General features: G+C 44.4%; 2 protein-coding genes, 1 long non-coding RNA gene and 1 pseudogene across 7 annotated transcripts; 1 reads left to right on the top strand and 3 right to left on the bottom strand.

Annotated features, from left to right (window-relative positions):
* Positions 1-27,909: 27,909 nt before the first annotated feature.
* Positions 27,910-30,026, top strand: LOC123048654 (uncharacterized). Its single transcript, XR_006423348.1, has 3 exons — positions 27,910-29,551; positions 29,642-29,761; positions 29,856-30,026. It is a non-coding gene; the product is annotated as an uncharacterized lncRNA (long non-coding RNA).
* A 5,789-nt stretch (positions 30,027-35,815) lies between these two features.
* Positions 35,816-39,709, bottom strand: LOC123051488 (uncharacterized). Of its 4 annotated transcripts, XR_006424191.1 has the most exons (12): positions 39,427-39,709; positions 39,244-39,346; positions 38,890-39,149; positions 38,603-38,806; positions 38,383-38,448; positions 38,189-38,299; positions 37,751-38,104; positions 37,528-37,665; positions 37,217-37,453; positions 37,091-37,136; positions 36,381-36,456; positions 35,816-36,085 (listed from the first exon to the last, which is right to left on the bottom strand). XR_006424191.1 is itself a non-coding variant. In XM_044474369.1 (11 exons), exons 1-10 carry the CDS (start codon positions 39,472-39,474, stop codon positions 37,092-37,094), a joined length of 1,566 nt encoding a protein of 521 aa, XP_044330304.1. In that variant the 5' UTR covers positions 39,475-39,709; the 3' UTR covers positions 35,816-36,085; position 37,091. The 4 variants fall into 4 exon arrangements, 2 of the variants coding, with proteins under 2 accessions (XP_044330304.1, XP_044330305.1); XR_006424190.1 differs by lacking the exon at positions 36,381-36,456 and having other exon boundaries at positions 37,031-37,136; XM_044474369.1 differs by lacking the exon at positions 36,381-36,456.
* Positions 39,710-39,928: 219 nt separating this feature from the next.
* Positions 39,929-44,725, bottom strand: LOC123051489 (uncharacterized). 2 transcript variants are annotated; one of them, XM_044474371.1, is made up of 8 exons: positions 44,347-44,725; positions 43,938-44,078; positions 43,553-43,618; positions 43,348-43,452; positions 43,108-43,180; positions 40,475-43,026; positions 40,301-40,396; positions 39,929-40,218 (listed from the first exon to the last, which is right to left on the bottom strand). In XM_044474371.1, exon 6 carries the CDS (start codon positions 42,214-42,216, stop codon positions 40,729-40,731), a length of 1,488 nt encoding a protein of 495 aa, XP_044330306.1. In that variant the 5' UTR covers positions 42,217-43,026; positions 43,108-43,180; positions 43,348-43,452; positions 43,553-43,618; positions 43,938-44,078; positions 44,347-44,725; the 3' UTR covers positions 39,929-40,218; positions 40,301-40,396; positions 40,475-40,728. The 2 variants fall into 2 exon arrangements, with proteins under 2 accessions (XP_044330306.1, XP_044330307.1); XM_044474372.1 differs by having other exon boundaries at positions 40,301-43,026.
* Positions 44,726-70,420: 25,695 nt separating this feature from the next.
* LOC123051487 (uncharacterized) overlaps positions 70,421-72,089 on the bottom strand; it is a 5,639-nt pseudogene continuing 3,970 nt past the window's right edge.

Below are 72,089 nucleotides of genomic sequence, written 5' to 3'. Positions count from 1 at the left end.
TCTCATACATGGATCTCATCTCAGATTTCATGGCCTCAAGCCATTTTGCGGAATCTGGGCTCACCATCGCTTCTTCATAGTTCGTAGGTTCGTCATGGTCAAATAACATGACCTCCAGAACAGGATTACCGTACCACTCTGGTGTGGATCTCACTCTGGTTTACCTACGAGGTTTGGTAGTAAGTTGATCTAAAGTTACATGATCATCATCATTAACTTCCTCACTAATTGGTGTACGAGTCACAGGAACAGATTTCTGTGATGAACTACTTTCCAATAAGGGAGCAGGTACAGTTACCTCATCAAGTTCTACTTCCTCCCACTCACTTCTTTCGAGAGAAACTCCTTCTCTAGAAAGGATCCATTCTTAGCAACGAATGTCTTGCCTTCGGATCTGTGATAGAAGGTGTACCCAACTGTCTCCTTTGGGTATCCTATGAAGACACATTTCTCCGATTTGGGTTTGAGCTTATCAGGATGAAACTTTTTCACATAAGCATCGCAACCCCAAACTTTAAGAAACGACAACTTTGGTTTCTTGCCAAACCACAGTTCATAAGGCGTCGTCTCAACGGATTTTGATGGTGCCCTATTTAACGTGAATGTAGCTGTCTCTAATGCATAACCCCAAAACGATAGTGGTAAATCGGTAAGAACATCATAGATTGCACTATATCCAATAAAGTACGGTTATGACGTTCGGACACACCATTATGCTGTGGTGTTCCAGGTGGCGTGAGTAGTGAAACTATTTCACATTGTTTTAACTGAAGGCCAAACTCGTAACTTAAATACTCTCCTCCACGATCAGATCGTAGAAACTTTATTTTCTTGTTACGATGATTTTCTGCTTCACTCTGAAATTATATGAACTTTTCAAATGTTTCAGACTTCTGTTTCATTAAGTAGATATACCCATATCTGCTCAAATCATCTGTGAAGGTCAGAAAATAATGATACCTGCTACGAGCCTCAATATTCATCGGACCACATACATCTGTATGTATGATTTCCAACAAATCTGTTGCTCTCTCCATAGTTCCGGAGAACGGCGTTTTAGTCATCTTGCCCATGAGGCACGGTTCGCAAGCATCAAGTGATTCATAATCAAGTGATTCCAAAATCCCATCAGTATGGAGTTTCTTCATGCGCTTTACACCAATATGACCTAAACGGCAGTGCCACAAATAAGTTGCACTATCATTATTAACTTTGCATCTTTTGGCTTCAATATTATGAATATGTGTATCACTACGATCGAGATCCAACAAACCATTTTCGTTGGTGTGTATGACCATAGAAGGTTTTTATTCATGTAAACAGAACAACAATTGTTCTCTAACTTAAATGAATAACCGTATTGCAATAAACATGATCAAATCATATTCATGCTCAACGCAAACACCAAATAACACTTATTTAGTTTCAACACTAATCCCGAAAGTATAGGGAGTGTGCGATGATGATCATATCAATCTTGGAACTACTTCCAACACACATCGTCACCTCGCCTTTTACTAGTCTCTGTTTATTCTGCAACTCCCGTTTCGAGTTACTACTCTTAGCAACTGAACCAGTATCAAATACCGAGGGGTTGCTATAAACACTAGTAAAGTACACATCAATAACATGTATATCCAATATACCTTTGTTCACTTTGCCATCCTTCTTATCCACCAAATAGTTGGGGTAGTTCCGCTTCCAGTGACCAGTCCCTTTGCAGTAGAAGCACTTAGTCTCAGGCTTAGGACCAGACTTAGGCTTCTTCACTTGAGCAGCAACTTGCTTGCCGTTCTTCTTGAAGTTCCCCTTCTTCCCTTTGCCCTTTTCTTGAAACTAGTGGTCTCGTCAACCATCAACACTTGATGTTTTTCTTGATTTCTACCTTCGTCGATTTCAGCATCACGAAGAGCTCGGGAATTACTTTCGTCATCCCTTGCATACTATAGTTCATCACGAAGTTCTACTAACTTGGTGATGGTGACTAGAGAATTCTGTCAATCACTATTTTATCTGGAAGATTAACTCCCACTTGATTCAAGCGATTGTAGTACCCAGACAATCTGAGCACATGCTCACTAGTTGAGCGATTCTCCTCCATCTTTTAGCTATAGAACTTGTTGGAGACTTCATATCTCTCAACTCGGGTATTTGCTTGATATATTAACTTCAACTCCTGGAACATCTCATATGGTCCATGACGTTCAAAACGTCTTTGAAGTCCCGATTCTAAGCCGTTAAGCATGGTGCACTAAACTATCAAGTAGTCATCATATTGAGCTAGCCAAACGTTCATAACGTCTGCATCTGCTCCTGCAATAGGTCTGTCACCTAGCGGTGCATCAAGGACATAATTTTCTGTGCAGCAATGAGGATAATCCTCAGATCACGGATCCAATCCGCATCATTGCTACTAACATCTTTCAACACAATTTTTCTCTAGGAACATATCAAAATAAACATAGGGAAGTAACAACACGAGCTATTAATCTACAACATAATTTGCAAATTACTATCAGGACTAAGTTCATGATAAATTTAAGTTCAATTAATCAAATTACTTAAGAACTCCCACTTAGATAGACATCCCTCTAATCCTCTAAGTGATCACGTGATCCATATCAACTAAACCATGTCCGATCATCACGTGAGATGGAGTAGTTTCAACGGTGAACATCAATATGTTGATCATATCTACTATATGATTCACGCTCGACCTTTCGGTCTCCGTGTTCCGAGGCCATATCTGTTATATGCTAGGCTCGTCAAGTTTAACCTGAGTATTCCGCGTGTGCAACTGTTTTGCACCCGTTGTATTTGAACGTAGAGCCTATCACACCCAATCATCACGTGGTGTCTCAGCACGAAGAACTTCCGCAACGGTGCATACTCAGGGAGAACACTTATACTTTGATAATTTAGTGAAGGATCATCTTATAATGCTACCGTCAAACAAAGCAAGATAAGATGCATAATGGATTAACATCACATGCAATCAATATAAGTGATATGATATGTCCATCATCATCTTGTGCTTGTGATCTCCATCTCCGAAGCACCGTCATGATCACCATCGTCACCGGCGCGACACCTTGATCTCCATCGTAGCATCGTTGTCGTCTCGTCAATCTTATGCTTCTACGACTATCGCTACCGCTTAGTGATAAAGTAAAGCATTACATGGCGATTGCATTGCATACAATAAAACGACAACCATATGGCTCCTGCCAGTTGCCAATAACTCGGTTACAAAACATGATCATCTCATACAACAAATTATATCACATCATGTCTTGACCATATCACATCACAACATGCCCTGCAAAAACAAGTTAGACGTCCTCTACTTTGTTGTTGCAAGTTTTACGTGGCTGCTACGGGCTTAGCAAGAACCGTTCTTACCTACGCATCAAAACCACAACGATAGTTTGTCAAGTTGGTGTTGTTTTAACCTTCGCAAGGACCGGGCGTAGCCACACTCGGTTCAACTAAAGTGAGAGAGACAGACACCCGCCAGTCACCTTTAAGCAACGAGTGCTCGCAACGGTGAAACCAGTCTCGCGTAAGCGTACGCGTAATGTCGGTCCGGGCCGCTTCATCTCACAATACCGCTGAACCAAAGTATGACATGCTGGTAAGCAGTATGACTTATATCGCCCACAACTCACTTGTGTTCTACTCGTGCATAGCATCAACGCATAAAACCAGGCTCGGATGCCACTGTTGGGGAACGTAGTAATTTCAAAAAATTTCCTACGCACACGCAAGATCATGGTGATGCATAGCAACGAGAGGGGAGAGTGTTGTCCACGTACCCTCGTAGACCGACAGCGGAAGCGTTATCACAACGCGGTTGATGTAGTCGTACGTCTTCACGATCCGACCGATCAAGTACCGAACGCACGGCACCTCCGAGTTCTACACACGTTCAGCTCGATGACGTCCCTCGAACTCCGATCCAGCCGAGTGTTGAGGGAGAGTTTCGTCAGCACGACGGCGTGGTGACGATGATGATGTTCCACCGACGCAGGGCTTCGCCTAAGCTCCGCAACGGTATTATCGAGGTGTAATATGGTGGAGGGGGGCACCGCACACGGCTAAGAGATCTCAAGGATCAATTGTTGTGTCTCTGGGGTGCCCCCTGCCCCCGTATATAAAGGAGCAAGGGGGAGGCAGCCGGCCAAGGGGAGAGGCGCGCCATAGGGGGGAGTCCTACTCCCACCGGGAGTAGGACTCCTCCTTTCCTTGTGGGAGTAGGAGAAGGGAAGGGGGAAGGAGAAAGAAGGAAGGGTGCGCCCCCCTTCCCTAGTCCAATTCGGACCAGACCATGGGGAGGGGTGCGGCCACCTTTTGAGGCCTTTCTCTCCTTTCCCGTATGGCCCATTAAGGCCCAATACGAATTCCCGTAACTCTCCGGTACTCCGAAAAATACCCGAATCACTCGGAACCTTTCCGAAGTCCGAATATAGTCGTCCAATATATCGATTTTTACGTCTCGACCATTTCGAGACTCCTCGTCATATCCCCGATCTCATCCGGGACTCCGAACTCCTTCGGTACATCAAAACTCAATAAAACTGTCATCGTAACGTTAAGCGTGCGGACCCTACGGGTTCGAGAACTATGTAGACATGACCGAGACACTCTCCGGTCAATAACCAATAGCGGGACCTGGATGCCCATATTGGCTCCCACATATTCTACGAAGATCTTTATCGGTCAGACCGCATAACAACATACGTTGTTCCCTTTGTCATCGGTATGTTACTTGCCCGAGATTCGATCGTCGGTATCTCGATACCTAGTTCAATCTCGTTACCGGCAAGTCTCTTTACTCGTTCCGTAATACATCATCCCGCAACTAACTCATTAGTCACAATGCTTGCAAGGCTTATAGTGATGTGCATTACCGAGTGGGCCCAGAGATACCTCTCCGACAATCGGAGTGACAAATCCTAATCTCGAAATACGCCAACCCAACAAGTACCTTTGGAGACACCTGTAGAGCACCTTTATAATCACCCATTTACGTTGTGACGTTTGGTAGCACACAAAGTGTTCCTCCGGTAAACGGGAGTTGCATAATCTCATAGTCATAGGAACATGTATAAGTCATGAAGAAAGCAATAGCAACATACTAAACGATCGAGTGCTAAGCTAACGGAATGGTCAAGTCAATCACGTCATTCTCCTAATGAGGTGATCTCGTTAATCAAATGACAACTTATGTCTATGGCTAGGAAACATAACCATCTTTGATTAACGAGCTAGTCAAGTAGAGGCATACTAGTGACACTCTGTTTGTCTATATATTCACACATGTATTATGTTTCCGGTTAATACAATTCTAGCATGAATAATAAACATTTATCATGATATAAGGAAATAAATAATAACTTTATTATTGCCTCTAGGGCATATTTCCTTCATGTTTTACATTACCAAATTGATGTTTGTGTGATTTGGATATATAGTTACTCGTATAATTATCTTACCCGTACGTTGTTTGTTATACATAGTGCCATGGTTTTGATATCCGTCCCCGTCGGCCCTCGTCCTTGTTATGATTCGGATGTGGTATATTCTCTTTTAAAACTAGTTGTTGCATTTCGTGTTTATGACAAATTATGCCCATCAAGTTGACATAGATATTTTTGTCTAGGAGGTTTGTGAACCGGAATTTCAACCGACCCTATTGTCGAGAGGTTAAATTTAGTTGAAAGAGAAAACGAGTATTTGAAAGAAAAATTGAAAAGAATTGAGGGGGAGAAGATGGAATTGAAGTTGCATGTTGCCGATGTCGTCGATGATCACAAGATCAAGATGGAGAAAATGCGCTTGAAGATTAGAAAGATTAGAAAATATGCCATTGATAGTGAGGCTTGGTATCATTATGTTGTTGGATCAATTGTTACCTTAGTTGCGATCTTGATCGCATTTGTTGTTGCATTTAAATTCTTTAGTTAGAGAGTTATTTGTTTGTTGCATTTAAGTCTTGTATGAACTTTATGTATGAACTTGTATTTATTTGGTCTATTCGGTGTTGTGTAATGAAGACGAGCCGACAATGGATGTACGATGACCGATGCTCTCCCGAGTTCATTAATGGCGTGCAAACTTTTCTGCTTGTGACTGAGGCAAACAAGCGGGCGGATGGTTTTATGCCTTGTCCATGTTTAGTCTGTAAGAATGATCACAATTACTCTACGTCAAGAACCATTCACATCCACCTGTTTAAGTCCGGTTTCATGCCCCACTATAATGTTTGGACCAAGCACGGAGAAAGAGGGGTTATGATGGAAGACAATGAAGAAGAAGAGGACGACGACAACTATCCTGGCCATGGGTTCCCTGAATACGATGATACAACAATGGGGGAAGAAGCTGAGCCGGCAATGCGGGAAGAAGCTGAATAAGAGGCATCAGATGAGCCCGCTGATGATCTAGGTCGGGCCATTGCCGATACAAAGAGAAACTGTGCAAGTGATTTGGAGAAGAAGAAGTTGCAGCGCATGTTAGAGGATCACAAGAAATTGTTGTACCCGAATTGCGAAGCTGACAAGAAAAAGTTGGGCACCACACTGGAATTGCTGCAATGGAAGACAGAGAATGGTGTATCTGACAAGGGATTTGGAAAGTTGCTGGTAATGATAAAGAATATGCTTCCAAAGGACAACAAATTGCCCGAGAGTACGTACGAAGCAAAGAAGGTTGTCTGCCCTCTAGGGTTAGAGGTGCAGAAGATACATGCATGCCCTAATGACTGCATCCTCTACCGCGGTGAGTACGAGGATTTGAACGCTTGCCCGGTATGCGGTGCATTGCGCTATAAGATCAGGCGGGATGACCCTGGTGATGTCGAGGGCGAGCGCCCCAGGAAGAAGATTCCTGCCAAGGTGATGTGGTATGCTCCTATAATACCACGGTTGAAACGTTTGTTCCAAAACAAAGAGCATGCCAAGGCGATGCGATGGCACAGAGAAGACCGTAAGAAAGACGGAAAGTTGAGAGTACCCGCTGACGGGTCGCAGTGGAGAAAAATTGAGAGAAAGTACAGGAAGGAGTTTGCAGATGACGCAAGGAACGTATGGTTTGGTCTAAGCGCAGATGGCATTAATCCTTTTGAGGAGCAGAGCAGCAACCATAGCACCTGGCCTGTGACTCTATGTTTGTATAACCTTCCTCCTTGGTTGTGCATGAAGCGGAAGTTCATTATGATGCCAGTGCTCATCCAAGGCCCTAAGCAACCCGGCAACGACATTGATGTGTACCTAAGGCCATTAGTTGAAGAACTCTTACAGCTGTGGAATGGAACAGGTGTACGTGCATGGGATGAGCACATGGGGGAAGAATTTGACATAAAGGCCTTGCTGTTCGTGACCATCAATGATTGGCCTGCTCTCAGTAACCTTTCAGGACAGACAAACAAGGGATACCGCGCATGCACGCACTGTTTGGATGATACCGACAGTATATATTTGGACAATTGTGGGAAGAATGTGTACCTGGGACATCGTCGATTTCTTCCGAGCAGGCATCCCGTAAGAAAGAAAGGCAAGCATTTCAAAGGTGAGGCGGATCACCGGACGAAGCCTCGCCACCGTACTGGTGCTGATGTACATGATATGGTCAAGGATTTGAAGGTAGTCTTTGGAAAGGGTCCTGGCGGACAACCTGTTCCGAATTACGCTGACGGACGCGCACCCATGTGGAAGAAGAAATCTATATTTTGGGACCTGCCCTATTGGAAAGATCTAGAGGTCCGCTCTGCAATCGATGTGATGCACGTGACGAAGAATCTTTGCGTGACCCTGCTTGGCTTCTTGGGCGTGTATGGGAAGACAAAAGATACACCTGAGGCACGGGAGGACCAGCAACGTATGCATGGAAAAGACGGCATACATCAGGGTCATGCCAGCTACGCTCTTACCAAAGAAGAGAAGGAAATCTTCTTTGAATGCCTACTCAGTATTAAGGTACCGTCTGGCTTCTCGTCGAATATAAAGGGAATAATAAACATGGCAGAGAAAAAGTTCCAGAACCTAAAGTCTCATGACTGCCACGTGATTATGACGCAACTGCTTCCGGTTGCATTGAGGGGGCTTCTACCGGATAACGTTCGATTAGCCATTGTGAAGCTATGTGCATTCCTCAATGCAATCTCTCATAAGGTAATCGATCCAGAAATCATACCAAGGTTAGAGAATGATTTGGTGCAATGTCTTGTCAGTTTCGAGGTGGTGTTCCCACCATCCTTCTTCAACATCATGACGCACGTCCTAGTTCACCTATGCGAAGAGATTAGCGTTTTGGGTCCTGTATTTCTACACAATATGTTCCCCTTTGAGAGGTTCATGGGAATCTTAAAGAAATATGTTCAGAACCGTGCTAGGCCAGAAGGAAGCATCTCCAAGGGCCATGAAAATGAGGAGGTCATTGAGTTTTGTATTGACTTTATTCCTGACCTTAAGCCGATTGGTGTTCCTGAATCGCGGCATAAGGGCAGACTGGATGGAAAAGGCACGCTAGGAGGGAATAAAAAATATGTATGGACGGACATTCTCTCACTGAAGCACACTACACAGTTATACAGAATTCCGCCTTGGTGGCTCCGTATATGGACGAACACAAGAATTTTCTATGCTCCAAACACCCGGAGCGGTCTGATGACTGGATTACATGTGAACAAACCAGGAGTTCCGCCGGCTGGTTGCAGACACGTACCATGCATGACGCCTCTATTGAAGATGACATGTACTCGCTGTCCCAGTTACCATCTTTGAATATAATGACTTTCAAAGGGTACGAGATAAATGGTAATACATTTTACACGATCGCCCAAGATAAGAAGAGCACCAACCAAAACAGTGGTGTCCGCTTTGATGCAACAACCAAGACGGGAAAGGAAACATATTATGGTTACATAGAGGAGATATGGGAACTTGACTATGGACGTGATTTGAAGGTCCCTTTGTTTCGGTGCAAATGGGTCAATATGACACGATATGGGGTAACGGAAGACCCGCAGTATGGAATGACAACAATGGATCTCAACAATCTTGCGTATGCAGACGAACCATTCGTCCTAGCTAATGATGTGGCATAGGTTTTCTATGTGAAGGATATGTCTACCAAGCCGAGAAAAACAAAAGATAAGGAAGCGAATGCATCATACGATGAGGCAAAGTGCCACATAGTTCTTCTGGGAAGAGAAACATCGTGGGAGTGGATGACAAGACAGACATGTCAGAAGATTATGAAAAGTTTGATGAAATTGCTCCATTCACAGTGAATATTGACCCGAGCATCCAGTTAAATGATGAAGATTTTCCATGGCTACGGCGCAAAGGGACATACGCGAAGAAAAAGTTTCACACCCAAAGATCTGGGATGTGATCGGCTTCACTATCATCAATTTCTTCTGTGTTTCACACCCAGGAGGGAATCTCTGTAATAGTTAGGGTAGTTATGTGTTTAGGCATTTGAAACGCGAAGAAATTTTATGTGCAAACAAATTCTTTCATGCATTTACTGATTTTTTCAGCTAAATGACCCTGAAATTGAAAAGCATTTCAAATGAACTCAGAAAAGGTTGAAAGTTGGCATGGTATCATAATTTCACCCACATAGCATGTGCAAAAAAGTAGAGAGGGTTACCGCAAAAACTGGATGCACTTCGTGTATAAAATGGACAATCTCTTTCGAAGTATCAGGGTTTCGGACGAAAACTCATCCGTTACAAAGGGATTTCATTTTTTAAATAACCTAAGCATTACCAAACTGAATATAATGATAAAACACACTAATATTAAACATAAGAAAAAAGAATCACTGAAAATCTATTTTCAAAGTTAAGTTATTCACAAACTAGTGATTCACACAAATTTCAAATAATTCAAAATGTAAACTATTCAAATTTGTAAACTATCGGCACTAACAGAAAGTTTGTAATTTTTTGTACCTAAAGCAAAAATATTTCCAAAGAAACTCTAAATACAGCAAAAAACAACTCAAAAATAAATAAACCAAAAATAAATAAAGAAAAAACATAAAAAAATAAAAAAGCCCACCTACTGGGCCAGAGCGGCCTGCATACGACTAGAAACCCAACCTGTAGTTGGGCCAGGATGCAGGCCCGCAAGCCTAGAAGGCCCACAGGCAGAGTAGGAGAGGTAGGCCCAGAAGGCCTGCTATTGAGAGGAGCTCAATGCAGTGCCCGCGTCGGGGCTTATAAACTGGTCCTGGCGCTCCTCAACTAGCGAGGTGGGACTAAACTTCTGCGCCCCTCGCCTGGCAGCGCACACCCTTTAGTACCGGGTGGTGGCTCCAACCGGTACTAAAGGGGGGTCTTTAGTACCGGTTGGTGCCACCACCCGGTACTAAAGGTGGGCGCTTCCCGCCGCTTGGACTGGCCAAATTTGACCTTTAGTACCGGTTGGTGGCTCCAACCGGTACTAAAGGCCCATCCTATATAAGCAGCACTTAGAAATTTCGTCAGTTTTCAACTGCTTCTTCTCCTCTGCCCCGTCGCCCGCCGCCCCCCGTCGCCACCCCTCGTCGACGCCCCCGTCGCCGCCCCGTCCCCGTCGTCGCTGCCCCATCCCCATCGTCGCCGCCCCGTCCCCGTCCCCGTCGTCGCCATCTGCGTCATCGCCGCCCGTCGCCGTCCCCGTCGCCGCCCCCCGTCGCCTCGCCGGTGAGCGCCTGCCCCGGCCGCCATGTCCACACACACACACACACACATTGTTAATTAGTTGTAAAATTGTTAGTAATTTTTATGTTTTTAGTTATAGAAATATTTATAGAAATGTTAGAACTTTTTTTTGTTTTTTAGTTATAGAAATATTATTAGAAATGTTAGAAATTTTTCTGTTTTTTAGTTATAGAAATATTAGAAATGTTAGTTATATAGAAATGTTATAAAATTTTCTGTTTTTAAGTTATAGAAATATTTATAGAAATGTTAGCAATTTTTCTGTTTTTTAGTTATAGAAATATTAGAAATGTTGTAGAAATATTAGTTATATATATAGAAATGTTAGAAATTTTAGAATTAGTTTTAGTTAGATGAATTAGATTAATGTCAAATTGTTAAAATTTGCATATAGAATTTTAGTTATCATAATCCAATCATTTAAAAAATGTTACTTTTTGCGGGCATATAGTATTTGTTCTCGACGATGCCCGGCCCGCATCCTCGCCGTCGACCCGTTCGCGACGACGTCCGGCTGACCCATGTCCGGGATTGGGCTCCGCCGAGCTGGCACTGGGAGGTGCTACCTGGAGGGGCGCGCCGCTTGGTGAGGAACCCGGCCTCGGGTCCCGTCGTCGATCCTGATCTCCTTTGGTGGCGTTCGCGTGGGCCACATTCGGTGCAAAGGGAGCCGGCCCCGCCGGAGGTGGTGCGTCGTCGTGTCAAGGAGGAGGACGAGCACGTCCATCGCTACGTGGCTGCTATGGACGTCAGGTTCTGCAATACCTGGCAGGTTTTTTGGGCAGATGACCGGAGATATGATCCTGTGATGGTTCCTTGTCTTTGGGTGTCCACCGCCCGCGCCCCAGGAACTGCGAGTGGCCTAGATTCTTCTATAGTATTCGATTTTTATTAGCTACCTAGCCAGTGATGTATTCGAGATTATATATTATTCGAGATTATATATTATTCGAGACGATGTATTCGAGATTATATATTATTCGAGACGATGTATTCGAGATTATATATTATTCAAGACGATGCATATTATGTACTATATGATTCAGTTTTTCCTTATAGATTGCATCCATGCATTGTAATTTGAATACTAAATTGTTTTATATTTCTTATGTATTAGTTAAATAAAAGCTATGGCGGACAATACCGGCAGAGAGGAGAAGAGGCCATGTTCGAGATCATACGCAGCCCTAGCAGGCCAGATGATCTGAATGAAGCAAATGACGGCTCCCAATATCTGAACAATACCGGGGAGGGTGATGATAAGATATTCGATCTCGACGACCGAGCTGATGAAGTCATGAACTATTATTATGATTATGATGACGCAGACAATGATTATGATGACGAATACATTGATCTTGAAATAACAAAGACTACCGGCGAGGTATATTTATATAAGCAGGCATCTAGTGATCATCACATGTTTTTTTATTTGAAGATATATTAACGAATCGATCTTTCTTCCTTCAGCCCTCCGGATCGAGCAAATCTGCTTCTACAGACAGCAGGACAAAGCGCGGCCCGAGCAAAAAGTTGAAGGAGGGTGTAAAGTACAACATCGATTCCATCAAAGCTAGTGGTGAACCCCTCACGCCTAAGAACATTGCGAGCAAGTTCGTTCGTCAGTGCGGAGTTCTTGTGAAGGACCAACTCCCGATCTCCATTCAAGAATGGGAAGAGCCAAAAACTAAATGCCCAGATGTTACTTGGGTCGACGACAGAGCAAAACAAAAGTTTTGGGAATCTCTGATGGAACATTTCACCCTACCAGATTATTTCACTGATGCAGATGTGCAGAAAGTCAAGGACGCTGCTCTTAAGAAGATGGCAATTGCATTCAACACCCACAAGAAAACTGTATGGGCCAACTACCTCGCTGCAGAAAGGAAGACTCCAGAATTCAAGGGAACACTGGAGAAGCAAAGAGAACACTGACCCGCTTTCGTGAAATTCAAGGAATCAGAATTATCTAAGGAACAGTTGAGAAAAAACAAGGCCAATACCGCAAAAAAGACGCAGTTCCATAGGCTGGGTCCAGGTGGCTACACGGTGGCAATGCCTAAGTGGGATAAGTCTGAGCAAGAGATGGAGGATGCAGGGGTCACTCCGGTTACTAGGAGCTGGCCCCCCAGGTGCAGAACTTGGTTCTATGCGCATGGGGGGGGCGTTGGACCCGAAGACAGGCCTGGTTTCGAAGAAGGCAAGTCTAAACGGAGCAGAAAAAAAGTTACTTGACGCAATAGAAGATGCTCGAAAGGGGGTGTTCACGCCCAACAGAGAGAACGACGAGCTTACGCGCGCCCTGGGAAATCCTGAACACCCGGGAAGAACACGAGGCAAGGGCGTTATTCCCTGGTATGAGGGCATTTCGGAATGGAACGACGACTACAGGACCCGTGCAAGAAAGAAGATGGAGGAGGAGAAGAAGAGGAAGTTGGAGGAGGGGCCGAGGAAGCAGGACGCGGAACGCCTTCAAGGCCTAGAAGCAAGGCACGCGGCCTTGGCACTCAAATTCCAGCAGCAGCAGCAGCAGCAGATCGACTCACTTAGCCAGGAAAGGGGGTCTCAGCAGCGGCAGCAGCAAGCAGATGATCATCCAGCATTGGATAGCACCGTCCCATCCATGCCGAGAAGCAGCGTTGGCTCCGCCCCGGGCGACGCACTGCTGGATACATACCCTGTGGATGACATCATAGAGAACACTAACTGTGAGCTACACTACAAAATGAAGAACATATCCATGAAGGTGGCAAACGTCGTTGCTTTTACAATTACCCCCGAAGCAACCTTCCATTGCGCCTCGATTCCAGAGGGCTATGCTCGTGTCTTGGTTGATGAGGTGGTGGGCCCATATTCGGGGCTAGAGCTTGACATTCCTGGAGGTGACGACGAGCAAACACTGGGAGAGGCCATACATCGTTTCATCCTATGGAAAAAGGATTGCATCATCTTTCGAAGTCCACCGACACCGCGTCTGCCGACTCCTCCTCGAAGTCCGCCACCGTGTCAGCAGACTCCCACTCCTCCAAGTCTGCCACCGTGTCAGGCCACACCTCCTGCTTCGGCACAACGTCAAGCCACACCTCCTGCTTCAAGTCCGACACCATGTCAGGCCACACCTCCTGCTTCAAGTCCGGCACAGCGTCAGGCCACTCCTCCTGCTCCAACTAAGCCACATCAGCCGTCTCCGCCGCCTAAGCAATCGCAGAAGAGACACGTCGCAGCTATGGTGCGTAGCGGTACGAGTCGAGGTAGTACAGAAAGTACAGGCGGAGACAAGCGATATAAATATGGTCCAAGCAGCCTCGCTCCTCTTCCTCAGAGGCCTTACGACATGACCGAGGAGCAAAACAATGCAATAGTGCGGGCCGAAGTGGACGCTCATTTTCGACCGAAACCGGCAACGCTGCCGAGGGAGAAAGTGCCTGAGGAAAAGATTGACCACTTCATTCGTATGGCTAGACCACCAGCTCCCAAGCCTGTTGACTCAGACTATGAGCGCCAAATCAAGAAGGCACATCGAGCACGACTACAGAAAGAAGCGAGCTCGAGCTCGAGCCAACAAGCAGCTGTCAAAAAATGCGGGAAAACCGTTCCCCAGCTGGGAGAACAGGCGGCGCAATCGACCCCCCCCCCCCCCGCTTGTTGTGCCAACAACACATGAGAGTACGCGCGCCCAATATTATTGTGGGCAAACCGTTTACGTTCCCGAGTTGGGCGATGTGGTAATAACCGAGGAGCATATAATGCAGGCTGAAATACTCAAGATCACTGTTGGACAACTCCTCGAGATCGAGCCCATGCCTCCGCTTAGAGAGTGTTGGGGAACGTAGTAATTTCAAAAAAATTCCTACGCACACGCAAGATCATGGTGATGCATAGCAACGAGAGGGGAGAGTGTTGTCCACGTACCCTCGTAGACCAAAAGCGGAAGCGTTAACACAACGCGGTTGATGTAGTCGTACGTCTTCACGATCCGACCGATCGAGTACCGAACGCACGGCACCTCCGAGTTCAGCACACGTTCAGCTCGATGACATCCCTCGAACTCCGATCCAGCCGAGTGTTGAGGGAGAGTTTCGTTAGCACGACGGCATGGTGACGATGATGATGTTCTACCGACGCAGGGCTTCGCCTAAGCACCGCTACGATATTATCGAGGTGTAATATGGTGGAGGGGGGCACCACACACGGCTAAGAGATCAATTGTTGTGTCTATGGGGTGCCCCCCTGCCCCTGTATATAAAGGAGCAAAGGGGGAGAGGTGCGGCCAGCCTTGGGGCGCGCTAGGAGGAGTCTTACTCCCACCGGGAGTAGGACTCCCCCCCTTTTCCTAGTTGGATTAGGACTTGGGAGGGGGGGAAAGAGGAGAGGGAGAAGAAGGAAGGGGGCGCCACCCCCTTCTCCTTGTCCTATTCGGACTAGGGGGGACGGGCGCGCGGCCCAGCCCTTGCCGCCTCTCCTCTCTTCCACCTAGGCCCACTAAGGCCCATTATGTTGCCGGGGGGTTCCGGTAACCTCCCGGTACTCCGGTAAAATCCCGATTTCACCCGGAACACTTCCGATATCCAAACATAGGCTTCCAATATATCAATCTTTATGTCTCGACCATTTCGAGACTCCACGTCATGTCCGTGATCACATCCGGGACTCCGAACAACCTTCGGTACATCAAAACATATAAACTCATAATATAACTGTCATCGAAACGTTAAGCGTGCGGACCCTACGGTTCGAGAACTATGTAGACATGACCGAGACACGTCTCCGGTCAATAACCAATAGCGGAACCTGGATGCTCATATTGGCTCCCACATATTCTATGAAGATCTTTATCGGTCAGACCGCATAACAACATACGTTGTTCCTTTGTCATCGGTATGTTACTTGCCCGAGATTCGATCATCGGTATCTTAATACCTAGTTCAATCTCGTTACCGGCAAGTCTCTTTACTCGTTTCGTAATACATTATCTCGCAACAAACTCATTAGTTGCAATGCTTGCAAGGCTTAAGTGATGTGCATTATCGAGAGGGCCCAGAGATACCTCTCCGACAATCGGAGTGACAAATCCTAATCTCGAAATACGCCAACCCAACAAGTACCTTCGGAGACACCTGTAGAGCACCTTTATAATCACACAGTTACGTTGTGACGTTTGGTAGCACACAAAGTGTTCCTCCGGTAAACGGGAGTTGCATAATCTCATAGTCATAGGAACATGTATAAGTCATGAAGAAAGCAATAGCAACATACTAAACGATCGAGTGCTAAGCTAACGAAATGGGTCAAGTCAATCACATCATTCTCCTAGTGATGTGATCCCGTTAATCAAATGACAACTCATGTCAATGGCTAGGAAACATAACCATCTTTGATCAACGAGCTAGTCAAGTAGAGGCATACTAGTGACACTTTGTTTGTCTATGTATTCACACAAGTATTATGTTTCCGGTTAATACAATTCTAGCATGAATAATAAACATTTATCATGATATAAGGAAATAAATAATAACTTTATTATTGCCTCTAGGGCATATTTCCTTCAGTCTCCCACTTGCACTAGAGTCAATAATCTAGATTACACAGTAATGATTCTTACACCCATGGAGCCTTGGTGCTGATCATGTTTTGCTCGTGGAAGAGGCTTAGTCAACGGGTCTGCAACATTCAGATCCGTATGTATCTTGCAAATTTCTATGTCTCCCACCTGGACTAAATCCCGGATGGAATTGAAGTGTCTTTTGATGTGCTTGGTTCTCTTGTGAAATCTGGATTCCTTTGCTAAGGCAATTGCACCAGTATTGTCACAAAAGATTTTCATCGGACCCGATGCATTAGGTATGACACCTAGATCGGATATGAACTCCTTCATCCAGATTCCTTTGCTAAGGCAATTGCACCAGTATTGTCACAAAAGATTTTCATCGGACCCGATGCATTAGGTATGACACCTAGATCGGATATGAACTCCTTCATCCAGACTCCTTCATTTGCTTCTTCCGAAGCAGCTATGTACTCCGCTTCACATGTAGATCCCGCCACGACGCTTTGTTTAGAACTGCACCAACTGACAGCTCCACCGTTCAATGTAAACACGTATCCGGTTTGCGATTTAGAATCGTCCGGATCAGTGTCAAAGCTTGCATCGAAGTAACCATTTACGATGAGCTCTTTGTCATGTCCATAAACGAGAAACATATCCTTAGTCCTTTTCAGGTATTTCAGGATGTTCTTGACCGCTGTCCAGTGATCCACTCCTGGATTACTTTGGTACCTTCCTGCTAGACTTATAGCAAGGCATACATCAGGTCTGGTACACAGCATTGCATACATGATAGAGCCTATGGCTGAAGCATAGGGAACATCTTTCATCTTCTCTCTATCTTCTGCAGTGGTCGGGCATTGAGTCTTACTCAACTTCACACCTTGTAACACAGGCAAGAACCCTTTCTTTGCTTGATCCATTTTGAACTTCTTCAAAACTTTGTCAAGGTATGTGCTTTGTGAAAGTCCAATTAAGCATCTTGATCTATCTCTATAGATCTTGATGCCCAATATATACGCAGCTTCACCGAGGTCTTTCATTGAAAAACTCTTATTCAAGTATCCCTTTATGCTATCCAGAAATTCTATATCATTTTCAATCAGCAATATGTCATCTACATATAATATCAGAAATGCTACAGAGCTCCCACTCACTTTCTTGTAAACACAGGCTTCTCCAAAAGTCTGTACAAAACCAAATGCTTTGATCACACTATCAAAGCGTTTATTAGAACTCCGAGAGGCTTGCACCAGTCCATAAATGGATCGCTGGAGCTTGCACACTTTGTTAGCTCCCTTTGGATCGACAAAACCTTCGGTTGCATCATATACAACTCTTCTTCCAGAAATCCATTCAGGAATGCAGTTTTGACATCCATTTGCCAAATTTCATAATCATAAAATGCGGCAATTGCTAACATGATTCGGACAGACTTAAGCATCGCTACGGGTGAGAAGGTCTCATCGTAGTCAATCCCTTGAACTTGTCGAAAACCTTTCGCAACAAGTCGAGCTTTATAGACAATAACATTACCATCAGCGTCAGTCTTCTTCTTGAAGATCCATTTATTTTGAATGGCTTGCCGATCATCGGGCAAGTCAACCAAAGTCCATACTTTGTTCTCATACATGGATCCCATCTCGGATTTCATGGCCTCAAGCCATTTTGCGGAATCTGGGCTCACCATCGCTTCTTCATAGTTCGTAGGTTCGTCGTGATCTAGTAACATAACCTCCAGAACAGGATTACCGTACCACTCTGGTGCAGATCTTACTCTGGTTGACCTACGAGGTTCAGTAATAACTTGATCTGAAGTTTCATGATCATCATCATTAATTTCCTCACTAATTGGTGTAGGTGTCGCAGAAACCGGTTTCTGTGATGAACTACTTTCCAATAAGGGAGCAGGTACAGTTACCTCATCAAGTTCTACTTTCCTCCCACTCACTTCTTTCGAGAGAAACTCCTTCTCCAGAAAAATTCTGAATTTAGCAACAAAAGTTTTGCCTTCGGATCTGTGATAGAAGGTGTACCCAACAGTCTCCTTTGGGTATCCTATGAAGACACATTTCTCCGATTTGGGTTCGAGCTTATCAGGTTGAAGTTTTTTCACATAAGCATCGCAGCCCCAAACTTTAAGAAACGACAACTTTGGTTTCTTGCCAAACCACAGTTCATAAGGCGTCGTCTCAACGGATTTTGATTGTGCCCTATTTAACGTGAATGTAGCCGTCTCTAAAGCATAACCCCAAAACGATAGCGGTAAATCAGTAAGAGACATCATAGATCGCACCATATCTAGTAAAGTACAATTACGACGTTCGGACACACCATTACGCTGTGGTGTTCCGGGTGGCGTGAGTTGCGAAACTATTCTGCCTTGTTTCAAATGTAGACCAAACTCATAACTCAAATATTCTCCTCCACGATCAGATCGTAGAAATTTTATTTTCTTATTACGATGATTTTCAACTTCACTCTGAAATTCTTTGAACTTTTCAAATGTTTCAGACTTATGTTTCATTAAGTAGATATACCCATATCTGCTCAAATCATCTGTGAAGGTGAGAAAATAACGATATCCGCCACGAGCCTCAATATTCATCGGACCACATACATCTGTATGTATGATTTCCAACAAATCTGTTGCTCTCTCCATAGTTCCGGAGAACGGTGTTTTAGTCATCTTGCCCATGAGGCACGGTTCGCAAGTACCAAATGATTCATAATCAAGTGATTCCAAAAGTCCATCAGTATGGAGTTTCTTCATGTGCTTTACACCGATATGACCTAAACGGCAGTGCCACAAATAAGTTGCACTATCATTATCAACTCTGCATCTTTTGGCTTCAATATTATGAATATGTGTATCACTACTATCGAGATTCAACAAAAATAGACCACTCTTCAAGGGTGCATGACCATAAAAGATATCACTCATATAAATAGAACAACCATTATTCTCTGATTTAAATGAATAACCGTCTCGCATCAAACAAGATCCAAATATAATGTTCATGCTTAACGCTGGCACCAAATAACAATTATTTAGGTCTAAAACTCATCCCGAAGGTAGATGTAGAGGTAGCGTGCCGACCGCGATCACATCGACTTTGGAACCATTTCCCACGCGCATCGTCACCTCGTACTTAGCCAATCTTCGCTTAATCCGTAGCCCCTGTTTCGAGTTGCAAATATTAGCAACAGAACCAGTATCAAATAGCCAGGTGCTACTGCGAGCATTAGTAAGGTACACATCAATAACATGTATATCACATATACCTTTGTTCACCTTGCCATCCTTCTTATCCGCCAAATACTTGGGGCAGTTCCGCTTCCAGTGACCAGTCTGCTTGCAGTAGAAGCACTCAGTCTCAGGCTTAGGTCCAGACTTGGGTTTCTTCTCCTGAACAGCAACTTGCTTGCTGTTTTTCTTGAAGTTCCCCTTCTTCTTCCCTTTGCCCTTTTTCTTGAAACTAGTGGTCTTATTGACCATCAACACTTGATGCTCCTTTTTGATTTCTACCTCCGCAGCCTTTAGCATTGCAAAGAGCTCAGGAATCGTCTTATTCATCCCTTGCATGTTATAGTTCATCACAAAGCTCTTGTAGCTTGGTGGCAGTGATTGAAGAATTCTGTCAATGACGCTATCATCCGGAAGATTAACTCCCAGTTGAATCAACTGATTGTTATACCCAGACATTTTGAGTATATGCTCACTGACAGAACTATTCTCTTCCATCTTGCAGCTATAGAACTTATTGGAGACTTCATATCTCTCAATCCGGGCATTTGCTTGAAATATTAACTCCAACTCCTGGAACATCTCATATGCTCCATGACGTTCAAAACGTCGTTGAAGACCCGGTTCTAAGCCGTAAAGCATGGCACACTGAACTATCGAGTAGTCATCAGCTTTGCTCTGCCAGACGTTCATAACATCTGGTGTTGCTCCTGCAGCAGGCCTGGCACCCAGCGGTGCTTCCAGGACGTAATTCTTCTGTGCAGCAATGAGGATAATCCTCAAGTTACGGACCCAGTCCGTATAATTGCTACCATCATCTTTCAACTTTGCTTTATCAAGGAACGCATTAAAATTCAACGGAACAACAGCACGGGCCATCTATCTACAATTAACATAGACAAGCAAGATACTATCAGGTACTAAGTTCATGATAAATTCAAGTTCAATTAATCATATTACTTAAGAACTCTCACTTAGATAGACATCCCTCTAATCCTCTAAGTGATCACGTGATCCATATCAACTAAACCATGTCCGATCATCACGTGAGATGGAGTAGTTTCAACGGTGAACATCACTATGTTGATCATATCTACTATATGATTCACGCTCGACCTTTCGGTCTCCGTGTTCCGAGGCCATATCTGTTATATGCCAGGCTCGTCAAGTTTAACCTGAGTATTCCGCGTGTGCAACTGTTTTGCACCCGTTGTATTTGAACATAGAGCCTATCACACCCGATCATCACGTGGTGTCTTAGCACGAAGAACTTTCGCAACGGTGCATACTCAGGGAGAACACTTATACTTTGATAATTTAGTGAGGGGTCATCTTATAATGCTACCGTCAATCAAAGCAAGATAAGATGCATAAAAAGATAAACATCACATGCAATCAATATAAGTGATATGATATGGCCATCATCATCTTGTGCTTGTGATCTCCATCTCCGAAGCACCGTCATGATCACCATCGTCACCGGCGCGACACCTTGATCTCCATCGTAGCATCGTTGTCGTCTCGCCAATCTTATGCTTCTACGACTATCGCTACCGATTAGTGATAAAGTAAAGCATTACAGGGAGATTGCATTGCATACAATAAAGCGACAATCATATGGCTCCTGCCAGTTGCCGATAACTCGGTTACAAAACATGATCATCTCATACAATAAAATTTAGCATCATGTCTTGACCATATCACATCACAACATGCCCTGCAAAAACAAGTTAGACGTTCTCTACTTTGTTGTTGCAAGTTTTACATGGCTGCTACGGGCTTAGCAAGAACCGTTCTTACCTACGCGTCAAAACCACAACGATAGTTTGTCAAGTTGGTGTTGTTTTAACCTTCGCAAGGACCGGGCGTAGCCACACTCGGTTCAACTAAAGTTGGAGAAACTGACACCCGCCAGCCACCTCTTTGCAAAGCACGTCGGAAGAACCAATCTCGCGTAAGCGTACGCGTAATGTCGGTCCGGGCCGCTTCATCCAACAATACCGCCGAACCAAAGTATGACATGTTGGTAAGCAGTATGCCTTATATCGCCCACAACTCACTTGTGTTCTACTCGTGCATATGACATCTACGCATAAAACCAGGCTCGGATGCCACTGTTGGGGAACATAGCAATTTAAAAAAAATTCCTACGCACACGCAAGATCATGGTGATGCATAGCAATGAGAGGGGAGAGTGTTGTCCACGTACCCTCGTAGACCGAAAGCGGAAGCGTTAACACAACGCGGTTGATGTAGTCGTACGTCTTCACGATCCGACCGATCGAGTACCGAACGCACGGCACCTCCGAGTTCAGCACACGTTCAGCTCGATGACGTCCCTCGAACTCCGATCCAGCCGAGTGTTGAGGGAGAGTTCGTCAGCACGACGGCGTGGTGACGATGATGATGTTCTACCAACGCAGGGCTTCGCCTAAGCACCGCTACGATATTATCGAGGTGTAATATGGTGGAGGGGGGCACCGCACAGGGCTAAGAGATCAATAGATCAATTGTTGTGTCTATGGGGTGCCCCCTGCCCCCGTATATAAAGGAGCAAAGGGGGAGAGGTGCGGCCAGCCTTGGGGCGCGCCATGAGGAGTCCTACTCCCACCGGGAGTAGGACTCCCCCCCTTTTCCTAGTTGGATTAGGACTTGGGAGAGGGGAAAGAGGAGAGGGAGAAGAAGGAAGGGGGGCGCCGCCCCCTTCTCCTTGTCCTATTCGGACTAGGGGGGAGGGGCGCGCGGCCCAGCCCTTGCCGCCTCTCCTCTCTTCCACCTAGGCCCACTAAGGCCCATTATGTTGCCGGGGGGTTCCGGTAACCTCTCGGTACTCCGGTAAAATCCCGATTTCACCCGGAACACTTCCGATATCCAAACATAGGCTTCCAATATATCAATCTTTATGTCTCGACCATTTCGAGACTCCCTGTCATGTCCGTGATCACATCCGGGACTCCGAACAACCTTTGGTACATCAAAACATATAAACTCATAATATAACTGTCATCGAAACGTTAAGCGTGCGGACCCTACGGGTTCGAGAACTATGTAGACATGACCGAGACACGTCTCCGGTCAATAACCAATAGCGGAACCTGGATGCTCATATTGGCTCCCACATATTCTACGAAGATCTTTATCGGTCAGACCGCATGACAACATACGTTGTTCCCTTTGTCATCGGTATGTTACTTGCCCGAGATTCGATCGTCGGTATCTTAATACCTAGTTCAATCTCGTTACCGGCAAGTCTCTTTACTCGTTCCGTAATACATCATCTCGCAACAAACTCATTAGTTGCAATGCTTGCAAGGCTTAAGTGATGTGCATTACCGAGAGGGCCCAGAGATACCTCTCCGACAATCGGAGTGACAAATCCTAATCTCAAAATACGCCAACCCAACAAGTACCTTCAGAGACACCTGTAGAGCACCTTTATAATCACCCAGTTACGTTGTGACGTTTGGTAGCACACAAAGTGTTCCTCCGGTAAACGGGAGTTGCATAATCTCATAGTCATAGGAAGATGTATAAGTCATGAAGAAAGCAATAGCACCATACTAAACGATCGAGTGCTAAGCTAACGAAATGGGTCAAGTCAATCACATCATTCTCCTAGTGATGTGATCCCGTTAATCAAATGACAACTCATGTCAATGCCTAGGAAACATAACCATCTTTGATCAACGAGCTAGTCAAGTAGAGGCATAGTAGTGACACTTTGTTTGTCTATGTATTCACACAAGTATTATGTTTCCGGTTAATACAATTCTAGCATGAATAATAAACATTTATCATGATATAAGGAAATAAATAATAACTTTATTATTGCCTCTAGGGCATATTTCCTTCAGAGAGGAGGAAATAAAACGGAAATATGTCCGGGCCCAACCTTTGGTCGAGCCCGAGGAGGTCAAGAACCTCCCAACGAGAATGTATGAATTGCATGATTGGTACATGAAAATTACCAAGATTTCCAATCGAGAGTCCCTCATGGTGCAAGTCGAGGAAGATCATTACTGCCATAAGAAAGCTCTGGCCATTGAGTATTCAGAACTATTTCAGTTATTCAATCAAGATGCACTCGACAAATCTATCGTCAATTGCTATTATCTGTAAGTGATTTCTTTCTGTAATTTAAGTCTCAAGCTAGCACTAGTGCTCATTGATTGATCATTAATTACCTGTAAATATATATCCTCACTATATATTCTTTTCTGTGGTATTATGCAGGATGAAGATGTATGAAATAAAAAAAGCTGGACGTTATGGCATTGGGTTCATTGACCCAAATACTGTTAATGAATACATATGAAAATTGGAATGGTGTAGACAAGATGTAGAGAAATGCATAGTAGAGTTCTTGAAGCGCCTCAATAGCAATGAAGATATACTACTTCCTTACAACTTCGAGTGAGTCACACTGTCTTGTACTACAAATTCTGTTTTTGCTTACTAGCTAGATGTTAATAAGTGTATAGGGTTTAGGGTTATAGTTGATTAGTGTTATGCACATGCCCGCTTAATTTATACATGCAAATGTATGCGCATGCAGCTTCCACTGGATCTTGTTAGACATTAAAGTTGACGAAGGAAAAGTTGAAGTACTGGACTCACTACTTAAAAAAATAGTGACTACGGCATCGTGAAGGGGATAGTCGACAGGTTATTTCAATCATTATTAACTATATCTCAGCCTATTTAGTTCGTTATTTCCTGATATGAACTATTTTTAATAACCCCTTTATTAATTTTTTTGCCGGCGGGCAGGGCTTGGGCAAAGTACATCAAGGTGACTCCAGAAAAATGGCGACAAAAGCTATGTTGGTATCGACCCAAGGTAAGTAATTAAGTAGTACTAGCTAGCTAGCTACCATCTCTTTAATTCTTGTTTCAATACCATTAATTAAGTAACATGCTTGATTAATTATTATCTGATTAAATTCTATTGTCGTAAAGGCCCTGAAGCAGGCGCCGGGGACTGAAGTGTGTGCATACTACGTTTGCGAGAACATTCGCATGATGGCGTCCGAAAGGAGCAGATCTGATAGACAGGACTGGGTACGTTTGCCAGAACACTGTTCACAAATCTTACATGATTGTCGATATCTAGTCACACAACTAATACACATGCATATTGATCTCCTTCTTAACAGTTCAAAGAGGTGCGGGACAAGCTCCTATCAGAGGAGCGCATACGAGCACTTCAAGAGGAAATAGCGGGATTTTTGCTCGACCAGGTCATAGATCCCAAAGGAGAATACTATTACCCGCTACCGCCCCCATGAACCACTTGTCATCGTGCTCCGAAGGCACCAAGGCAACATGTAGGAGAAATTGTATATATATATACATATGTATGTGTGAATAATTAATGATGGTTGTGAGACATTCCATTATATATATATATGATCGGTTCTACGAGAAAATCTATTTATATATATGCATAACGTGTACAATATGTAGTATCGTAAAATACCAGCAAACAAAAAAGAATTAAATAGAAAACACAAAATTAATGGAAAAATAAAAATTAAAACCAAACCCTCCCCCCCCCCCCAAACATTTAGTACCGGTTGGTGCTACCAACCAGTACTAATGGTCTACCAGCACCTGGGCCTGGCTCGTGCCACGTGGTGGCACTTTAGCGCCGGTTCGTGCCGAACCGGTAGTAAAGGGGGGGGCCTTTAGTCTCCACTCCATAGTGCCGGTTGCAGAACCGGCACTAAAGGCCCTTACGAAACGGTGATAAAGGCATGTTCTGCACTAGTGAGAGTTCTTGGAAGAGAACAAGCCAATATAAGCACAAACAGCTAGCATCATAAAGATGAACAATAAGGGCATCTCCAATGCTAACCTCCAACCCGCATCCGTCCGCGGAGCTTCCGGATCGGTGTATGAACACTGATGCGGGAGCCGGCCATCTAACCACCATATTCTTCAAATGTCCGTTTTTATTAACTAGAAAATATAGGAGCACACAACCTTCCGCCAAATCCTCGTGTTAAATTAGTAACCTCCCGCCAACTCTAACATGTGATTACGGAAAAGCTATACTAATTAGCATCCTTCGCGACTATACTAATTAGCAGCAATGCTATACTAATTAGCATCCTTCCACCATCATGTGTCTTGCGTGTTCATGTGCCTTGCGTGTTAGTGGCTTCCTCCAAATAGGGAAAAAAGACGTGTTCATGTGCCTTGCGTGTTAGTGGCTTCCTCCAAATAAGGAAAAAAGAATAGCAATGGTCCGGACGAAGAGAGGATATATGATGGCTTTTGCTACGTTTGGTGGACCCACAAAGCATCCCTTTGTTTGGTTCCAACTTACGGAAAACGGACATCCGGACACGTAAACTATGTCTGGACAAATCGGTCGAACGGATGCAGGCAATTTGAGGGTCCGCTTTGGAACTTCTCTAAAAACACATACTAAACAGTTATAACAGTTTTACCAACATGAAACTAAGATGCACATCAAACATATGAATACAGCTAACCTCTTCCCTTTAAAAAGGTTCAGAGATACCTCTATTGTTGTTGTTATTGTGTCGGCATCTTTCAATCACTAACAACAGAATCGGTTCTGTCATTTTTTTCTCTGCATCGTTGATGCTCAACCACAAGAGTTACTGGAAAAGAAGAACCTACTTGAAAAACAGACAACCAGGAAGAAGAAGAAGAATAGAATGAATGGCTATCCCAAAAAGGCTAACGTTTCTGTACAAAACAATTTTCATGGATTGTTTACCAAAATATTACTAAATATAATATAATTGATAGAATATAGAATGGTACAACTCTTTATGGACTAAGAAATTCCACTGGTTGGCGACTAGTATAAGAAAGTTTTGCGTAACTTTAGACTGACTTAATCATACGTGGCGCTTAGTAGAGGAGTAAGTATGGATTCAGTGCTTGGGATGGCAGTCTGAATCGGAATCGCAGCAGGGGAAACGACGATGGCGAGACGGCACCGAACGAGGAGGCGGTCGTCATGCATGGCCGAGAACGAACTCAACGGCTCCAGCTCGTATTTAATTAAGTGTTGATGGTTGGCATGGTAGAACGTGTGCGTCATCTTGTCGGACTGGAAATTCACCATCCCCTCAAGCTCAAAGCTGAACTCCGCCGTTGTGGGCCTTTCGTCCGCCTTACTTGAACGTCCGAGGAACAGGGAGGCAAATCCGCAGGTGTCGTTGGGGCAGACTTTGAGGTACCATGTGCACCCCCCTATGGTGAAACGTGGGGAGCGGGCGCATTCTCCGTCGCGGAGCGTGGCCTTAAGCTTGGAGAAGTTGCTGATGATGAGCGTGTGGGACCCAGACATGGTGTCCAACGCCGCGAGCTCCTTGGATTCGGACAAGTTTTGCTTTGCTGCCTGCTTCATAGTTATGGTGGACCTGACGGTGAAGCTGCCGTTGCTGACACACGAGGACGCCTCCAGCTCCCTCCTTGACACGCCGAACATAAAGATGTCCGCGTTGCTCGTCCACCAGGGCATGAAGTTCCCATCTTGGAAGACGGTGTGCTCGCCGGTCTCGTCAAGGATTTCTATTTCTATGGAGATTTCTGTGTGGAGGCCCGAGTCTATGAGACTGCCGCGGTAGAGTTCGTCGATTTCGATCGAGACAATGAATCTGTCCGCTAGGCCCAGCTCGTCGAGACCATCCCAGTCCGGGTACACCTTGACGTTCCAGGGGAGACCACGGAAGACGATGGTGTCGAAAGTCTGTGGGCGAAGCAGCATGGAGTAGCCGTGGATCCGAGTCGTCGTCACGACGGGCGGCGTCGAGCGGCTGGCGGTGGCGCCCATTGACGGGAAAGTCCAAGCCTCTCCGCGCGAGCTCAGACCTGCCCTAGCTATGCCCCCGCACTTGGCCTGGCCGGTGTATATATATGTAGCCCGTAGTCCGGAGTCCGCGCTTCTTACTTGTCCTGTTGAGTCGATCGATCTTGAAGCCCTAAAAAGCGGCCTGTGTCGTTTAACGTAATGTTTTACTTAAATTCTACGTGCTGACTCAGAACCGGCAACACGAGTCGGACGTGGCTTGCTGACGAGGAGATGGCGGCTTTCCCGGGAGAAAACGTGGGTCGTGGGCTTCTTTTTGTGCGATCTTCTCCCTCGTATCAAACCCTGGCGCCGCCGGCCGCAGGCCGTACCTGAATTGATCTCCATGCTCTCTGACTTTTATCAGGATCGTAGGTGAACGTTAGGCTAGATTGATCTTTTCCTTGTAATTTTTGTCTCTGCAGCCATCGATCCTACAACCCCAGCGGCCGATTCACAACCGTTCCCTTGACAGAACCCACAATGGTCGCCCCCGCGGGCGACCGACAGGGGCAACCCTAGCCGCCGGTAAACACCCCTGCCCCCCCCCCCCCCCCCCCCCCCCTGTCGCCGTCAGCAAGCGCCACGGGGCAAAGCTTGGTGGCGTCGGGTGATGGTGGGCAACTCTTCCTCCTCGATTCGGCGCTAGGCCGGCACGGGTAGGCTTGCCTGGACGGGGACGACGTGCTTTCACGGGTCCGGCAGCGCGGTGGCAGGAGCAGATGGAGGCGGCATCCACGGTTCGGCGGGTGGCGGCGTCAGGCGCGAGAGCTGGCTGTGCGGCGGCTGCAGGTGTTGGGCCTCGAGTGGATGCGGGCCCCATCGGGTGGCCGGATCTGGCGACCTAGCGGGTGGCGCCCTGGTGGCCGGCGAGGTGCTACAGGGGAGGGAGGCCAGGACGGCGCCCCCGTGCCGTGTCTGGTGCGGTTTCAGGTGGGGGCCAGTGTGGTGCTTTGGGCGGGCGGCGGCCCGGCGTGGCTGCTGTGCTGGACGGGGAGCGTGATGGTGGGGCTGGGCGCATGCGCAGACGGTGCGGTGCGTGTTGCTCCGGCCGCTTCTTCCCTTGACTGTGGGCGTGTGGAGGTGGGTCCGGCAGCTGCTTGGCGGAGCTCGACAGGGGCTGGAGGTGGTGGCTAGGTGCAGGTGGAGGACATGACTGGCCTTTGGCGGCGTCCCGGGCGGCCGGAGTTGCCGGCTGCCTATGGCATCCCGGTCCAGATCTGAACGGTCAGATCGGATGGGGCAGTCTTCACCCTCCCGGTGGTGTTGTCCCGTAGTTGGCCAGCGACACCATCGGCCCATGACCATCTCCAGCGATGTCGAGTGGGGACCCGAGGTTGTTGGGGTGGCGTCCACACGTTATGGCGTCAGTGTAGGGGTGGCGGCGGGGTTCCTGGTTTGTGGTAGTAAGAGTACCACTGATATGGCAGCATTCAAGTGTGCTTGGCGGCAGCCGTCGGTAGTCTTTGCGTTGTATCCCTCCTAGTCCACCAGGACCGGCTGAGGATGCTGCTGTGGGTGCTCCCTACTGTGTGGGCGCCGACCCAGACCCGATGACTGATGCCGGGCTAGGGGTGAAGGACGGCGTATTTCACTTCTACTACCATGGTTGGGTGGTCGTGATGTGGATGGTCGGTGGTGCCTTGCGACACCAATGCCGGGGCGGCGGTCCTGGATGGCCGGCTTCACGGTTGGCTTCCCGGCAGGCTCCATGGTGGCGGTGGTGGCTACACCTCTTGGTCGTGTGGGCGGCTAGAGGGGTAGTGGCGGGCGACCCTGGCCTGTTCTGATAGTGCCCAGATCTGGTGTGATGAGCTGACCTTAGTTGCGGTGGTAACCGGGATCCCTCTAGTGGTGGCGGCGAGTATTCGAGTGAAAACTTTACATTTCTGGCGCCGGCGCCGGCGGCGCCCATGGGGGTCGCATGCTTCTTGAAGACGTCGTCGTGGATCTTGCCCCGGTGCCAGGGCTCTGGGTGGGTGAAAACTCTAGTCCATATGGACTCGGCAGCGGCATCGCATCGCGTCAAGTGCCCTTGGTCGAACCTCGTCTAGGTGTTAGGCTTGTTCTGGTTTCTTGTTTATCTTCTGATCTTCATTGTAAGAGGGGCTCCCCACCATATTGTATTGTTCGGCCGTGTACTCTGTTATGATGTTGCTTTATATATAAAGCGGAGCGAAAGCCTGTTTCGAGATTTTGGAATCTCAAATGCATGTAATTTATCAGGATCTCAAACCCTTGTAATTTTGTCTCTACAGCTGTCATACCTGAATTGAATTTATCACGATCTCTTGTAATTTTCAGATTAAAAATTGCTACACCTCTTCCGTAATCCATGGGAATGGAGCTGAAAATTAGTGACAGTAGATTGATTTCAGTGCTCATACCATGATTTAATCCATGGGAAGGGAGCATTAATCAGAAGTATCTTCTATTCCCTACACATCTGCACTCCGTTGATTAATCACATTGCACACAATGGAAGGTGAAAAGTGAAGTTGTTGCCTTTTCTGTCCAGGGATTAACTCACCATGGTGACAAATTGCTTTGTTCGTGACTTCTAAAACAAGGTCACAAGGGTGTGTAGTAAGTAACATAGAAGTAAGGGGAATGTTTGCTGTTTGGAGAAAGCTCGTCTCCGGCCTCCTTTAGGGTCTTACTTCTACAGAGACTAGAATTATTCTTCTAGGTGTAGTAAGTATTTACTTTCATATATATTCATTCAAATTGTTATCATAGCTTTACCAAATTTAATTCCAGCAAGATACTTAGATATTCGCATTTTCCAGGAATGGACGACCAAGGTACTAGTGTTCAAAGATCAAGCAGTGACATGCGGATCGACTTTGAACGAAGGGGATGGCTTGTACAAAACTATGGTGAAATTCAGTCAGATTGAGCAGTTGAGGACCCTGAGCTTGGTATGATGTTTGGTAGTGAGAAGGCTGTTTTGGAATACTACACAAATTATGCCAAAGAGAAAGGTTTTGGTGTGACAAGGAGAAGTTCAAACACTGATGATAATGGTGAACTGAAATACCTTACACTCCCTGTGCTCGGCAAGGTAAAAATCAGTCAGAACAAGGAACCCTTTGAAGCCAAATCCACTAACTGGGTTAGATTGCAAAGCTAAAATCAATGTTACTCGTCGTCTTGATGGCAAGTTTCAGCTTTCGACTGTTATTTTGGACCATACTCATAAATTAAGCCCACAAAAATTGCGGTTGTTCAGATGCAACAAGAAAAATAGACATGCATTTTTTTTTTTGAGATTAGAGTAGGAGACCTACTCAAAACGGAGCAGTACATTCAGAGAGCATAAGATGTCGAAGGCTGCTCGGCACGTTCGCAATCAAAACTTGCTCTCCCGAGCTCCTGGTCAGCGCGGCCAGTCCATGAGCCAAAGTATTCCTGCTCCTCTTCACGCACTGAACACTGCAGGCAGAGAAAGCGGCCATAGAGTTCTTGATGTCCATTATTAGACCGTAGTTAGGGGAACAAGTGGGCCTCGTTGCCAGTAGTTCGTTCGCAATCAGTTGATTATCCGTCTCAATGATCACACGGCCATTAAACATTTCTGCCATGGATTGCAATCCTGTCAGAATGGCTCGAGCTTCCGCCTCCTCAACGCTTTGGCACAGTGGCAATTTCTTGCAGACTGATTTGAGGACCGAGCCTTGGTAGTCTCGCCGACTGCGCCAGCCGCGCTTTCTCCTGTCTCTGCTAGATATGTTGCGTCCGTGTTGATCTTAACTGTACCTCGTACTGGCGGGATCCACTTTTCTTCAGAGCGTTCAACTGCATGCACAAGATGTGCAGTATTCAGAGTTCCGTTCCGGCCGAAGTTTTCTGCAGTCTTTCCACTCGTCCACTCAGCTGATGCCTCTGCCATTCTTAATTCTTCCTCATAATTTTTCAGAAACTGCACTGAGCTACTGATTGTCTCTCTGCCGTTATTTCGCACGCAGTCCTCCCTGAGATGCCAGCATCGCCAGATTAACATCAGGATCTTGGCGCGTGTTTCCTCGCTTTCTGAGTCCAGCATTACTTGCAGCCAGTTTTCACCTGTGAACCAGAACTTGTTTTCAGCAGGTAAGCTCCAAACCTCTCTCATAGCAGCTCTTAATGCTCTGCTCTTGGTACACATAATCACTGCATGATATTCATTTTCTGTCCCATGTCCACAAATGTTGCAGGTAGCATCCAACTCAAGGGTTCTCTTCCATTTGTTCTCTTTTGTTGCTAGGGTGTTTTAAACGGAGGCTTGAGTTGAATGATTGTGCTGGGATATGAGTAAACAAGAACTTCAATTCTTTTGTGGTGGCAGCTGGTGGTCATGACAACCTACCATTTGGTGATAAAGATGCTCACAGCTATTTAGAGAAAGTACGAAGATTTAAATTTGGAGCTGGTGCTGCTGAAGCAGTCCTTCATACCTACCATGCCCTTGGGAGATCCTTCAGCAGTGTCGATGCCTAGATTTCCAAGAGAATTCACAAGTTTGATGTTCGAAGTTCAACAAGGCCGGAGTACAATGGAGGAATTGCAGGACTGAATGACATAGGCAAACATAATTGATGCAATTTTAGCTTCAGCCGCTTGATGCATCCTTTTATTATGCACTTGGAATCATAGTGTTATATCTGAAATAGTTGAAGATTGACAATCTGGTAGAAATGAAATGAATTTGTGTTCTTTTATAATTTTCTTGTATGCAGAAGGCCACGATTATGTAATACCAAATCTGAAATCTGCAGGTGTTCTCTTGGATTTGAACCAACAAACAGTATTATACCTTGTATCAGTTAGGAACAACTAGGAAACATGCCCGTTCGTTGCAACAAGAGTAATACGCAAGACCAAATAAAGCTGCTACTTAGTTTTTTTCTAGACATGAAGGGTGTAAAGCAAAAGAGAGAAGCAACACAAAAGAGTGATTACATAAGACAATAAAAATCTTGTATACTTTGTTAATCGTCCATACATATATGCTTCTATTGTGTGTATGCTACCCGTGAAGTCCTTATCGTATAGATGTACTAACTTGGACATGGAGTTTCTACTCCCGGGCTCAAATGCTCACTTATGAACAGTAAATTAAAAAAATAGAAAAAAACAAAAAATTCCGAATTTTTTTGTGGTAAACTTTGACAATTTTTCTATGCTTGTAAAACTTCAGCACGAAATGACACTCATGGAAGTCGTGGCAAAAAAATTTGATGTTCCAAAAATGCTAGTTTTGAAAACATTTTGGAGTGCTGATTTTTTTTTTTGCCACACCTTCGACGAATGTTATTTTGTGTTGAAATTTTGCAAGCATAGAAAACATTTGTCAAAGTTTAACCCAAAAAAATTTCAGAATTTTTTGAATTTTTAACTATTTTTTTTCAATTTTACTGTTCATAAGGGAGCATTTGAGCTCAGGAGCAGAATGGTACTTTCATACTAACTTGCTCTTTGACATATGCAGGGTTTTCCATCGCAATTGATTATTTGCATCTGGTGTGTTGCGCTTTAATTCACGATTAACTGCAATTTGCCCCATTCTAGCTTTCTTTTGCTCGGGCTGCATATTTGCATATTTCTGCCTTTCTCATGCACATTTTTTTGTCTTTTGTGCTAGCTTCATATTTGCATATTTCTTCCTCCCTTGTGTGCATTTTTTTGCAACTGAGTTGAGTCTTTAATTGTTTTGTTTTGATGATAGGCTTCACGTCGCTTTTTTAGTTTTTTCTGTTTTTCTTCATTGCTAAACCATGCATACCGCTCTCTATCTCTTTTACTTCTCCGTTCCTTAGCAAACATGACCGGAGATAACAAGCCAAATTGCTTGGCTGCATAAGAGTTTTCTATATTGTATGAAACTATAATGTTTATCAGAAAGAAGAAACTGATTAGATTTTTCACCATAAATAGAACATATGTAGCTACTTATAAGTTACTTTAATTACATTGGACATAAGCATTAGAATATATGTGTTGTTTCTACAGTAATGTTATACTTCAGCTCCACGCGGTTCCTTTTTAAAGTTGTGTAGCCGTTTTGCCTTGCGGGTATAAAGTTCATATTAGCCAACTTTAATATTTTCTTTTTGTCCTCTTTGGGTGATTATTACTAAAGCAAGGTAAGACTATAATATATAGAATCAGCACATCACTTAATGTTATGACCTCAGTTTGTTATAGTAAGTTAGATGTTTACATTACTACTCCCTCCGTCTAGGTGTATAAGTGATCTTAGTTGTGCACTGCGACCAAGGCGGAGGAAAAAACGAGAGAACTTAATATTCATTTGCTAATTAATAGCATTGCATGCAATGAACTGACCTGCATGTCGTGTTTGGTAGTCTCAAGTCATTAAAAGCATACATGCCCCACATCTCTTATTGGTTGATTCCTTTATTTATGTCAAGAAACAAGAAACGAGGTGGGAGTTAATGCACCGTGCCTAAGTGTTTTGGGATTATTTGATTTTCGTAAGATGACTTAAACACATAAAGAATGGAGTATCTTAAATCAATTTGGGTATAGATTGAATGGAGGAACCATCTAAATCATATGAGCTTTGTAGTAATAATTTGATATTCATGAAAGTAGGGAAAATCGACTTTATGCAAAAAAATAACTTAGAGCCTTCCCCAGCCAGATTCCATGTAGAAGTAGGACATTTTGACATCTCTTGTGGTGTGACTTGCATGTACATTCAACGTACTGACCTACATGGCTACAACTTATCATGTTGCAGAATTTACAGACGATGAGTTAAGGTACGAGATAGGGTTAAGATGTCTACACTCAACTTTGCCGTTGGTGTTGATGGGACCCCACATATTTGTTGTTTGTGCTATGTATTCTAGCCCCAGGGCTATAAGGTAATAATATTTACATATTTTATAACATGTGATATTCTGTTATTTCATTGATTACTGTGTGTGTGCTAGCTACTGATTCAGGGATAGCAATGAAGCACAGGAGACTTGGATCCTTATCGGAACTGGGTCACTACACCTGTTCAATGCTTCCCTACTTATAAGAAGGAGCCGGTTAAGCACTAGACCCACCATCAATAGGAGAAGAACCACATTGCCCACTGTTGTAAGTTGGACAAATCTCTGAAGCTTGCTTCTCCAATACACAACGTTCAACACGCTCTACTTAATGAAGTAACTCATGAATATCATTATATTGAACTAAATCAACATAGTCACCAATGTTTTCCTCTAGTGCCACAAAGAATCGTACCATGGTCGCCTTTGTAGACTCAGGTATGACAGACGGGTCATCAAAATTTGCATCTCTTTGTGCTAATGATCAACTGATTTTGTACCTTTCAATAGATGAAGTAGTCTACTGTGAAGCTGGGAGTGTAGTAAGCAGGCACAAAACGTTCCCTCATGATTCACTTCATGTCATCCCATGTCGTTCGTCACTCGTGATTACGGTTCTTATTATCCCACCATACAAGAGGATACTTTGTAAATTCCATTGATGCAACACGAACCTTCTTCTCTTCGCAGTAGTTGTGACCATCAAACATCTTATTTACACACATCTCCAACTCCAAATATTTCTTCAGGTCACAACAACGTCCCAAGAATTTAGGCATGCTTATCTTGATTCGACCCAAATCCTCCTCCTCCCGAGTAGCATGGCCGCCATGGTCTGCCGCCCCGCATGGCGGTGAGCCTCAGCCTCATGTCGTGGTCAGTGAGGTAAGCTTCCATGAGCATCGTAGTCCTCAGAAAAATCACCATCATCGTCGTTGCCGTGGTCACGACATCGTCATGGTGAGCGGGACTGTTAGGGTGCCACGTCTCTCGCCTGAAGACGTTGAACTTCTACAGTGAGCCGATTAAGACTCTCGGTCACCACCTGTAGACACTACACCACAGCACTGCATCTGTGACAGACAGGTTGGTCGGAAAAACAGCGTCCGCCGATAGGCAGTCGGTCGGGAAAGAGTATTGCCGACCGACCGTGTCTGTTGGGCAAAGTCCAGACGGGAAAGCCTTTTGCCGACCGACATATCTTTGCCGACCGACAGTTGGATGGCGATACAAGACATTGCCTACCGAACTTCTGTTGGCACTACTATGAACCTTTCCCGCCGATTTTCCGTTGGTACTGTCCTAGAACTTTTCCCGACCGACTGTTTGACGGTGCAATCTTTGCCGACCGATATTCTGCTGGCTCTGCTATGTATCTTTCCCAACGGACAATTGGATGGTTTTGTTTTTTACCAACCGACTCTCCGTTGGCCCTGGCGTAAGCCTTTGCCGACCGATAATAGGACGTTATTTTCTTTTCCCAGCCAACAGTTCGTCAGCGTTTAGTTTAACTGAGCAATAAATATGAACCTGTTATATATTTCTCATCTGCTTTATACAATATCAAACAAGTTGCATATCTCATCACAGCACAATATCAATCAAGTTAACTAACTTGCATGTACTCACAAAAAAATAAATCATGACCAAAGAAGGATAAAACAGTAATTCATTCTCATAAGCCTTCCAACATTTATATGTTCCAGTCACCGAATCACTCGATAGGTTTACAAAATGATAGATGCATGTCCATCGATTCATTGTTTGCTCCATTACACAAAATACCCAGATGACAAGACGCCGCCATATAGGTCCACAAAATGATCCTAAAAGACACTGTTTTTGCTCCATTACACAAGATGTCTAGCAAACACGAACTGCCATCTTCATGGTTCCTTCATGGTCCTTTTGTATGTCTTACCTACAAAGGATACAAAGTCACCGATGAATTCATGCATTCATAGAGACAATGGTGAAAATAATAATTGCATAAAGCATCAATGGCAGTGGGGTTTTAGTGTTATAAAAAACAGGGCAAGTCCTAAATAATGCGACAACATGTTTAATTAGAATTTGTACTGTGTTAGACATAATAGAGCATCAATGCCTGATGGCCATGGAATATATTTCATCAAGAAATATGAGCAATATGCATCATCTGGCTGCAGTTTAGCATACGGCCAATTATTGGGAGCAACACATTCAGGTAGACTCACGATGGTCAGTTTTTCTAGAAAAAACCACCAATTTTCTTTCTTTCTTTTCTCTGGGCTGGAAAAGACTGCAGTGTGCCTGACGATTATATTTAGAAAACCATCAGAGAATTACATATGCACGTCAGCGCCACAAATTATATTAAAGTAAGCCATTAATTTCAGAGAAGCATATGTACTGTACATACAAATCTTTATAGGTATAAGAGCCAGAACCTGTGAAACCATCAGGTTATGCATAAGAGAAATAAAGAAGATAGAATGTAATATATGGGCCTAGAAACAGGATTCAGAAAATAGCAAAACTATAAAAAAATTGTATGACTACTTTATGGACATGAATCAGGATTTGGTATAAGGATACAATGTACTATATGGACATGAATCTAATTTATTGCTAGTGGCAGAACTAAAAAAATTGTATGACTACTTTAAGATCCAAAACTTGGATTGCACCTGACCATTATATTCAGAACAGTAGACGTACTTTAGTGCACAAATTAAATTAAATTTAGAAATTATTGTACACTTGTACATCTCCTACAAGTTTATGCGTCGCTGTCTAGTACATCGCTGGTGCTATTTGAGTATCTTGATGGCTGATGTGTGGGGTCACAATGGCTGTGCTATAACTTTTTGGTGTGTGACAGTACCTTAGCAACTTGTGTACTTTGAGCAAAAGAAAGCACCAAGAAGCATCTCTTTTACAGTACCTTAGCGGCGGGATGAGGAAGATGCCCCTGGTTTGTAGGGTTTCATCTAGCAAAGTGATCATGAGTCAGTATCACACATCAAACAATTTGAGATAAGTGGACAGAACACATATTGTAGGTGATTACCTTGCTAGATGGCCATGCAATGGTCCTTGTGACAGCATCAGCGATAATTTGTAAACCATCATATTCATAAGGCACAGTGGCATCCCTTCTGATAGCAACATTGACAAGAACCTCATAAGTTGCTGGTCCAAGGGGCTCTCCGCCCACCATAGTGTCTGGGTCAACTGAGATAATCGTTGCCTTGGCAACAGGAGTTTCAGGACCAGTCCATGCATATAGAAGCACATCCATACCAATCTGAATCAATGATTATTTTAGAAACATGAAAATGAAACAGAAATTAAACATATAGGTAAAGATGTGAAGATTACAAGGCTTTCATCTTCATGGGCTGATGAGCTTCTTGCAGAGGGCTTTGCAACAACTCTTCTATGAACAAATGGCTCTTCATCATCCTGTTCAACATCTTCTTCAGCATCGTTATCTTCCTCAGCTTCAACTCCGGAGTTCTACCAGACAACAATATGGAAATAGAGTTAGTGCATGCAAGATGGATTAATGATGCAATGAAAAGATGTGAAAATAGTTCATTACTTGTCGAGAATTGGAACCGTGCTGCGAGATAGGAGTTTCCAGATTATGCCTTCCTTGTGAAGCTAACATCAATTCCATTCGGTTCATTCGTTCCTCCATTTGTTGCACATGCCCCTGGAGCATGTTAAAGCGATTTTCAGCTTCTCGGCGCCCTTCCATTGCAACTAGAACTCTTGTGCTCAGTTTACCCCGTGTACCCGGTGTGCCCAAATCTTGAGGTGTTGGCCCTAGACCTAACACACGGACACGACCCCTGGGCTCCTTCAGTCCACATACACGTGCAAACAGATCACCTTCTTTAATGCTTTTGTCCTTCCATTCAGGGTGTTTTTCAGCACTCTCTATGAGTTCTTTCTGCAAAATGATATTTACTTGCTCTATAAATTGTACTTGTACAATTTCTGAGTAATACTGAAAAACATGGAAAAAGAGACTTACAATTGTTGCTGCTGCCTGCGGCACATAACTCCCTTTCCTTTCCCCTTTCTTGCATGTATGTGTTTCGATATAAACTTCATCTCTCCGAGGATCATGCCCAAGTTTGACAGCCTACAATCATTTATTTATTTCAATATGCATTAGTCACTGAATCACAGTGGCATATCATTTATAATTGGGGTAATTGTTTTTACCATTTCATTGGCAACACGGGCATGACTCTTGCTGCCAGATGTATGAGGTACTGCATTGGCACGATTCTTTTTGGCGATAGCCACAAGCAAAAAGTAAAGGAGATTTATCACACATATTGTTTGTGTTTTGAGAATCATTACATGCATATTTGTTTATCTATGTCCAGGACAGAGTGTGCTGCAAAGATATACTACAGTTTTGATTAGCAGGATGACTTACTTCAAATGCCGAAGATCTCCAATAAGTAATAAGGGTCTTCCAGTCAGCTTCACTAATTCTGCTGTCACGTCTTTTCATAAGTTGTGCATCAGTGAGCGCAGCATCAAACTTGTACCTCTTTAAATCTGACTTCCAATCCTTCCATTTTATGTGTGAAGTGTTGATAACAAAGCTCAAAGCAGTTGAGTCCAGCTCATAAAATGCCTATTAAAATGAGAGAAAACAGGACGCTCAGTTAGATGGCACTAAAAAAGAGTGTGTAAGTTATAAATTATGCTCATTTCTACCTTCAAGGTCTCCCACACTAACAACTTTTTTTCTACATCAACATCTCGCCAGTCTAACTCTGCAGGTGGTATATGCTTCCTCACCAAAGTACCAATGAAATTGGCAAATTCAGTTGCATCTGGCCCAACATGCTGCCCATCCCCATTAAGTGGAATATGGATTTTGGGTTGATTCAACCTTGCATATATGTTAGCCTTTCGAGTAATTTTTCTTCCACCTTTCTTTTGACTACCATCATCATCCAGCTCACGAGTAATCTCTTCATGCAAGAAAATTAACATAGTCATACATCAATTCTAGCAAGTGACATTACGTTACAATATGAACAATTCTAGCAAGTGACATTAGGCTACCTTTGGAAGGCTGATGCTCAGGATCAACATGATCTTGATCTTTTGATACCCTAGACCTCAAAACACGTCCTTCATTCGCGCTTACAGGTGCGCTGGAGGGTGCCTGCATAGATATATATGTTAGTGTTGCAAGATACATTTGCTTCCTTCAGGTAGAACATGAATGTGATGGAAGCTACATACCTTTCTTTTCTTTTTGGCGGCTTTGTTTGCTTCCATATCTTCCTGCATAGAAGCTCTTGTTGCCCGTACCGCTGCTAGCCGTTTATCATTTTCTTCAATCCTCTTACTTCTCAGTAGTTCATACACAACTTACTTTTTTTCAATATCACTTGCTTTAAGAACTAGTCCATCTATATCTGTCCTAGCAGAACCAATGCATCCATCCGCAACACTCACACGTATGGCAGTACATGGATCAGGCAACGTCACACGTAAAACATTACCATTATCATCTTGAGATTCTTCCATGTCATATAATGATGGAACAACAACAGTAGACCACTCAGCATCAATGGGATCTTCAACATAGTAAACTTGAGTTGCTTGTGTGGCTAATATGAAGGGCTCGTTTGATATTTTCTCACCGGTATTGAACAAATGCTTGAAATTCACAGAAGTGACTCCAAACTGATCAGTTTGCACCCATTCATCTTCTACATGATTATCAACCCAGTCACATTTGAACAACACTACTTTCCCTTCATGTTGATAGTTCAACTCAAGAATTTCCTTTATAATGCCATAATAGGTCTTGTTTCTTACACTAATATTGTCACCTTTTCCTTTTGCAAAGGATGTGGTTTGTGCAACAAGAGCTACTCCACTACTCTGAAATGACCGGCCCTCATCATATGATTGTGTATGAAAGTCTATCCCATTTATAGTGTAGCTACTATACTTCATAGCAACCAAGTTTGGCTCTTTAGCTAATATTTTTATCTCATGAGGTGCTTCATCGCCCATTTCTGCCACCTGTGATTATGAAATGCTATTGTTACTCTACAATGGGATGGAATTATATGTCTTATAGGTTGACAGTCACATGCCCACTTACGTGCAATTTAAACCACTCATGAAAGGTCTCGTAATGCACACGCTTGACTTCTCGATGACTTCGAACACCAATAGAAGAAAGGTAATCATATGTTTGCTGCATATAGGTTATATTTATCAATTGACAAGGAGGAGAGAAATAACCTAATAGCAATACATAGTAGGGATATCTTACTCTAGGTATGGTTCTATGTTGTCATAATTGAACAAGACGTATCTGTGGGCTTGCAGCCAAGTTTTGTTATCTAACATCACCATGCACTTGCCAGCCAGCCCTCGACCAATGTTGTGGAAGAAAGGAGTTGTATCATCAACTTCCATATCCAAACCTCCATCATTCCTAGCTCGATTCAACCGACTCTCATCATCCAAATAGTGTGAGCAAAATGTCAAGCTCTCATCAAACAAATAGCCCTCTGCAATTGATCCTTACACATGACTTCTGGTGTGGACATGTCCCTTGAGCTTTCCTATATACCTCTCTACAGCCCACATGCTGCGAAAATGTACTGGACTAGCTATCATTGCTTGTGCTGGAAGATGAACCATCAAATGCACCATAATATCGAAAAATGATGGGAGGAATATGGCCTCAAGAAGGCTCAAGGTCTCAGCTATTTCATCCTGCAACCTTTGCATGTCACTTATGCGAATAACCTGTGAGTACATTCGCTTGAAAAATCTGCTCACACGAATCAGTACCGCACTCACTCTTTCTGGTAATGTTCTTCTCACTGCAAGTGGCAGCAAGTCTTGCAAAAGGACATGGTTGTCATGGCTCTTTAGCCCAGTTATCTTTTTCTCCTTAAAATGCACATTACGGCGTATGTCAGATGCATAACCATTATGAAACATGGCATTTTTAAATACTTTGCAAAATGTCCTCTGCTGATCAGATTCCATTGTGTAAGGTGCCGGAGGAAAAAAAACTTCATCATCATCAAGATCAATAGGTTGAAGATCCTTTCTAATACTGAGTGCTTGAAGGTCATATCGAGAATTAATATTATCCTTGGTTTTTCCATTGACTGCCAACAAAGTGTTAACTATGTTCTCACACACATTTTTTTCTATGTGCATGACATCGAAGTTATGATGCATCTTCAAATCCTTCCAATATGGTAGTTTAAACCAAATAGACTTTCTTTTCCAAATGATCAGCGGATCCCCTTTCTTGCGTTTCTTAGTTCTAGGCTTCTTCGTTATAGGATCCTTCCCAAACTTGGTTTGCATATTTTCTGTCAGCTCTAAGATTTGCCTACCGGAAAGTGGAACGGCTGCTGTCCCACGTTCTATGTCACCAAATGTGCGTGTATCATACCTCAAGGGGTGATCTGCATGTAAGAACCTACGATGCCCCATATAGCAAGTCTTGCTACCATTTTTTAGCCTAAGAGAACATAATTGAGAGTGGCATTCAGGGCAAGCTCCTTCTCCAGAGGAAGCACAGGCAACCAAAGACCCAAGACCTGGTTTATCCGTAATTGTGCATATTATGGCAGCATGAAACTGAAAATACTCTCCGGTTGAAGCATCATAGGTCCTAACACCATCAAGAAACATATCTACCATATCATCAACTAGTGGCTCAAGATAGACATCAATATCACTACCAGGAGAATTTCTGCCAGGAATCAACAGTGATAGGATGAAATTTGATTGCTTCATAATCATCCAGGGTGGAAAGTTATAAGGAATCAATAATACTGGCCAAATGCTATAGCTGAGATTCATGGATCTAAACGGATTAAAACCATCGGCACGTACTACAAGCTTAAGATTTCTGTTGTCTTTTGCAAAATCTTTATTTTTTTCATCAAAATCTTTCCAAAGGAGGGAATCTTTAGGATGCCTAATCAAGCCATCTTGTGTGCGCTCTTCCGCATGCCATCTTGTGTGCGCTCTTCCGCATGCCATCTTGTGAGAGCCGCAGTTCTGGAACACACAAACAACCTTTGAAGCCTCTTCTTTATTGGGAAGTAACGAAGAACCTTCTTAGGAACCTTGTGGACACGTTTCCCATCTGCACTCTTCCTTTCAGATTTCCATCTTGAAGCCTTACATTCTGGGCATGAATTGGCATTGGCATTGTTCTTCCAAAATAGAATGCAATCATTTTCACATGCATGGATATTAACATACCCAAGTCCTAGGCATTTGACTAGTTTTTTAGCTTCATTGGAGTTTTTGGGTATTGCGGACTGAGGGTAAGCATCTTTTAGTAGATCTAACAGCAGATCAAAACTTCTATCAGACCACCCTCCAAGCAGTTTGGTGAGAAGAAGTCTCACTAGGAAACGACGCTTTGAGAAATTCTTACAGCCTGGATATAGCTCTTGTCTAGAATCAGCTTCAAGTTTGTGGAGAGATTCTAGAAAAGAATCATCCTGATCTAAACCACAATCATCTTCAAGATCTCCCCCTTTATCCAAACTAGCAGCAAGGTCTCTTAGCAAATCAGATATATCATCGCCCTCATCCCTATCGTCACCCTCATCTAGATTTGGAGGAATGGAAGAAGAAGAGACACATTCTCCATGAAACATCCACTGTTTGTAGCCATCTACAAATCCCTCGCATACCAGGTGCTCACGGACTTCAGACTCTTCTCTCCAGTATGAGTTCACACAGTTTTTGCAAGGACATAAGATTTTATTCTCGACCGATGATTTATTAAATGCAAAGCCTGGGAATTTGGCGAGCCCTTGTAACTACTTCTCTGTATGCCTACATGCAAGTGTACATGTGTAGTGTGTTATATATAGTTTCAGCATCTAAGAAATTTAAAATATATATGATGCGTTATACCTAGGCGCATCCATCCAACTTCTATCCATGGTAGCTAGCTTCACACTTGGTCACTACAAATACACACTAAATCCTGAACAGATAATATCACAACCAGATAATGCAAGGAATTACTTGAAGTACTATAAATACAGTGGCTCGGAAAAGAAAGGAAGAATCATAGAACCAATTCAATGGTAGTACACATAGCAAAGGTAGATACCACCAGAAATAAACAGACCAAAGATATGGTTGACTCACCAACTAGTGGAGGATGTCGTGACAAGCACGGAAGGGGATTACTGCGCCGTTGCTGGAAGCTGAGTCGTTGGTAACAAGAATCCTAATAACCAACCAGATTGCACACTACAAAAATCAGTGCCAAACATAAGGAGGTATCTCTACATATTCATGGCATCCACACACATGGAGGGCCTCTGGACTTGAGTGGGGCAGAGGAACTCACTTGAGTGGATGCAGTAAGCACGTCGGTGGATGATCTCTTGAAGATGAGCTCCCACGGTGTAGCCTCCTGAAGGAAAAAATGCATAAGAGCCGAAGCCTAAGCAAAACCTTCAATTCATGTTCACACGCAACATTGGCTGGGTTATGCTAGGAACACACAAAGATAACAACTTCAATAAATCTTGGAGCCACATTTGTTACAAAATACCAACAAGATATTAAGTTCACCAATTTCATAAATAATATCTGTTTGTTAGCCACTAACTCCTAATCTATCTACCATTTCAGTTATTCACATAATTCTGAATCAAACAGCCAGACTAAAAGCACTCCATCAACTAATCATATACTAAAAGAAAAATAAACAGTGGACACTCCACACACACCTTGTGCACTAAGGTGGTGTTTGGTTCAGGCAAGTATGATGCTAGGTACAATCAAATACCACAAGCTGGTCACTAAGTACCAATGATTTTGCTACTCTTCTTCCTCTGCTCAATGGTACCAACAGTGGTTCTCTGTGCAACCTGCAACAAAAACAAAAGAGAGATGAAGTCAGGTCGCATGTACAGAGAGATGAAAATCCACACTGCGTGAGGTCTCCCCATCCCCGCCACATGCGTTCTACGGAAGATCCATGTTCTCCCCGATGAGATTCTCGTTCCCCACTGCCGGAGCTCCATGTTCCTCGCCACCGGAGCTACAACATGCCTCTAGGGGATATATATATATATATATATATATATATATATATATATAGAGAGAGAGAGAGAGAGAGAGAGAGAGCAGCTGTACCTCAGACGCACGCTGCCCCGATACAAGTTGAAGCAGCCACCCGGAGAGAACGGCGCGGGGCGGCGATGGACGGGCAGGACGGCACGGGGCGGAGATGGACGGGCAGGACGGTGCGGGGCGGCGCAGGGCGGCCAGGGAGGCACGGGACGGCGTGGGGCGGCGCAGGGTGGTCAGGACGGCGCGGGGCGGCGCGGCAGAGGCATGACGGCGCGAGGCGGCGCAGCAGAGGCAGGACGGCGTGGGGCGGGCAGGACGGCGCAGGGCGGGCAGGACGGCGCAGCGGAGGTCGTGGGACGGCGTGGGGAACGACCGGCGGGAGGCGTGGGGCGGCGGTGGAATGGCTGGGATCTAGCAGTGTGTGGCGGCGTGGCTGGGGGAAAATGCTAGGGATTTGGCCCTTCGTGGGGATTGAAGTGATTTGGGAAAAAAAACATTTCGCGGGCTGGGCCAGACTTCGCGCTAAAATTTGGCCGTTCGCGCGCGAGGCCCATTTAGCATCTGACTGTTGGTCGGGATTATTTGCCGACCGATGGTCTGTGGGCCATAAGGGAATTCCCGACCGACAGTTCGATGGTATATGTTTTATCATTCCCGACCGACAGTGTGTCACCGTAAAGAATTTTTCCGACCCACAATCTCTTAGAAACTTTCATGGCCAACCGTGGGTCGGCAATAGTGACTTTTTCCCAACACACAACGGTAGGGAATTCTGGTGCATGGTGTAGTGAGACTATCAGCGCGATGTCGGTCACTAGCAGTCGAACGCTCTTTCAACCTCTCCTTGGCGCCTACAATATTTGTAGAAAACTTCTCAACCCTTGTCTGAAGCTTCTTGTTGGCTCCCTTGATCGACTTCAGATGGATACGCAAATCATCACTTATCTCCAGATCCATTGGAAGTTCGTCACCCTTCTCATGATCAGATTTCTCATGTTGTGAGCTCACCATCTATCGACATTTGGATCAAATGTGGCAAAAAATAATTGTATTGTGATCAACCATGCTCTAAATACCACTTGATGTGAACTTCGATAGATAATCGATGACGCGAATAATTTTCCAATCTTTCACGGCACAATGTCACTTGAAACAACGTGATGCTCGCGATCTTATAGATGCAATCACCACAAAAACAACACACACACCCCAAAAAGAAAGTACATGGATGATCTTTAAAAATATCAAACAACAAATTAGAACCAGATGGCTCCAATCTACTTGCCAAAAACCCACAAAGTAATCAACTTCTCAACTTAGCTGTGGTTGGGTGGTTATGTGGATAGTGGTATCCCCAGCCCATTAAGTTTTAAGTCCTGATGCTCGCATTTATCCTGGATTTATTTCAGAATTTTTGGCGATGCGCATTCAGTGAGGGAGACGTTCCCGTCGACTACGAGGCACCTATAGTGACTTCGTAAAATCTCAAGATGATATGCCGGCTCAATCTCTCGGAGATGCTCATAGGGGTAAGGTGTACGTGTGTGCGTTCATAAAAATAAATTTATGCACGTATATACGAGCGTTTGTGTATGTACTGTGTTAAAGAAAAACTTGTCTAACTCGTACGGGGCTGCCTCCCTTTTATACTGTGCACGTAGGCACACGATACAAGGACTCATCCTGACTCGATCCTGAGTTGGTTTCCAAACCAACTTAAACAAAAGGACTTTCTCTCTCCTATCTTAAATAATTAACTAATTAAAAATCAAGCAAACTGATTACTTTTTTGGCGGCTAAAACATTTGTATTACTCTACTCATAAGGTTCATACAATCAGTCACAGCTAGCTCCACAGCAACTGGAGGCCCCGGACCTATCCAGGTCATGGTTTTGCCTTCTAAACGAGCCAACTTAGCTAAACTACCCCTAACCTTATTTTAAGTATGATTAACATGAATAATACAAGAATTACGGGGAGACATAAGATATCTAATTTCCTTAACGAGCGAAGAGTAGATCGATCTGTCCACCTCCTTAGACTGGGCCAACTTAACTGCAACAATAGAATCCATCTTAATTTTGATTGGTAGGTCACTCCTATGGAGAGCAAACAACAAGCCTTCCATGCAAGTGCATAATTCAGCTTAATTTAAGGGCATTACGACACGAGAAAAGTTGCCAGCAGGCTGAGAAAATAATAGAACCCTTGTCATCTCTCAATACCATACCAACACCTGTTGTACCAACATCAGCATATGACCCATCAGTACTCAACTTCACCCAACTAGCATCAGGTGCGCACCACTTGGGACCATCAACACTCATTATCGCATGTCGCCGACAACGAGTATTATCATATGTGACAATAACTTTCCTTTTGGAAGATCAGAGGAGAGGTATGTTTAATTCTAATAAGTGAATCAAGGTAACTCATCAAAAAACGTTTGGAAGCTTCCATGGGTAGTGGAGGTTATGATGGACCATCTCGTTCCTAATATGCCAAGAACGCCACAACATCATCAGTAGCATAGACCTCTCAACATTATGCAATGGTTCAAGGGCTTGCAGTAACCATTCTTTACCTGAATTTTGAATGGAATTAATATCTTGTAGGGTCCAAACTTCAGCCATAGTGCTCCAAAGAACTCGAGAAAAGGTACAACGACACAACGAATGTAAACAGTCTTATGTTTCAGCGGCACAAACCGGGCATATATCATCATGTTCAAGGCCCCAAATGAACTTATTTCACCATGTGGATAAAGAATCCATGGCAGCACTCCAACCAAAATTACGTACTGTAGGAGGCACATCACAAGACCAAATAAACTGCCAACATGATCGTCGCCCATTGGGTATAGAACTAGACCCCGTCGCCGAGCTTCTGTGTGCTTCATCAAAACCAAATTGGTAGGCACTTTTTACTGAAAATATATTCTACATACCAGGGTCCCATGCCGACGTGTCATCCTCAAACCGTGGTGATGCCCAGATCTTCATGATCTCAGTAATATCAGTCGGCATAAAATAATTCTGCAACAACCCATAGTTCCATGAACCATTCTCATTTAACAATTCTGAGACATACCAAATTCTCCATCTTCCTTGCAGTGTGATGGGTTTATAGGAGAAGGGCCGCGGAATCCAATTATCACACCAGACCCAAATACTCCTACCATTTCCCACCCTCTAAATCAGGCCTTTCTTCAGAAGATCGAGACCATAACTAATAGCCTGCCATGACGATGATGCATTACCAGAAAAAAAAATGGTATCCTCAAGGTTACCATCAGGGTAGTATCTCGCCTTCAATACTTGTGCACACATACTATATGGCTTAGAGATTAATCTTCAGGCTTGTCTATGAAGAAAATATGCCCTAGTGGCAATAATAAAGTTGTTATTTATATTTCCTTACGTCATGATAAATGTTTATTATTCATGCTAGAATTGTATTAACCGAAAACTTAGTACATGTGTGAATACATAGACAAAACAGAGTGTCCCTAGTATGCCTCTACTTGACTAGCTCGTTAATCAAAGATGGTTAAGTTTCCTGACCATAGACATGTGTTGTCATTTGATGAACGGGGTCACATCATTAGAGAATGATGTGATGGACAAGACCCATCTGTTAGCTTAGCATAATGATCTTTAAGTTTTATTGCTATTGCTTTCTTCATGACTTATACATATTCCTCTGACTATGAGATTATGCAACTCCCGAATACCGGAGGAACACCTTGTGTGCTATCAAACGTCACAACGTAACTGGGTGATTATAAAGACGCTCTACAGGTGTCTCCAAAGGTGTTTGTTGGGTTGGCATAGATCAAGATTAGGATTTGTCACTCCGTGTATCGGAGAGGTATCTCTGGGCCCTCTCGGTAATGCACATCACTATAAGCCTTGCAAGCAATGTGACTAATGAGTTAGTTACGGGATGATGCATTACGGAACGAGTAAAGAGACTTGCCGGTAACGAGATTGAACTAGGTATGATGATACCGACGATCGAATCTCGGGTAAGTAAAATACCGATGACAAAGGGAATAACGTATGTTGTTATTGCGGTTTGACCGATAAAGATCTTCGTAGAATATGTAGGAACCAATATGAGCATCCAGGTTCCGCTATTGGTTATTGACCGGAGATGTGTCTCGATCATGTCTACATAGTTCACGAACCTGTAGGGTCCGCACGCTTAACGTTCGATGACGATTTGTATTATGAGTTATGTGTTTTGGTGACCGAAGTTTGTTCGGAGTCCCGGATGAGATCACGGACATGACGAGGAGTCTCGAAATGGTCGAGAGGTAAAGATTGATATATTGGAAGGTAGTATTCGGACACCGGAAGGGTTCCTGAGTGTATTGGGTACATACCGGAGTACCAGAGGGTTACCGGAACCCTCCGGTGGAAGATATGGGCCGTGTGGGCCATATGAGGGAGGCTAACCAGCCCACAAGGGGCTGGTGCACCCCCCACAAGGGAGGATGCCGAATTGGTTTAGGGAAGGGGGTGCCACCCCCTTTCCTTCTCCTACTCCCTCTCCTTCCCCCTTTCCACATCCATGAGAAGGAAAAGAAAGGGGGGGCCGAATCCTACTAGGACTAGGAGTCCTAGTAGGACTCCCCCTTGGCGCGCCGCCTCTAGGCCGGCCACCTCCTCCTGCCCTCCTTTATATACGGGGGCGGGGGGCACCCCAAAGGTACATCAATTGTTCTTTATCCGTGTGCGGTGCCCCCCTCCACAGTTTACCACCTCGGTCATATTGTCGTAGTGCTTAGGCGAAGCCCTGTGCAGATCACATCACCAACACCGTCGCCAGCCGTCGTGCTGACGGAACTCTCCTTGGACCCTCTACTGGATCAAGAGCTCGAGGGACGTCATCGAGATAAACGTGTGCTTAACACGGAGGTGCTGAACGTTCGGTACTTGGATCGGTTGGATCATGAAGATGTTCGACTACATCAACCGCGTTAACATAACGCTTCCACTTTCGGTCTACGAGGGTACGTGGACACACTCTCCCCCTCTCGTTGCTATGCATCTCCTAGATAGATCTTGCGTGATCGTAGGAATTTTTTTGAAATTCCATGCTACGTTCCCCAAAAGTGGCATCCGAGCCAGGTCTATGCGTAGAAGATATGCACGAGTAGAACGCAAAGAGTTATGGGCAAAAATAGTCATACTGCTTACCACCAACGTCTTACTTTGATTCGGCAGTATTGTTGGATGAAGCGGCACGGACCGACATTACATGACCGCATTCATGAGACTGGTTCTACCAACGTGCTTCGCACACAGGTGGCTGGCGGGTGACTGTTTCTCCAACTTTAGTTAAATCGAGTTTGACTACGGCCGGTCCTTATTGAAGGTTAAAACAGCACACTTGACGAAAAATCGTTGTGGTTTTGATGCATAGGTAAGAACGGTTCTTGCTAGAAGCCCGTAGCAGCCACGTAAAACTTGCAACAACAAAGTAGAGGACGTCTAACTTGTTTTGCAGGGCATGTTGTGATTTGATATGGTCAAGACGTGATGAGATATAAATTGTGTTGGGAATCGTAGCATAATTTTAAAATTTTCCTACGTTCACCAAGATGCATCTATGGAGTATACTAGCAACGAGGGGAAGGGAGTGCATCTACATACCCTTGTAGATCGCGAGCGGAAGCGTTCCAATGAACGTGGATGACGGAGTCGTACTCGCCGTGATCCAAATCACCGATGACCGAGTGCCGAACAGACGGCACCTCTGCGTTCAACACACGTACGGTGCAGCAACGTCTCCTCCTTCTTGATCCAGCAAGGGGAAAGGAGAGTTTGATGGAGATCCAACAACACGACGGCGTGGTGGTGGATGTAGCGGGTCTCCGGCAGGGCTTCACCGAGCTTCTGCGAGAGAGAGAGAGAGAGGTGTTGCAGGGGAGGAGGGAGGCGCCCAAGGCTGTGTGTTACTGCCCTCCCTCCCCCCCCTTTATATAGGCCCCCCTTGGGAGGGGGGCCGGCCAAAACCCATCTAGGGTTGGGGGGCGGCGGCCAAGGGGTGGAAAGGGGTGCCTTGCCCCCCAAGGCAAGGGGGAAGCTCCCCCCTAGGGTTCCCAACCCTAGGCGCATGGGGGGAGGCCCAAGGGGGGCGCCCCAGCCCACGGGGCCCTCCGGGATAGGTGGCCCCACCCGGTGGACCCCCGGGACCCTTCCGGTGGTCCCGGTACAATACCGGTAACCCCCGAAACTTTCCCGGTGACCGGAACTTGACTTCCTATATATAATTCTTCACCTCCGGACCATTCCGGAACCTCTCGTGACGTCCGGGATCTCATCCGGGACTCCAAACAACTTTCGGGTTTCCGCATACATATATCTCTACAACCCTAGCGTCACCGAACCTTAAGTGTGTAGACCCTACGGGTTCGGGAGACATGCAGACATGACCGTGACGCCTCTCCGGTCAATAACCAACAGCGGGATCTGGATACCCATGTTGGCTCCCACATGTTCCATGATGATCTCATCGGATGAACCACGGTGTCGAGGATTCAATCAATCCGTATGCAATTCCCTTTGTCAATCGGTATGTTACTTGCCCGAGATTCGATCGCCGGTATCCCAATACCTTGTTCAATCTCGTTACCGGCAAGTCTCTTTACTCGTACCGCAATGCATGACCCCGTGACTAACGCCTTAGTCACATTGAGCTCATTATGATGATGCATTACCGAGTGGGCCCAGAGATACCTCTCCGTCACACGGAGTGACAAATCCCAGTCTCGATCCGTGCCAACCCAACAGACACTTTCGGAGATACCCGTAGTGCACCTTTATAGTCACCCAGTTACGTTGTGACGTTTGGCACACCCAAAGCACTCCTACGGTATCCGGGAGTTGCACGATCTCATGGTCTAAGGAAAAGATACTTGACATTGGAAAAGCTCTAGCAAACGAAACTACACGATCTTTTATGCTATGCTTAGGATTGGGTCTTGTCCATCACATCATTCTCCCAATGATGTGATCCCGTTATCAATGACATCCAATGTCCATAGTCAGGAAACCATGACTATCTGTTGATCAACGAGCTAGTCAACTAGAGGCTTACTAGGGACAGGTTGTGGTCTATGTATTCACACATGTATTATGATTTCCGGACAATACAATTATAGCATGAATAATAGACTATTATCATGAACACAGAAATATAATAATAACCATTTATTATTGCCTCTAGGGCATATTTCCAACAGTCTCCCACTTGCACTAGAGTCAATAATCTAGTTACATTGTGATGAATCGAACACCCATTGCGTCCTGGTGTTGATCATGTTTTGCCCTAGGGAGAGGTTTAGTCAACGGATCTGCTACATTCAGGTCCGTATGTACTTCACAAATATCTATGTCTCCATTTTGAACACTTTCACGAATGGAGTTGAAGCGACGCTTGATATGCCTGGTCTTCCTGTGAAACCTGGGCTCCTTCGCAAGGGCAATGGCTCCAGTGTTGTCACAGAAGAGAGTCATCGGGCCCGACGCATTGGGAATCACCCCTAGGTCGGTAATGAACTCCTTCATCCAGACTGCTTCCTGTGCTGCCTCCGAGGCTGCCATGTACTCCGCTTCACATGTAGATCCCGCCACAACGCTTTGCTTGCAACTGCACCAGCTTACTGCTCCTCCATTCAAAATATACACGTATCCGGTTTGTGACTTCGAGTCATCCAGATCTGTGTCGAAGCTAGCGTCGACGTAACCCTTTACGACGAGCTCTTCGTCACCTCCATAAACGAGAAACATATCCTTAGTCCTCTTCAGGTACTTCAGGATATTCTTGACCGCTGTCCAGTGTTCCATGCCGGGATTACTTTGGTACCTTCCTACCAAACTTACGGCAAGTTTTACATCTGGTCTGGTACACAGCATGGCATACATAATAGACCCTATGGCCGAGGCATAGGGGATGACACTCATCTTTTCTATATCTTCTGCCGTGGTCGGGCATTGAGCCTTGCTCAATTGCACACCTTGCAATACAGGCAAGAACCCCTTCTTGGACTGATCCATACTGAACTTCTTCAATATCTTGTCAAGGTATGTACTCTGTGAAAGACCAATGAGGCGTCTTGATCTATCTCTATAGATCTTGATGCCTAATATATAAGCAGCTTCTCCAAGGTCCTTCATTGAAAAACACTTATTCAAATAGGCCTTTATACTTTCCAAGAATTCTATATCATTTCCCATCAATAGTATGTCATCCACATATAATATGAGAAATGCTACAGAGCTCCCACTCACTTTCTTGTAAACACAGGCTTCTCCATAAGTCTGTGTAAACCCAAACGCTTTGATCATCTCATCAAAGCGAATGTTCCAACTCCGAGATGCTTGCACCAGCCCATAGATTGAGCGATGGAGCTTGCATACTTTGTTAGCATTCTTAGGATCGACAAAACCTTCCGGCTGCATCATATACAACTCTTCCTTAAGGAAGCCGTTAAGGAATGCCGTTTTGACGTCCATCTGCCATATCTCATAATCATAGTATGCGGCAATTGCTAACATGATTCGGACGGACTTCAGCTTCGCTACGGGTGAGAAAGTCTCATCGTAGTCAACTCCTTGAACTTGTCGATAACCCTTAGCGACAAGTCGAGCTTTGTAGATGGTCACATTACCATCTGCGTCCGTCTTCTTCTTAAATATCCATTTGTTTTCTATGGCTCGCCGCTCATCGGGCAAGTTAGTCAAAGTCCATACTTTGTTTTTATACATGGATTCTATCTCGGATTTCATGGCTTCTAGCCATTTGTCGGAATCCGGGCCCGCCATCGCTTCTTCATAGTTCGAAGGTTCACCGTTGTCTAACAACATGATTTCCAGGACAGGGTTGCCGTACCACTCTGGCGCGGAACGTGTCCTTGTGGACCTACGAAGTTCAGTAACTTGATCCGAAGCTTCATGATCATCATCATTAACTTCCTCCCCAGTCGGTGTAGGCACCACAGGAACATTTTCCCGCGCTGCGCTTCTTTCCGGTTCGGAAGGGGTGACTATCACCTCATCAAGTTCCACTTTCCTCCCACTCAATTCTTTCGAGAGAAACTCCTTCTCCAGAAAGGACCCGTTCTTGGCAACGAAGATCTTGCCTTCGGATCTGAGGTAGAAGGTATACCCAATAGTTTCCTTAGGGTATCCTATGAAGACGCATTTTTCCGATTTGGGTTCGAGCTTTTCAGGTTGAAGTTTCTTGACATAAGCATCGCATCCCCAAACTTTTAGAAACGACAGCTTAGGTTTCTTCCCAAACCATAATTCATACGGTGTCATCTCAACGGATTTCGACGGAGCCCTATTTAAAGTGAATGCGGCAGTCTCTAAAGCATAGCCCCAAAATGAGAGCGGTAAATCGGTAAGAGACATCATAGATCGCACCATATCCAATAGAGTGCGATTACGACGTTCGGACACACCATTTCTCTGAGGTGTTCCAGGCGGCGTGAGTTGTGAAACTATTCCACATTTCCTTAAGTGTGCACCAAACTCGTGACTTAAATATTCTCCACCACGATCTGATCGTAAGAATTTTATTTTCCTGTCACGTTGATTCTCAACTTCACTCTGAAATTCCTTGAACTTTTCAAAGGTTTCAGACTTGTGTTTCATTAGGTAGACATACCCATATCTACTTAAATCATCAGTGAGAGTGAGAACATAACGATATCCTCCGCGAGCCTCAACACTCATTGGACCGCACACATCGGTATGTATGATTTCCAATAAGTTGGTTGCTCGCTCCATTGTTCCGGAGAACGGAGTCTTGGTCATCTTACCCATGAGGCATGGTTCGCACGTGTCAAATGATTCGTAATCAAGAGACTCCAAAAGTCCATCTGCATGGAGCTTCTTCATGCGCTTGACACCAATGTGACCAAGGCGGCAGTGCCACAAGTATGTGGAACTATTGTTATCAACTTTACATCTTTTGGTATTCACACTATGAACATGTGTAACATCACGTTCGAGATTCATCAAAAATAAACCATTGACCAGCGGGGCATGACCATAAAACATATTTCTCAAATAAACAGAACAACCATTATTCTCGGATTTAAATGAGTAGCCATCTCGAATTAAACGAGATCCAGATACAATGTTCATGCTCAAAGCTGGCACTAAATAACAATTATTGAGGTTTAAAACTAATCCCGTAGGTAGATGCAGAGGTAGCGTGCCGACGGCGATCACATCGACCTTGGAACCATTCCCGACGCGCATCGTCACCTCATCCTTCGCCAGTCTCCGTTTATTCCGTAGTTCCTGTTTTGAGTTACAAATATGAGCAACCGCACCGGTATCAAATACCCAGGAGCTACTACGAGTACTGGTAAGGTACACATCAATTACATGTATATCACATATACCTTTGGCGTTGCCGGCCTTCTTGTCCGCTAAGTATTTGGGGCAGTTCCGCTTCCAGTGACCACTTCCCTTGCAATAAAAGCACTCAGTCTCGGGCTTGGGTCCATTCTTTGACTTCTTCCCGGTAACTGGTTTACCGGGCGCGGCAACTCCCTTGCCGTCCTTCTTGAAGTTCTTCTTACCCTTGCCCTTCTTGAACTTAGTGGTTTTATTCACCATCAACACTTGATGTTCTTTTCTGATCTCCCCTTCCGCTGATTTCAGCATTGAATATACCTCGGGAATGGTCTTTTCCATCCCCTGCATATTGTAGTTCATCACAAAGCTCTTGTAGCTTGGTGGAAGCGACTGAAGGATTCTGTCAATGACCGCGTCATCCGGGAGATTAACTCCCAGCTGAGACAAGCGGTTGTGCAACCCAGACATTCTGAGAATGTGCTCACTAACAGAACTATTCTCCTCCATTTTACAGCTGAAGAACTTGTCGGAGACATCATATCTCTCGACCCGGGCATGAGCTTGAAAAACTAATTTCAGCTCCTCGAACATCTCATATGCTCCATGTTTCTCAAAACGCTTTTTGGAGACCCGGTTCTAGGCTGTAAAGCATGCCGCACTGAACGAGGGAGTAATCATCAGCACGTGATTGCCAAGCATTCATAACGTCTTGGTTCTCTGGGATTGGTGCTTCACCTAGCGGTGCTTCTAAGACATAATCTTTCTTGGCTACTATGAGGATGAGCCTCAGGTTCCGGACCCAGTCCGTATAGTTGCTGCCATCATCTTTCATCTTGGTTTTCTCTAGGAACGCGTTGAAATTGAGGACAACGTTGGCCATTTGATCTACAAGACATAGTGTAAAGATTTTAGACTAAGTTCATGATAATTAAGTTCATCTAATCAAATTTTTAATGAACTCCCACTCAGATAGACATCCCTCTAGTCATCTAAGTGAAACATGATCCGAATTCAACTAGGCCGTGTCCGATCATCACGTGAGACGGATTAGTCAAGATCGGTGAACATCTCCATGTTGATCGTATCTTCTATACGACTCATGCTCGACCTTTCGGTCCTCCGTGTTCCGAGGCCATGTCTGTACATGCTAGGCTCGTCAAGTCAACCTAAGTGTATTGCGTGTGTTCCGAGGCCATGTCTGTACATGCTAGGCTCGTCAACACCCGTTGTATTCGAACGTTAGAATCTATCACACCCGATCATCACGTGGTGCTTCGAAACAACGAACCTTCGCAACGGTGCACAGTTAGGGTGAACACATTCTTGAAATTATTATAAGGGATCATCTTACTTACTCGTGCATAGTAACTACGCATAGGCCTGGCTCATGATGCCACTGTTGGGAATCGTAGCATAATTTTAAAATTTTCCTACGTTCACCAAGATGCATCTATGGAGTATACTAGCAACGAGGGGAACGGAGTGCATCTACATACCCTTGTAGATCGCGAGCGGAAGCGTTCCAATGAACGTGGATGACGGAGTCGTACTCGCCGTGATCCAAATCACCGATGACCGAGTGCCGAACGGACGGCACCTCCGCGTTCAACACACGTACGGTGCAGCAACGTCTCCTCCTTCTTGATCCAGCAAGGGGAAAGGAGAGGTTGATGGAGACCCAACAGCACGACGGCGTGGTGGTGGATGTAGCGGGTCTCCGGCAGGGCTTCACCGAGCTTCTGCGAGAGAGAGAGAGGTGTTGCAGGGGAGGAGGGAGGCGCCCAAGGCTGTGTGTTACTGCCCTCCCTCCCCCCCTTTATATAGGCCCCCCTTGGGAGGGTGGGCCGGCCAAAACACATCTAGGGTTGGGGGGGCGGCGGCCAAGGGGTGGAAAGGGGTGCCTTGCCCCCCAAGGCAAGGGGGAAGCTCCCCCTAGGGTTCCCAACCCTAGGCGCATGGGGGGAGGCCCAAGGGGGGGGGCGCCCCAGCCCACTAAGGGCTGGTTCCCTTCCACTTTCAGCCCACGGGGCCCTCCGGAATAGGTGGCCCCACCCGGTGGACCCCCGGGACCCTTCCGGTGGTCCCGGTACAATACCGGTAACCCCCGAAACTTTCCCGGTGGCCGAAACTTGACTTCCTATATATAATTCTTCACCTCCGGACCATTCCGGAACCTCTCGTGACGTCCGGGATCTCATCCGGGAGTCCGAACAACTTTCGGGTTTCCGCATACATATATCTCTACAACCCTAGCGTCACCGAACCTTAAGTGTGTAGACCCTACGGGTTCGGGAGACATGCAGACATGACCGAGACGCCTCTCCGGTCAATAACCAACAGCAGGATCTGGATACCCATGTTGGCTCCCACATGTTCCACGATGATCTCATCGGATGAACCACGGTGTCGAGGATTCAATCAATCCGTATGCAATTCCCTTTGTCAATCGGTATGTTACTTGCCCGAGATTTGATCGCCGGTATCCCAATACCTTGTTCAATCTCGTTACCGGCAAGTCTCTTTACTCGTACCGCAATGCATGATCCCGTGACTAACGCCTTAGTCACATTGAGCTCATTATGATGATGCATTACCGAGTGGGCCCAGAGATACCTCTCCGTCACACGGAGTGACAAATCCCAGTCTCGATCCGTGCCAACCCAACAGACACTTTCGGAGATACCCGTAGTGCACCTTTATAGTCACCCAGTTACGTTGTGACGTTTGGCACACCCAAAGCACTCCTACGGTATCCGGGAGTTGCACGATCTCATGGTCTAAGGAAAAGATACTTGACATTGGAAAAGCTCTAGCAAACGAAACTACACGATCTTTTATGCTATGCTTAGGATTGGGTCTTGTCCATCACATCATTCTCCCAATGATGTGATCCCGTTATCAATGACATCCAATGTCCATAGTCAGGAAACCATGACTATCTGTTGATCAACGAGCTAGTCAACTAGAGGCTTACTAGGGACAGGTTGTGGTCTATGTATTCACACATGTATTATGATTTCCGGACAATACAATTATAGCATGAATAATAGACTATTATCATGAACAAATAAATATAATAATAACCATTTATTATTGCCTCTAGGGCATATTTTCAACAAATTGTTGTATGAGATGATCATGTTTTGAAAAGTTATCGACAACTGGCAGCACTACTACAAAAACAGCTATAGCCAATATGGACACTAATGGCGCACTATGCATGTGGTGCGCCATTACTAAATAGTAATGGCGCACCATGTGTTGGTGCGCCATTAGTGTGCAAATACTAATGGCGCACCACATCCACGGTGCGCCATTAGTAAAAAAATAATTTATTTTTTCAAAACTAGTAATGGCGCACCAGGGGATAGTGCGCCATTACTAGTTAAACTAGTAGTGGCGCACCACTCCCACGGTGCGCCATTAGTAAATATGTTTCAAATTTTTTTCAATTTTTTTTTATTTTTTAAACTACTAATGGCGCACCGTGGGTGTGGTGCGCCATTACTAGTTTGGCCCAAACATTCCCCCGAATGCACCCCCCTGGACCGCCTTTTCAGTTTTAAAAAAATAAAAGAAAATGATAGAAATGTCAAAAAAATAAAAGAAAATAAGATTCCCATGTGATATGTGGTCTAGTTGTTAGCAAAATTTACAAATATGAATTTTCGACTTTTTTGCAAAATCTCTCGAGAATTTGTAAAATGGGCATAACTTTTGCATACGAACTCGGATGAAAAAGTTTTTTATATGAAAAATCATCTACTCGAAAAGTTACATCCGAATTTAACCGGGGGAACCCCGTTAAACATTTTCAAAATCCTCAAAAACCTAACAGAAAAAAAGTTACGGGGCTTTTAAGATCTGAAGAGGCAAAAAAATTAAAAAAAAAACAAACTCAGTAATGGCACACCTGCCCACGGTGCGCCATTACTATCTTCCCGCCTTCCAAATTCAAAATAAATCAAAAAAAGTTAGTAATGGCGCACCTGCCCACGGTGCGCCATTACTATGCCGTATATATGGCTGGGCGGGTCCTCTCCTCCACTCCACCTCTCCTCCACTCCATCTCCTCCTCTCCTCCACTCCATCTCCCCTTCTCTCCTCCACCATACTCCGCTCCTCCTCTCCGGCGACCTCCTCCTCCTCCTCTCCGGCGACCTCCTCCTCCTTCTCTCCGGCGACCTCCTCCTCCCTCCTCTCCTCCCCTTCCCTCACGGTTTCTCCTCCCTCCTCTCCTCCCCTCCCCTCACGGTTTCTCCTTCCTCATCTCCGGTGATCTCCTCCTCCCTCCTCTCCGGTGATCTCCTCCTCCCTCCTCTCCGGTGATCTCCTCCTCCCTCCTCTCCGGTGATCTCCTCCTCCCTCCTCTCCGGTGAGCTCCTCCTCCCTCCTCTCCTTCCCTCCCCTCACGGTTTCTCCTTCCCTCCTCTCCGGTGCTCCGGTGAACTCCTCTCCGGCGACCTCCTCCTCTCCGGCGATGTAGGCGAGCGCCTCTCCTGTGACCTCCTCCTCCTCCTCCTCTCCGGTGACCTCGTCCTCCTCTTCGGCGAACTCCTCTCCGGCAAAAGAACACGGCAAAAGAACGTACAAGATCCAAATACGAGAACAAAATTTGAAAAAAATTCGTGAAAAAAACAAGCAAAAAAACGAGCAAAAAATGGGCAAAAAAATCGCGATCCAGATCCAAATTCAAAATTCAAAAATAGCAATGGCGCACGGTGGGGGTTAGACGGTGCGCCACTACTATTTTCCCGCCTTCAAAATTCAAAAATATTAATGGCGCATCGTGCCCTATACTAATGGCGCACCAGTGGCCTATACTAATGGCGCACCGTGGCCTATACTAATGGCGCACCAGTGGTGCGCCATTAGTATTTAATACTAGTGGCGTGGTACTAGTGGCGCACCAGTAGTGCGCCATTAGTAGGCAAAACTGGTGCGCCACTAGTAGGCCTTTTCCTAGTACTGCAGGAGCCTTATGATTGTCGCTTTATTGTATGAAATGCAATCGCCATGTAATTGCTTTACTTTATCACTAAGCGGTAGCGATAGTCGTAGAAGCAATAGTTGGCGAGACGACAACGATGCTACGATGGAGATCAAGGTGTCAAGCCGGTGACGATGGAGATCACGACGGTGCTTTGGAGATGGAAATCAAAGGCACAAAATGATGATGGCCATATCATGTCACATATTTTGATTGAATGTGATGTTTATCTTTTATGCATCTTATTTTGCTTAGTACGGCGGTAGCATTATAAGATGATCCCTCACTAAATTTCAAGGTATAAGTGTTCTTCCTGAGTATGCATCGTTGCTACAGTTCGTCGTGCCGAGACACCATGTGATGATCGGGTGTGATAAGCTCTACGTTCACATACAACGGGTGCAAGCCAGTTTTGCACGTGCAGAATACTCGGGTTAAACTTGACGAGCCTAGCATATGCAGATATGGCCTCGGAACACTGAGACCGAAAGGTCAAACATGAATCATATAGTAGATATGATCAACATAGTGATGTTCACCATTGAAAACTAATTCATCTCACGTGATGATCGGACATGGTTTAGTTGATATGGATCACGTGATCATTTAGACGACTAGAGGGATGTCTATCTAAGTGGGAGTTCTTAAGTAATATGATTAAATTAAACTTTAATTTATCATGAACTTAGTCCTGATAGTATTAGCATATCTATGTTGTAGATCAATAGCTCGCGTATAGCTCCCCTGTTTTATTTTTAATATGTTCCAAGAGAAAACTAAGTTGAAAGCTGATAGTAGCAATGATGCGGACTGGATCCGTGATATGAGGATTATCCTCGTTGCTGCACAGAAGAATTATGTCCTTGATGCACCGCTAGGTGACAAACCTATTGCAGGAGCAGATGCGGACGTTATGAACGTTTGGCAAGCTCGATATGATGACTACTTGATAGTTTAGTACACCATGCTTTACGGCTTAAAACCGGGACTTCAAAAACGTTTTGAACGCCATGGAGCATATGAGATGTTCCAAGAGTTGAAATTAGTATTTCAGACTCATGCCCGTGTCAAGAGGTATGAGACCTCTAACAGTACTATGCCTACAAGATGGAGGAGAATAGCTCGACCAGTGAGCATGTGCTCAGATTGTCTGGGTACTACAATTGCTTGAATCAAGTGGGAGTTAATCTTCCAGATAAGATAGTGATTGAAAAAATTCTCTAGTCACTATCACCAAGTTACTAGAACTTCGTGATGAACTATAATATGCAAGGGATGAACAAGACAATTCCCGAGCTCTTCGCAATGTTAAAGGCGGCGGAGGTAGAAATCAAGAAAGAGCATCAAGTGTTGATGGTTAAACAAGACCACTAGTTTCAAGAAAAAGGGAAAAGGAAAGAAGGGGAACTTCAAGAAGAATAGCAAGCAAGTTGCTGCTCCCGGGAAGAAGCCCAAGTCTGGACCTAAGCCTGAAACTGAGTGCTTCTACTGCAAAGGAAATAGTCATTGGAAGCGAAACTGCCCCAAACATTTGGCGGATAAGAAGGATGGCAAACTGAACAAAGGTATATTTGATATACAGATTATTGATGTCTACTTTACTAGTGTTCATAGTAACCCCTAGGTATTTGATGATACCGGTTCAGTTGCTATGATAGTAACTCGAAACAGGAGTTACAAAATGAATAAAGACTAGTTGAGGGCAAAGTGACGATGTGTGTTGGAAGAGATTCCAAGGTTGATAAGATCACCATCGCACACTCCCTCTACCTTCGGGATTAGTGTTGAACCTAAATAAATGTTATTTGGTGTTTGCGTTGAGCATGAATATGATTGGATCATGTTTATTGCAATACGGTTATTCATTTAAGTTAGAGTTGTTTTGTTTACATGAATAATACCTTCTATGGTCATACACCCAATATAAATGGTTTATTGAATCTCGATCGTAGTGATACACATATTCATAATATTGAAGCCAAAAGATGCAAAGTTAATAATGATAGTGCAACTTATTTGTGGCAGTGCCATTTAGGTCATATTGGTGTAAAGCGCATGAAGAAACTCTATGCTGATGGCTTTTGGAATCACTTGATACTTGCAAACCATGCCTCTTGGGCGAGATGACTAAAACTTCGTTCTTCGGAACAATGGAGCGAACCACTGACTTATTGGAAATAATATATACTGATGTATGCGGTCCGATGAGTGTTGAGGCTCGCGGCGGGTATCGTTATTTTCTGACCTTCACAGATGATTTGAGCAGATATGGGTATATCTACTTAATGAAACATAAGTCTAAAACATTTGAAAAGTTCAAAGAATTTCAGAGTGAAGTGGAAAAACATCGTAACAAGAAAATAAAGTTTCTACGATCTAATCGCGGAGGCGAATATTTGAGTTACGAGTTTGGTCTTCATTTGAAACAATGTGGAATAGTTTCGCAACTCACGCCACCTGGAACACCACAGCGTAATGGTGTGTCCGAACGTCGTGACCGTACTTTATTAGATATGGTGCGATCTATGATGTCTCTTACCGATTTACCACTATCATTTTAGGGTTATGCATTAGAGACAGCTGCATTCACGTTTAATAGGGCACCGTCTAAATCCGTTGAGACAACACCGTATGAACTATAGTTTGGCAAGAAACCAAAGCTGTCGTTTCTTAAAGTTTGGGGTTGCGAAGCTTATGTGAAAAAGTTTCAGCCTGATAAGCTCGAACCAAAATTGGAGAAATGTCTCTTCATAGGATACCCAAAAGAAACTGTTGGGTATACCTTCTATCACAGATCCGAAGGCAAGATCTATGTTGCTTAGAATGGATCCTTTCTAGAGAAGGAGTTTCTCTTGAAAGAAGTGAGTGGGAGGAAAGTAGAACTTGATGAGGTAATTGTACCTTCTCCCGAATTAGAGAGTAGTTCATCACATAAATCAGTTCCAGTGATGCCTACACTAATTAGTGAGGAAGTTAATGATGATGATCATGACACTTCAGATCAAGTTACTACCGAACCTCGTAGGTCAACCAGAGTATGTTCCGCACCAGAGTGGTACGGTAATCCTGTTCTGAAAGTCATGTTACTAGACCATGACGAACTATGAGGAAGCGATGATGAGCCTAGATTCCGTGAAATGGCTTGAGGCCATGAAATCTGAGATGGGATCCATGTATGAGAACAAAGTATGGACTTTGGTTGACTTGCCCGATGATCGGCGAGCCATAGAGAATAAATGGATCTTCAAGAGGAAGATGGACGCTGATAGTAGTGTTACTATCTACAAAGCTTGAATTGTCGCAAAAGGTTTTTGACAAGTTCAAGGTGTTGACTACGATGAGATTTTCTCACTCGTAGCGATGCTTAAGTTTGTCCGAATCATGTTAGTAATTGCCTCATTTTATGATTATGAAATTTGGCAAATAGATCTCAAAACTGCATTCCTTAATAGATTTCTTAAAGAAGAGTTGTATATGATGCAACCAGAAGGTTTTGTCGATCCTAAAGGTGCTAACAAAGTGTGCAAACTCCAGCGATCCATTTATGGACTGATGCAAGCCTCTCGGAGTTGGAATATACGCTTTGATAGTGTGATCAAAGCATATGGTTTTATACAGACTTTGGAGAAGCCTGTATTTACAAGAAAGTGAGTGGGAGCCCTACAGCCTTTTTGATAAGTATATGTGAATGACATATTGTTGATCGAAAATGATGTAGAATTTTCTGGAAAGCATAAAGGAGTGTTTGAAAGGAGTTTTTCAAAGAAAGACCTCGGTGAAGCTACTTACATATTGAGCATCAAGATCTATAGAGATAGATCAAGACGCTTGATAAGATTTTTCAATGAGAACATACCTTGACAAGATTTTGAAGTAGTTCAAAATGCAATAGTCAAAGAAGGAGTTCTTGCCTATGTTGCAAGGTGTGAAGTTGAGTAAGACTCAAAACCTAACCACAGCAGAAAATAGAAAGAGAATGGAAGTCATTCCCTATGCCTCGGTCATAGGTTCTATAAAGTATGCTATGCTGTGTACCAGACCTATTGTGTACCTCACCATGAGTTTGGCAAGAGGGTACAATAGTGATCCAGGAGTGGATCACTGCACAGTGGTCAAAATTATCCTTAGTTACCTAAGAGTACTAAGGAAGTGTTTCTAGATTATGGAGTTGATAAAGAGTTCGTCGTAAAAGAGTTACATCGATACAAGTTTTAACACTAATCCATGTGACTCAAAATCTCAATCTAGATACATATTGAAAGTGGGAGCAATTAGCTAGAGTAGCTCAATGCAGAGCATTGTAGACATAAAAATTTGCGAAATACATACGGATCTAAATGTGGCAGAACCGTTGACTAAGCTTCTCTCATAAGCAAAACATGATCACACCTTAGTACTCTTTGGGTGTTAATCACATGGTGATGTGAACTAGATTATTGACTCTAGTAAACCCTTTGGGTGTTGGTCACATGGTGATGTGAACTATTGGTGTTAAATCACATGACGATGTGAACTAGATTATTGACTCTAGTGCAAGTGGGAGACTGAAGGAAATATGCCCTAGAGGCAATAATAAAGTTGTTATTTATATTTCCTTATATCATGATAAATGTTTATTATTCATGCTAGAATTGTATTAACCGGAAACTTAGTACATGTGTGAATACATAGACAAAACAGAGTGTCACTACTCACTAGTATGTCTCTACTTGACTAGCTCGTTAATCAAAGATGGTTAAGTTTCCTGACCATAGACATGTGTTGTCATTTGATGAACGGGATCACATCATTAGAGAATGATGTGATGGACAAGACCCATCCGTTAGCTTAGCATAATGATCGTTAAGTTTTATTGCTATTGCTTTCTTCATGACTTATACATATTCCTCTGACTATGAGATTATGCAACTCCCGAATACCGGAGGAACACCTTGTGTGCTATCAAACGTCACAACGTAGCTGGGTGATTATAAAGATGCTCTACAGGTGTCTCCGAAGGTGTTTGTTGGGTTGGCATAGATCAAGATTAGGATTTGTCACTACGTGTATCGGAGAGGTATCTCTGGGCCCTCTCGGTAATGCACATCACTATAAGCCTTGCAAGCAATGTGACTAATGAGTTAGTTACGAGATGATGCATTATGGAATGAGTAAAGAGACTTGCCGGTAACGAGATTGAACTAGGTATGATGATACCGACGATCAAATCTCGGGTAAGTAACATACCGATGACAAAGGGAATAACGTATGTTGTTATTGCGGTTTGACCGATAAAGATCTTTGTAGAATATGTAGGAACCAATATGAGCATCCAGGTTCCGCTATTGGTTATTGACCGGAGATGTGTCTCGGTCATGTCTACATAGTTCTCGAACCCGTAGGGTCCGCGCGATTAACGTTCAATGACGATTTGTATTATGAGTTATGTGTTTTGGTGACCGAAGTTTGTTCGGAGTCCCGGATGAGATCACGGACATGACGAGGTGTCTCGAAATGGTCAAGAGGTAAAGATTGATATAATGGAAGGTAGTATTCGAACACCGGAAGGGTTCCGGAGTGTATCGGGTACATACCGGAGTACCAGAGGGTTACCGGAACCCCCCGGTGGAAGATATGGGCCATATGGGCCATATGAGGGAGGCTAACCAGCCCACAAGGGGCTGGTGCGCCCCCACAAGGGAGGAGGCCGAATTGGTTTAGGGAAGGGGGCGCCACCCCCCCCTTTCCTTCTCCTACTCCCTCTCCTTCCCCCTTTCCACCTCCATGAGAAGGAAAAGAAAGGGGGTCGAATCCTACTAGGACTAGGAGTCCTAGTAGGACTCCCCCCTTGGCGCGCCCCCTCTAGGTTGGCCTCCTCCTCCTCCCCTCCTTTATATACGGGGGCGGGGGCACCTCAAAGGTACATCAATTGTTCTTTAGCCATGTGCGGTGCCCCCCTCCACAGTTACCACCTCGGTCATATTGTCGTAGTGCTTAGGCGAAGCCCTGCGCAGATCACATCACCAACACCGTCGCCACGTCGTCGTGCTGACGGAACTCTCCCTCGACCCTCTACTGGATCAAGAGCTCGAGGGACGTCATCGAGTTGAACGTGTGCTTAACACGGAGGTGCCGTACGTTCGGTACTTGGATCGGTTGGATCATGAAGACGTTCGACTACATCAACCGCGTTAACATAACGCTTCCGCTTTCGGTCTACGAGGGTACGTGGACACACTCTCCCCCTCTCGTTGCTATGCATCTCCTATATAGATCTTGCGTGATCGTAGGAATTTTTTTGAAATTTCATGCTACGTTCCCCAACAGTCTAGCCAGCAAAGCCTGATTAAAAATACGAAAATCGTGAAAACCTGCACCTCCCTTATTTTTTGGTTGCAACAGTTCATCCCAAGCTTGCCAATGTACTTTTTTTTGCCCTTCTCAGACCCCCAATAAAATCCTTTAACCATCCTTGTTAGTTCATCGCATACTGAAAAAAGGTAACTTAAATACCCCCATGATGTATGTGGGTAAATCCTGAGCAACGAACATAATGAGAGTCTCCCTCTCAAGATGAGCGAGAAGACCATCACCCACCGTATCAATCGTTTAGTTAATCTCATCTAGAGGTTTTGAAAATGACCTTTGGACATGCGACCATCAGGGGTAGGTAGACCACGATACTTCTCTTAGATGACCAAACTCGTAACATTAAGCACCCCTCTAACATCCTCTTGAGTAGGTATAGGACATGCAGCCCCAAAAAGTATGGAACACTCGTTGAAATTCAGCCTCTGCCCTGTTGCCTTACCATATACATCCAAAGCCATCTTAACTTTTTCAGCCTGAACAAGTGAAGCCTAAAAAATAGCAATGTGTCATCCGCAAACAATAGGTGTGAGATACATAGGGCTCTTCTACACTCCTTCACCGGAGATATATCACGAGAAGGCACATAATACTTGAGAATAGCAAATAAGCCATCAGCCACAAAAAGGAATAAAAAGGGTGAAAGAGAGGATCGCCCTGCCGAAGCCCACATGATGGTGCAAATGATTTCAAGAGGGTCCCATTTAAATTGACAAAAGATATCACTGATGTGACACACAACATTATCCAGTCCACCCACCAAGGAAAAAAACCCAACTTTTGCATCACCTGCTTCAAGAACTTCCAATCCACCCTATCATATGCCTTAGATAAATCCAGCTTATATGCACATAAGCTTTTTGTTGGTTCCGTTCTTACTTGATGTGATGCATACACTCAAAGGCAACCATGGCATTATCTGTGATCATACGCCTGGAATAAAAGCACTATGTTCGGAGTTATAAAATCATCTAAAAGTGGTCTCAACCGATTCACCAGACATTTAGAGATAACTTTATATATCACATTACAAAGACTAATAGGCATGTAATCAGACAAGGTAGTAGGATTAGGAATTTTAGGAATAAGAATGATAGAGGTAGAATTTACCCCTGCCGGCATAAGACCCGGCCGGAAAAAATTCCGTCACAGCTGCAACGACACTGTCACTAAGGGTGCCCCAATTATCCTAAAAGAACCTCACTGGATAGCCAATGGGGCCTGGTGCCTTTAAAGGACTAATCTGAAATAGTGCATCCGTTCTCCCCTTATCATCAAAAAGAGCACACAGTCGAAGATCAAGTACCACGGAAGCATCAAGGTTAGGATATGCCAAGTAGATACCTTTAAAATACTCATTGGCCAAAGTCGGCATATCATCAAATTTTGAATGAACCACTCCAATACTATCTATTAGTTCGCGAATTTTATTCTTACGAGCGCGCTAAACAGACTTCCTCTGGAAATATTTAGTGTGTCTGTCACCCTCTTTCAACCATGATATTCTTGATCTTTGCATCCACATCATGTCTTCTTGATAAATCGATCCATTTATCTTGTCTGTGATCCTTATTATCTCCATCCTATCAGCATTCGTACTCATCAACTCCTCAAGTTGTGATCAAGACTTGGCTAACTCTCTTGAAATATTACCAAATTTCTTATTGCTACAAGTACTGAGAGTAGCCAACGTCATATGTAAAGCTTTTTGGGGCTTTTCTAGGTTGTCCACATCACCAACCGAATCTCAAGCCTCCTTTATTACCCCCGTCAACGCCAAACCTCTTTCCTAGAAGACCTCATAGCGCCTTGCCTTAGGGCCCGGCTGTCCCGAGTCCGGCGCACCCTTCAACACCAACGCTACATGGTCGGAACACGGCGACACCACATGCTGAACAGAATAGAGCGGAAACAAATTACGCCAATCATTAGTAGTCGTTGCCCTATCTACGCGAACTTTGACATTGCTCACACCAGCCCTTAAGTTATCATATGTGAATGGTATTCCTAAGAAGCTGAGGTCAATAAGCTCACAAACTTCAAGTATGTCTTTTTTCGATAAAGGGCGCTTTATTACTTATTAAAAGGTTTAAGCATTACACCCGGCCTCTGCATAATTGGGATGCACACAGCCATAACCAAGTCCAAGTTCCGAAAAAATTTGAAAAAGGCGGACAAGTAATCATGTTGAGACTGTATAACGCCTAAGATGTTGGAGGGCCAATCCGAAGATCATGCTGCCATCCATGTCGGGTAAAAGTATACCTCGCCGTGGCCTCCAAGCGTGTACACACCTCCGTAAATAGGTCTCGGTTCTCCACACGTTGTAGCCACGACCGTAAACAGAGCGTACCGGTACATCTTGCAGTAGAGAAGAACTTTTATCGTTAAAAACCTTATCATTTCTACATAGTCAGAGCGATCAAATCACGGCAAGCGCTCCCACCCTAAGAAGAATTCTAAACTTGTTATTGATCCCATGTAACCAGTTGCCAAAAATATTAGCAACACTACATGAAGGATACAAGCCACAAACTACTTGGATGACTGACCATATAGAACGAGCCAATTTGCATTCAAAGAACAAGTGTTTTATGGTCTCATCATGGTGACAAAAAACACATTCGCGCTTCCATGCCAATTCCTCTTAATAAGGTTATCTTTGGTAAGAATGACTCCTCGACGAAGATATTACGCAAAGATTTTATTCTTCAGTGGTATCTTCATCTTCCAAATCATTTTATTATTATCAACTGGCACATATGATTGGATCAACGCTCTATACATATGGACTCCATCGAGAAATTACCACTCGCGTGCAGGTTCCAACGAAATATATCAGTCCCTTGTGACAATTATTTGTGTTCAAGTGTGTCATTGAACGCAATTATTTGTGGCTCCAGCCTTGGAGTAGCGGAAAGATGTTCGAAATCCGATGTTCAAAATCCCATAGCGCCTTGTTGAAGTCTCCAAATACAAGCTATGGCCAATCACTTACATTCTTTAAACATTGAAGCTTGGCCCACATTAAATGCCGGTTCTCGACACGTGGTTCACCATAAATGACCAATGCATCAATGAAAGGATCCTCCTTGTCCAATATATCCACAACACACGATTCATGTCAGATAAGTGCAAGACCACCACTCATGCCATTACTATCCACTCCCGCAAAACCCTGCAAACCGAGACGCGCATGAATTCTTCTCATCTTTGTTGCTTGCTGCCTAGTCTCACAAAGAAAAACCAACATGGGGAATGCGACTGAGAGATAGTCGCAATTTCTTGAACTGTCCGGGGTTCCAACTAATTAGATTCATTGGTCCCAACGGAGCCCCACCTGGGAGCCCGCCGATATTGACATATTTAGGTAAGATTTTGACCACTTATACCCGAGGAACTCTCTTTGGATCCGGTTTACCAGAAGGGCTGGGAGGCAACCCATCAGATCCCAACAAAGCAAGTTGATGCGAGGCACCATCTCTCTTCCTACTAGCATCTGTATCATCCACCAGCCCCGGCTGTACATTGTTTTTATCTACATCCATAGCAGCAAGAACCACCGAAGCATCACCTCCACCAGAAACAGCCGGGCCAAAACCTCCCACCTCCTCTCATACTCCAGGTGGCACGCAGCTCCTTAAAGACCAACTTGGAAGCCTCATGAACACCATCACAGTTGTTCCATTTTCCCTCTTCTTCTTCTCCTTCGTCGTCATCTAAATGTTGATGTCTGCAACGCTCTTCCAGAGCTGGATCTTGCCGTGGATGACACTACTAAAGATTCTGGTTTCCACAACTTTGTGATGATGCAAGCGAAAGAGTATAAATGTTCATTTTCTTCAGATGACTTGGAATAGTCCAAAGATGCACAGCATGTACAACTCTACAGTCTACTGTTGGAAGATCGTAGCTATTACATCGCAATGTATAAAAAATAACAAGTTGTGACTCGAGCTATTCCTGGAAAATATATTAGATTATCATACAGGTTCAGACACAAGCAGGGTAACCAGCAGAGATAGAAAGAATCGCAAATAAACCAATCACGGAAACTAATTAAACGATTGCATTCATCCTTGTATATATGCCAACTGATAAATCCAGTGGCACCAGCACTATGTATCCTTGCCAACACAAGAAAGAATGCACAAGTAAGCATCTCTGCTTCGTTACTGTATTGATAGGTAGGCAGCAGCCCCAACTCAACATTAACCTAGCAAAATCTGTTGAATTTCTGCATGTGAGATCTATTGGCTTGTATTGCCATCAGCAGCAGAACAACTCAACTTAACCCAGCCTTGTTTAAGTGACTAACAATATAAATGTGAAAAGTAGGATATTTTCATCATCCACATTGCTGTAAACAAAACGGCAAGACACCAAAGAGACATGTCCAAACAAGTGCAATATTTGTGTCTTCCACAACATACAAAAAAGATCAACCGATATCATGCCCATGTTCAAATTTTGAAAACACAATTAAGTTTGAATGCGGTCACAGAACATTCACTCGTATACCAGCCAACAGAAGAAGAATGCACAAGTATATGCTATGCCTACCCCAACTTCATCGGTGCATCTACTCTACCACTAAACTCAGCAACACTCTCATTCAACGGCAGCAGGCCAACTCAACTTTAATCCGGTGGAATCTGTTGACTTGAACTCTGATTAGCAGGATCTTCTCTCTAGGAAGTCTGTTGAATTGAACTCTGATCACCAGGATGTTCTCTCTGGGAAGCCTGATGACTTGAACTCTGATCACCAGGATGTTCTATCTAGGAAGCCTGATGACTTGAACTCCCAGAAGATGTTGCGCATGGGTAGATGATGTCGTAGTGATTACCATTGTACAGCAGGGTCACAGCCGGACGGGGAACTCCAGGATCAGTGTAGATATCTTGAGTATATCGTTCTTGGAATGTTTCCACTATGAGGATTACCTCAAGCGCGCTGGCCAAGGCCCTCATCATAAGATACTCCGACTCCACACCAGCTGGAGTGACACGCCGAAAGCACCACTGTTTGTACAAAAGTCAGGTAAAATGAGTGCCGTGTATCCAACAATGGATGCACTGGAAATTCAGCACGAGTTAATGTAAGGGAAGGGATGCTGATTGCTGATACTAACAACTTCCAGACTGCAGTCTCCACTAGCGACCACTGGTATATGCGGTACATACTCCTCGCTGTGCGAGCATATCTGGATAGCTACTAGTAATCTGAGGAAAGCAAAAACTAACCAATAAAATGCGTCAGAAACATGAATTATGATGAACAGAAGGAAATGTAAGTTCAAGGGTGTTTTTTCTCACTGTCTAGCGTCTTATCATACGTGCTGAAGAACTTGAGAAGTTCCTCTTAACGGCAACTAAAAATGGCATATATTATGTCAGTGAGATGGAATGCATTCATCTACAATACTTTGATGGAATTGCAGAAAACCAAGAGAATCAAAAACCTGCTAGTTGATTCCATCTTCTTCCATCTCATTACTTTCTCAAGCAGCTTCTTAAATGCCTGAAAGAATCAGCGACTCAATTATTCACAGTTGAAAATCATACCATTACAAATAGTACATACAGAATACTGATCAATAGCAGGATATAAAAGAACACAGCTAAGACAACTCCCTGAGAAGCTTCAGTCATTACATATATAGTAGGATATAAAAGAACACAGCATAGTAACAGAACAGTGAGGTGGCTGTACAATAATAACCAGCAGGTGTGCATTGTTGCAGTGCTCAGACAAGCATACAATTATGTTATTTCCCCGTTATATTGCCGTTGTTACATTGCAAGTAAATTTCTCTTAAGGTCGTTGTTACAATCGGGTTGTTAACTTCACAATAAGCTTCAAATTTGAGTTTGTGCCAACATTGTGTAAAACTGTGACGGCATGCCACTACTGTTAAGCAATTGTGCATCTCCTGCAGATGACAAACAAAGATAGTGAGATGCCAGATGCAGCTTGAAGTGTACTTTGTAACCTGAAGAAAATCATCATCCCTTGCAATTGCAAGCATGTTTATACAAGAAAGAACGAATATGGAGAAGGCGAGAACTTACTCTGCTGCTCC

The sequence above is a fragment of the Triticum aestivum genome, chromosome 2D (genome assembly GCF_018294505.1).
Source record: "Triticum aestivum cultivar Chinese Spring chromosome 2D, IWGSC CS RefSeq v2.1, whole genome shotgun sequence".
Classification (NCBI taxonomy): Eukaryota; Viridiplantae; Streptophyta; class Magnoliopsida; order Poales; family Poaceae; genus Triticum; species Triticum aestivum.
The sequence above is the reverse complement of the archived record's forward strand: the minus strand, read 5'-3'. Positions and strand labels throughout refer to the sequence as shown.

Coding starts and splice junctions, on each gene's coding strand:
- LOC123051488 (XM_044474369.1), bottom strand. CDS start 39,474: ATGCAGGAAGATATGGAAGCAAACAAAGCCGCCAAAAAGAAAAGAAAG. Junction 38,105..38,188: donor CGCAGGCAGCAGCAACAATT/GTAAGTCTCTTT, acceptor ATCATTTTGCAG/AAAGAACTCATAGAGAGTGC. Junction 37,666..37,750: donor ACGGTTCCAATTCTCGACAA/GTAATGAACTAT, acceptor GTTGTCTGGTAG/AACTCCGGAGTTGAAGCTGA.
- LOC123051489 (XM_044474372.1), bottom strand. CDS start 42,216: ATGGCATGCGGAAGAGCGCACACAAGATGGCATGCGGAAGAGCGCACA.